Source organism: Drosophila erecta, unplaced genomic scaffold, assembly GCF_003286155.1.
Source record: "Drosophila erecta strain 14021-0224.00,06,07 unplaced genomic scaffold, DereRS2 tig00000126-arrow-pilon, whole genome shotgun sequence".
NCBI lineage: Eukaryota > Metazoa > Arthropoda > Insecta > Diptera > Drosophilidae > Drosophila > Drosophila erecta.
Window position 1 is genome coordinate 14,911,153 of NW_020825209.1, and position 72,089 is coordinate 14,983,241.

General features: G+C 41.7%; 4 protein-coding genes across 4 annotated transcripts; 2 read left to right on the forward strand and 2 right to left on the reverse strand.

Moving 5' to 3' along the window:
• Positions 1-30,108: 30,108 nt before the first annotated feature.
• On the reverse strand, positions 30,109-32,627 carry LOC6549738. The gene is made up of 2 exons (XM_026981996.1): positions 32,498-32,627; positions 30,109-32,394 (listed from the first exon to the last, which is right to left on the reverse strand). Exons 1-2 carry the CDS (start codon positions 32,625-32,627, stop codon positions 30,110-30,112), a joined length of 2,415 nt encoding a protein of 804 aa, XP_026837797.1. The 3' UTR covers position 30,109.
• A 1,440-nt stretch (positions 32,628-34,067) lies between these two features.
• Positions 34,068-38,380, forward strand: LOC6549739 (NPC intracellular cholesterol transporter 1 homolog 1b). The gene is made up of 6 exons (XM_001978608.3): positions 34,068-35,249; positions 35,407-35,708; positions 35,802-36,758; positions 36,821-37,230; positions 37,299-37,453; positions 37,626-38,380. Exons 1-6 carry the CDS (start codon positions 34,077-34,079, stop codon positions 38,373-38,375), a joined length of 3,747 nt encoding a protein of 1,248 aa, XP_001978644.1. The 5' UTR covers positions 34,068-34,076; the 3' UTR covers positions 38,376-38,380.
• Positions 38,381-54,042: 15,662 nt separating this feature from the next.
• Positions 54,043-57,567, reverse strand: LOC6549742. The gene is made up of 3 exons (XM_001978611.3): positions 56,770-57,567; positions 55,272-55,348; positions 54,043-55,049 (listed from the first exon to the last, which is right to left on the reverse strand). The coding sequence occupies exons 1-3, from the start codon at positions 57,549-57,551 to the stop codon at positions 54,247-54,249; spliced, it is 1,662 nt and encodes a 553-aa protein (XP_001978647.2). The 5' UTR covers positions 57,552-57,567; the 3' UTR covers positions 54,043-54,246.
• Positions 57,568-70,449: 12,882 nt separating this feature from the next.
• LOC113564540 lies at positions 70,450-70,739 on the forward strand. Its single transcript, XM_026982402.1, has 2 exons — positions 70,450-70,611; positions 70,644-70,739. The coding sequence occupies exons 1-2, from the start codon at positions 70,450-70,452 to the stop codon at positions 70,737-70,739; spliced, it is 258 nt and encodes an 85-aa protein (XP_026838203.1).
• The last annotated feature ends 1,350 nt before the right edge of the window (positions 70,740-72,089 follow it).

Below are 72,089 nucleotides of genomic sequence, written 5' to 3' on the forward strand. Positions count from 1 at the left end.
GGGTCATAAAAACCAGAGAAAGACGCTGGCGAAAAAATCAGCGTAGGAAATGTCGTGAAGGAAAATAGAATTATGTGCGCTGGTGAGAGGAGGGGGGTGGGGGGAGGGGGAAAATCGGTAAAGGAAGTGCCAAAGGAAGGAAGGACTTGGGCTAATGATAATAATACGCATAATAATGTAACCAGCCACAAACAAATTTGATTTGCTGGCTCTCTATGGCGACTACAGTGCGTTTCAGGGCCATAAATCAATTAAGGAACGTTTAGGGGCAAATTACCAGCATTTTCTTTCCCAAAGGAAGCAATATAGTATTTATAGTATTTAGAAGAAGACTTCATTTTCGATTTATGAATATAGCTGAGTAGGATGGTGCCTTCCTCGCGGAGGGCAGCTTAATTTACATATTCATATGCATTTCATGATCGCCAAAAACGGATAAAAAGCAACAGAAAAATACCACAAATATTTGTTGATAATAACAAGCGTATTTCCTCTAGCTAGCGCAAATATTTGTGAAGTTAAAACATGATTTAGTTTAGCTTGATTTGCTATCTTTGATTTTGCAAATTATCTTCCTTCAGTTAAGTATAGCTACAAATATTCCCTCAGTAGGCGTGGAGCAGCCCCTTCTCCCGATAAATAAATTGCACTTGACGACGTTCACTTATTAATTTCTTTACAAAGTGCACAAGTCAACCGTTTTGTGTGGCTTTTCCGCCAGCCGCCCTGCTCCCGGCTTTTCCGGCTGTACGTGACCAATAACAGGGAATTCATCAGTGGCCCCGGCCCCTGTTTTCCCAGATTGTCAGACGAGCTCATCGTGAAGTCAGTGGCCTAAAAACGACCATTATGGAGCTGCTCACTTGATCGTGCAATGTACTTTTTGTTTTTTTGTTTTTTGTTGCTGCCCAGCACTTAGCACGTTCCCAAGGAAATCAAGAAAAGCTGGAAAAGCCAGGCTGCCTGCAAGAATGCACCAAATTAGCACAGGGCAAAATCGAGCTCGGAAAATTGAGGGGGGAGAAATTGAGGGGAAACTATGGCAAAATCGGACTGAAAATATTGAGCGAGAATATTGAGGAGTCTGCTTGATGTTGTCCCGCGTCTGGCATTGATTGCCATTTCCCAGCTAATGATGTGTGGAAAAGTTTATTTGGCCAGTAAACAGCGCGGAAAATGTTAAATAAATACCGAGATAAACAAGAAAGCAAAACAAAAGCCAGCGAACAAATGCAAATGCAGACGCACGGCAGTGAAACCACTAACAAATTCAAAATTTTGAGTAAGTTTGAGGAATGTCAGATATCCAGTACTCTGGTAACTAAAAAAATAGCAGAGAACAACTATTTGGCTGCTTTAAAACTAGGAGCTCCAATCGGTTATTAGGAAAGTTAATTCATTTCCCGAATGTACGGTTAGAATTCATTACAACTCTTATTTACAGCAATTATTTATAACATATTGTTTAAGGGAGTTACCCTAAAAACTTGTTCCATGCTGTATGTTTAGTTAGCTAAAACAAAATGCTATTATATTTTTGGACTATAGTAAGAAACGCGCCTATTCTTCAGAAACTATATACCCCACCTTCTCTGTTACTTTACATTTTTCGACATTGCAAAACTGGATCGGTGAAATCTTTTTGATGCGTTGATTTTCGCACGCCAAAACAATGGAAATTTATGATCACCAAGAGGAAAATCATGTCAGGTTGAAATGAGCAGCGACCCTGAGCGCTAAATGCAAAAATTTCGCGGAAAATGTGCAAATAAGGAAAGGCCAGCGTTTCTAATGATTATGTAACCGAACAAAAATTATACTCAAACGCAGTCAAAGATAATCCACAGATTTAACGTGCCATCAAACGTAATTGGCGGCGCTAAAAACCGATTCGGTTGACTCAAAGCCACACAGATACAGATTCAGATACAGATACAGATACAGATATAGATACAAGGGCGCACATGGCGCATACGCAATTTCGCTTTGATTTGTCAGCGGTATAAAAATCAAATGTTTTATCTGAATACACATGCATATTTATTGGCCATAAATGTTAGCGACTTCATAAAGACTTTTGGCCTACACAGTGGCCCCACATAAATCTGCTCCTAAACTGCTTAATTTGCCATTTGCTGCTCTTTTTGCCCAGCGATTTTAATAAATTCATAACCACAGAATGTGCCATGCAGTGGAAATTAATTTCATAAAATCACATACACACATGTTGAAAATTTAAATTAATGAGGCGCATCTCCGCCACGCCCCTCTTTTCCGTCGCCCCCTTTCCCCTAGATAGAAATCATTCGGAGCTTTGTGAACTCATTTCCGCACAGAGGATTTATGTTAGTTATATTCGCATTTCACCAACGGCAAGTCTTTGGAAAATACTTTTCGAAAATACATAGAAAATATTATCTGCACATAAAATTGATTTCAGCATATCTAATTAAACAGAAAACGCAATTTATTTTGCTCTTGTTTGCATTTGAATGAGCTATGAAATGAAAGCTGCCCTGCATATTTATGCCACATTTTGCCAGAGCCCGCATTACTTAAACAAACCCAATATTAGGAGGAAAAGCTAGGTACATTAAAAAATGAATGAAAAAAAATCTTTAGTTTGACGATACGATTGTTCAAGTGTAATCAGAATCCAATTAAATTGATAAATTTAATTTAACTGCATTTATCTGCATAATATATTAGTTGAACCACATTTATCTGATTAAAACTTGATATTCAAAAGTGAGCAAAAGAAACCGAGCGGAAGACATATATTCTAAGAGGGAATTCAATAGATTAGGCGCATATAAATTATGAAAATGATTTAGCCCATAGCTAAAATAAAATTCGGCAAAGATAAGGCAAGAATTTTGCACTGAAAAGCGATGGTAGATTTTCCAAATATCTAACATGATACTGGCATTCCTCAGCCGGAATTGCGGGGAAAATTGGGAAAATTTCCGGCTCTTCTTGGCGATTTTTAATTAACTTCGGAGCTGTGCGGCATGTCAAAAATTGTAAGTGTGTGTGTTAGTGTACTTCGTCTGCTATTTATTTATTTATTAAATTGTGCACAGTTTTCGTCGGAAGATCTCCGGAAAAACCTCCGCCCAAGCATTTTTAATTATTTATTTCTGGTACAAATAAATTCTGATTTCCGTTGTCTGCTCGCGCGCATATGTATGTGTGTGCGCTGCAACTAATTATGTGAGCTCAACCACTCGCACACACTAAGCCGCGTGCGTATTAAATATGAATTATATTTTTGGGAGCCACTTCCACTTCCGCCCTGGCACTCAACCAACTGCCAACTCAACAACAATGGCTCGCAGCGTCAATCAGGCCACGTCGACGTCTCATCAACATCTACGTCATCACATTTCCGCTCTGTGGCTGTGCTCTCTGTGTGTGCGTGTGTGCGTGTGTGTGTGGGTGCAAGGATGCAATACTTTTTGGCTGAGCGGGAATCCGTTTTTGGTTGAAGAAATGAGTGTGCAACCGAAAGTTGCAGCAATTGCACATGTCTATGCTGAGAATCTGAAGCATCGTTGCCATTAAAACCGTGAACCTTTTTGTGCTTCGAACTCAGAGTTGATTCGGCATCAGAAATATTTGCAAGCACTTGGTTTTTTGAAATACATCATTGTCTGGGAATTACTTGTGGTTCGCTTTCAGTTGCAAACGCACAAAATGGCTCTCAAAATCCTCATCAACTTACAATTCCTGGCATTCAACGCAACTTTATTGCTAAGGTTCTGCCATTACAAGAAGTAGAGCTGAAACCGGAAACTAAGCGAAATTTCTGCGAATATATGAGTGCAATTTATCTCGGTGGCCAACGCGATACAACGATGGCCACAATCACTCCGAGCTAGACCTTCCCATATGGAGACCTATTAACCCAGCTTTTGCCCGCCCCTTGCCCGCTGCTTTTCCGTATTTATTTGTTGGTCGTTGTCGTGGTTTCCGGATTTTGTTTTGTTGCAAATGTGCGCTGTTCCATAAGCATTGTCAGGCCACGCCCACTGGCCCCATTTGGCCGCTTTTTAACCACCCGCCCGCCCACTCCTCCTAAGCGGCTACATCATGCGCTCAACGATGCGACAACGTTTTATTAATAATACTTGAAGGGCTGATGGGGTTACGAGGAAATGTTGCAGGCAGTCGGCCCTTTTAATGCCTCACATAAAGCGGCAAAGAGTGTGTACGAAGAAAGTGGAGAAAGCAGAGTGCGGAGAGTGGAGAGTGGGCAGGAGCAGCAGCAGTTAGCGGGGCTAACTGAGAGGGGCAGTGGAAAGTGGAGCGGCTCATCTGACGTTACTCATACGCCGAGTGGATTGCATTTGGTTGCCGTTTCGCCTAAGTATGTCATTGCTGGTTGCAGCTGCGGCAGCGGCAGCGCCCGTGAAATGAGTAAATACGAAAAAAATATATAAATAAATAATGTGGCAGCGCAGCTGAATGAAATCATTGGTCCGTTGCTAAGGTTTCCCTGCAACATGATCAACAAAAACCTGAGGACAACAAAGATTAGTCAGCCTTCGAGCCTTCGAGCCTTCAGGAATTGGGAGCAACTAAGGTCCGGAAGCTGGAAATCAGCTTAAAGCGCATTTGAATATTTTTGAGGATGTGCAACAAGCGTGTGGCACAAAAGCTTATCGAACAACATTATTTACCCACCCCCGCCCACAGTGTTAGTTTTTGTAATCCCCATAACATGCTTAACGGTGGCTTACTGCTTGTTTCGGGGCCTTAACTAGTCAGGAGTTTACTGCTAAGTTTCTACTTGTGTATGATTAATCCCCCCCTCCACCGTACACACATACCTACGTACCTCGTACATATGTAAGTAGCTCCCCGACCACATCGTTCAACTTTCATTTTGGGCTGCTAACGATGCCGCTGATACATACTAATAACTTCTTTCATTAAAAATTCTTATGGGCCGCCGTCAAAAGCCATTACCGCCGAAAGGGGCGTGGGCATGTGGGCGTGTGTGTGGGCGGAAAATGATGACAGGCGGTGGAAAATTGCTGGTGGGCGCATGGAAGAATGGGGGCGGGGCGAGCACACACTTGAGCGACGCTAAACTCGTCCAATTAGTAGCATTTAATTTGGTAAACAGCGGCATTTTCGTGCTTTTGCATTTTTTGTAATTAAAAGCAAGATGATGATAATGATGTTGATTAAGAAGAAAATGATAAGGCAATGTTGATGAAGAGGGAAAGCAGCAAATGTGATAAAGGAAAAGGGAAGACGTAGGTAAGCTCTATGTGTTATAGCCACCTCTTTCACACTCCCATTGTATATCCATCTCTTTTCACAAGCGAGCTGTACACTGCGCGTAATTTCAGGGGGCTTCAATTTGGAAAGCTTGTGCGCTTTCTTTAAATTTTCATGTGTTTTCAATCCTAAGCCACAGTACATTTTCTCCGCGTGTAGCCTGAGCATATGTTTGCATTGTTGCCGCATAACAGCTTCCATTTTTTGGCCATTTTCACCGCACCAGCCCCGCATTTTCCAGCTTCCCCCGCCCCAAAGCCATTATTTGGATGTCAACAACGTGCCAGGCAGCTGATTGCCCCGGAAAATCTACCCCCCTCTACCGAATTTTGTCCATCAGACCCCCGTCCAGTGACCAACACTTTCGCTTCATTTTTTGCACCTGACCATCCAGTAAAGCTTATTAAAAACGGGAAAAAACACACTCACCTCAAATAAAAAACGGAAAAATGGAGCAAAAAGGAATGCCATTTTTTGGGCTCTGTTTTTTTCTTTTTTTGGGCAAACTTTGTCAGTGAAACCCAAACAACGAGTGGAGTAGAACAAACAGATTAACCGCTATAATGAACACGGACAAACGCACAAGAGCGGTGCCAAGTGGAAAATGGAAAATGGGGGGGCGGGGCGGATGAAAAAGGACTGTGGGGTGACAAGGAGGTGGGGTCTCAAAAGACCTTTCTGGCGTAGTTGTGCTGCGTAGGGAATATGTTTTTGCATTTTTAGATTGCCGAAAAAGTTTAAAACACATAAGATTAACACAGTTATGCTACCTATTATGTGAGATATAAAAGTTATCATTTTGATACTATTAAAAATTGAATTGAACAAAGTGCAACAACATTTTTCTTGTCAAAAGTGCAGGTCCTGCGATTTCCGTGCTACACCCTACCATTTCCGTCGGTTGGTCAAGTGCTGTCGCAAGCTCAAGAAAGGCGAACAGAAAATGGTCCTACAGCTGTGGTCATTTTCCGAGTCACAGGTTTTTCTTTTCTTTAGGGTGGCGGGGGGAGGGTGGTCCGCGCGAAACAGCAAACTTAACACCGGCACACAAACACACGTGTACGCATTTAAAGAGCTTGGTAAATTATGCAGAGCCGCAAAGCGGGGGAAACCAAGCAGAGTAAAGAGGAAAAGCAGAACGGCGGGAAGGCGGGAAAGCGGAAAAGCGGGGGCAAAGCACACGTACTATGCACACCAGCACACGGAGCCACCATCATCTCAGCGCGACTAATAAACTCAACTTAGCTGGCATAAAAAAATATCCATGCAAATTAATTAAATATTTACAGTTTACTGACATAAGCCGAGGACACAAAGCTGTAGAAGAAGAAAGACAACGGCGACGACGACGGCGGCGGCGGCGGAAAAGCGGGAAAGCGGAAAAGCGAGAGGAAGTGGCGAGGAGCGCGAGAGCGAAGTGAACTTTCCGCTGAATTGTAAAAATATGCAAAGGTATGCAGGAAGTGTACGAATGAATGACTGAATAAATGACTGACTGAGTGAATGACTCCGGCTAGAAGAGCAGACAGACGGATTATGACGAAAACGGGTCAAGCAGCAGGAAATGGAATAAACTATTTGATACCCATTGCATTGAAAATTACTCAAAAGGTATTGTATTTGGTACTTTTCATAACTTTACGGGTAAATATATGGTCAAAATATGAATGGCTTTAGTGCCTGAGGGTTAAAAAAGATATTTACTACTTTACACTCGACCTTTTTGACACTCGACCTTTTACTAAAAGTCGCTTCCGCTTCTACCAATTTCTGATTGACCATATACCTTTCTTAGATTAACACTAGAGGGCATTTCTAGCGGGGGCATTGCAACCAAGGCAGAAGTGCTACTCCCATCTTTTTTCGCTGAATAGTTGAGCAGGCTCACCTGCAAAATGAAATTAGTGTTAAGGCAAGGTGAAGTTTCATTTGAAACTGGCAACAACGACGAACCAACAAGCCAACGAAAAATAACTGAGGGGAACAAATAAACTTTTATGTTTGTAATCAAATTTTCGCCATGCTGCTGACGTTGGGCATATTACATTTAAATCAATGCAACTCACTAACCAGAGAAATGGGGAAACTTGTGTGGATTCCCTAGAGAAACCGAACTTATAAACCATCCGTTGACTTAAGTTGAAAAATGCAAATGTAACAGTTACTACTTATTTTAAACAGTTTATCTCAATTATCTCAGCCAATCTAAACAGGTAAAATATTAATTCGAAAACTTTTTACTGGGCCCGCGATTAAATAATTTATCCATCTCAGTGCTGACCTAATTGTGCTACTCGATATGTTAATTAGTTCCCGAAGCCTGACACTCAACTTACGGCCAGCAAAGTTTTCCCTCCTCTTTTTGCCGTGTCACCTACATATCACTCACGGCCCCATTTTCAGCACCGCTCCCCACTTGAAAATTTTCCCAATTGCAACCCCAAAATGTTGCACTTGACAACGGGAATGGCAAGAACAAATAAAGAGGGAAGACAACGCAAATGAAATACCAAAGTAAAATACCAAAAATACTCCAACAATGAAGAACCGAAAAATGAAAAGCTGGAAAAGTGGGTGGTTGGGTGGCTGGTTGGCAGAATGGCTGGATGGCTGGTTAGCAGGGCTAAGCGTTTTCGGGGAAAACTTTCGCCCTGCAGGGCTCAACTTTTAATGGCAAGAGCAAAGAGAACAGGGTCGAGAGACAGAACCGTGTGCATGGTACACATGTTCCAGCTGCGGGTTCCAAAAATAAGAGCAGGAAAATCAGGGGGTGTTTCCGGCGGCGGGTGGAGTGGGGTACGGCATACTTAAGTGCATGTTACCCGAACAATTTACTAGCGTAAGTTGGAAATTTTTGAATTGGCTAAGAAGCACAAGGAGCTCAGGGGGCAAATGCAGGATGCAGGATGGAATGGAAGCGAAACGCAAAAACTTAAAAGGCATGAGGCGGTGGAGCAGCAGCATCACTGGGGCAGCTGAGAAAAAGTTAAGAAAGCCTCACAAGAAGTTGAAATGAAGATTTATTTGCCTATTTGCTTATTTATCTTTGGCTCAACTAGAGGCTCCATCAACATGAGCCGACCACCCAGCCCACCAAACAAAAAATAAGCCACCCCTCCACCCGGAAAGTGGGTGGAAAAGTTGCCAGCAAAAGGAAATTACGTTAAGTACCGAAAACTTAAGCGTCGAGTGGGTGGCTGTGGAAACTCCCAGCCGTGTGTTGTGTATAGTTAGCATGTTATAAATGTTGTAAAACATCTTCACACACTGAAAGACATAAAGCTGATATTAAACGGCACGTACGAGTATTCTGTAAAAAATAAATGAAGTTTCCTTTTACCTCCCATTTGCCTGATAACTAGAGTTTTATGGTATGGCAAAATATATATAGAAATATTTGTAGTTTTGCGGTGAAAATAATTTAAGTTAAGTTTAAGTTAAGCCAATTAGTCGAATATTCAATAGTCAGCTACAGCCAATTAGTCAATGCTGACACATTTCTATAAAATTTGTTCTCATTTCATCCCATGTACAAATCTTTCCCTCAACCTTCCGTAAGCATTAAAGTTGCTTCCTTCTTTTTAGAAATCAAGTATCTTCCAGCTGAATGGAGGCTCCACTCTACTCGACTTCACTCAAATGGGCAATTTAATTATACGGAAATCACACAGAATTCATCTAATTAGTTTGGCGTTTTAATTGCCAGGGGGAAGACCGCTGGAGGACACTTGTCTCCACTCCACTAGCTGCCATAAATAATGTCATCTCGGTCTGGAGCAGGAACTGAAACAGAAACTGAAACGGAAACTGAAACAGGAGCCAAAGGACACGAAGGAGTCTTACTCCTCCTGCCATCGCCTCAATTGTATCTGTGCCTTGCAAATATTTCAATAATAATTCCTTCCATTTGTGATATTAAAAAATATACCCGCGCTGGCATTTGTAGCCGTATCTGCGTATCTGGGTATCTGCGAATCTGAGTGTCTGCGTATCTGGGTATCTGGGTATCTGCGTCAGTGCCGATCTGAATCGAGTCTGAATCTGAATCCCAGTTTGCAGTTGCATTCTTTATCTGGCAACCAATTGGCATTCGTTCCGTTTGCTTTTACCCAACGTAATTGGCCAATGCAAAGAGTATAAAACCAAGCGGCAAAGGGGGCAAAGAGCAAAAAAAAACAGTGTATGAAAATGCATGGGAAATATGTAAAAGAAAAAAGCAATATTCAGTGGACACAGAAATACCAACGAGTATTGCTTCAATGGGTGAGGGTATTCGATATAAAAAAGCAGAGGGTCACATTGTCAGTTATTAACTCTTTGAGCCCTTTAAATATAAAATAAAATAAAATTCTTGTCATCATGAAATAGTTCCTCACATATTATTAAGCCACACAAATCAAAAGTTCGTCTGCCCGATTCGCAAACATAAAATGTTAAATTAAAAATCGAATTCAGAAGGACATTACACTTTGATGTGGCTCCCTGCTGACAATTTATTTATAGAAATATCATATTCCTTTCACATCAAATGAAATTCATGACAACTAAATCAAAGGCTACTTATCGAAGCGAAAAGGTTTGTGGCTAAAGCCAACGCTTTCCGAAGTAGGGATGGAAAGCCACTATGACACTTTATGAGATCCGGAAGTAAACGATATTTTTTAATATTTTAGCACGCCCACACAAAAGTGCTTTCAGTTTAGTTAAAAGTTACGTAAAGACCGAGAAACGCCACTCAAAGTGCCAAATTTCACGCCACTTGAAGGATACCGGGCTGAAGGCTGAGTGGGATGACTTTTAATCCTTTTTGCATTTCGCGCTGCACATAAAAGGCATCGTTAAATAAACATGAGGATATGGATGTATGATTGCCCCAGACTCTCCAGGCTTGAATATCCAAGAGCATCGAGATTCTCCGGCAGATGCGCCCGTCTCTGCTTTGGCGATAAACTTTATGGCCAAGTTGGAACTGCCGCCAATGTATCTCCACTCCGCTCCATCCACGCACTCTTTTTAATTTAGCCAACCTGCCTTTTGGATTGAAAACTTTTCCCTTGCCAGTAGCAAACAAAACAGGCCAACTGAAAGTTTAGTTGCTCTGCAACTTTCAAATACACTTGATGGCCACCGAATATGGATTAAATTTAAGCAGAGTACATTAGATTACCAAATGCAGATGTAATTCCATGTTGCACGTCCAGAATCAGCAGCGAGTCGCAATTACAATGCCGTAAACTAAGCCGTAAATAGATCTTTACGTGTAATGCAAATTGGTATCTAACTGATCTATTTTATTGGTTTTAAAATGCATACAAAAAACACACATTTTGGGTAACAAAAGCTCCAGAAACCAGTGAGCCGATTCCAAGCTGCACGTTATAATAGTCATGCCTTCGAAACAAAAGGGTATATGAATACAATGAAGATGCGACAGCGTAAGACGAAGAAACAGAACACAGAAAATGCAGCGAATGAAGAAAGGAATCAAGTTTTTAGCCTCAACTTCAACTCGGTTCCAACTTCAAAACTTCAAGTTTGTTTGGCCAATTAAAATTGTGAAATATATTTGTCACGACTACCCGTTCCATCTTCTTTGTCTCTCGCCCCGCTTTTAATAAGCAAATGCAAATGTCGCCTGCTGCCTGCTGGCTGCTGCTAAATAAATGGCCAAATTGATTTATGTTGCGAGTTATGGGCGGAGAAACCAACGACACTGGAGCAGAGTGTGGTTTTTTCTTTCTAGAGCAGGATTATGGTGGGAATTGTGGGATTGAAAGATGGCAGAGCTGCGGCTACCAAGTTTGAAAACTAAAACGGGCAAGTGGGGAAGACGCGCATTAGAAACGATCTGTATTATAAAAGGTGTTGTACGGGACAATTATAAATAATTCATAATCAATTTCCTACACAAATTTCAGCTGGGTAATCAGCGATCATTAGCAGGGTTCTAGTTCAAATTGATGAACTAAATTTTGTTTTCCATTGAAATGAGGCCAAAAAAAAACTACCAGCAACGCCAAAATCCACAGAGTATAACATATTTCTTCTGCTGAATGAAGTGAACTGAAATGGAATCAAATATCCTTCTTATGTAACCACCAGCTCTCTCCTGCGGAAAACTATCTTGCCGCCCATTCTACCAACTTAGCACTGCCTCCTCTACCATTTTACCATTTTTTGTATCATTTTTTCTGGGCTAGATAAATGCCGTCTGTGTGTGTCCTTATTTATGTTCCCGTGCTTCCATGTGTTCGTGTGCCGTTCACATCCTTATTAAAGAGACGGCCATAGTTTTTAATAAAAATTCATCCAACCCCCACCAAAGGAAACTGCGTCGTCCCGGTTTTTTTTTCTTTTGGGTGAATGTGTGGGTTCATCTAATTTATGTACTACTACAGTGGGTGGCTTTGTGGGTGCGCCGCCTAATAGTTTTTAACTTAAATGAGAAAATGGGAAAATGGGCTGGGAGACAATATACCTTGGCCAAAAAGGACATAGGCGAATCTCTGATGACGACAAAGACGCCGAGGACAATGTTTCTCCATCAGCCATCTCCTACGTACTGCTACCCCAACTATCTTCCACTCTTTCTGGCCATTTCTTTTCTCCTCTCTGGCGTGGATTTTTCTTCTTTTTTCCATGGCGTCTTGGAGGCGGCTTCTTTTTGGACCACAAGCAGGCTATTGAGTCGTGTATCTTGGCAGCATCTCACTTAGTCCTTTCCACCCAACAGCCCATCAGGCCAACAGCCAACACCCAGCACCCAACACCACCCAACTCCTTATGGTAGATGGCTTATTTTATCTGTCTGACTCTCGGGTGATGGTGGTGTTGGTGGTGTTGGTGGTGCTGGTGCTCCCCCATTCGTGTGTCGATATTTTATTTTTATTTGAAAAAATCAATTTATGGGCTCTTTTGCAATAAACGATTTCTCTTTTATTTGTCTTCCCCGGCGACGTTCGTTGTCGCTGGTCGTTGTTCCTGGTCTCCTTTTGCTTTATGGTCGCATATCCTTATAATATTTTCTATAGTTGTCAACGCTTCAGCTACGGCATCTCGTTCTTTTTGGTTTCCAGGACCCCCGGCCTCCATTATTCATTGTATGCCATATAGGCAACCACTTCACATACGTATATGTATGTGTATGTGTATATGTGTGTGTGTGTGTGTGTGTGCGGTGCCCGATTCATTTTTTACCCCATAAGATAGTTAAGGAGCAGCAACGAAAATGGGGCGCAAGAAGTTTGTTTTGCCCCTAAGAAAAATGACCCTCAAAAATTTTGTATATATGCGATAGTGATGGGGCTAAGGTTGGGGAAATAAAAAAAAGCTGGCCTGGCCAAAGGGGCAAATGCATTTCACTTGAAAGGCTTTTGACCAGGCTCCATCCCCAGAAGCGAGCGCAAAACACATTAGAAAATATTCACTTAGGGCAAACTATTTGCATATGAAGTCATCCAAGTGCAACTGGGCGGATGATTGATAAATGAAGAAGTCAAGCGGGTTCGAAATTGAGTAAAATTACAGATTTACAGAAGCAATAGGAATATTACAGTAGTTGAAAAATGGAAACAAAAATTGGGAAGTTGTGTGAGAAAGGAACGTGGAATATTACTTTAAGGTAGAAAGAATATGTGTTTCAGAAACTTCAAGAAAAATAATTAATTACAATTCCCATAAAACATACTCCTATTCACTAGATAAAAGATTTAATTTATTTTTACAGACCAACATTTAAAATCAGAACTCAATAGTTCCAAAAGCAATTCAAAGTAAATTGTTTGTATGCCGTTCTTATTCGTCTTCCCAATTTATTTGGTGCATAACACGATTTATAGATTCGCTTGTCCCCTGTACCCTATATAAAATCCCCGCAGTTTCCATGGAATCTTTTTATAATCTATTGCTCCCTTTTGCAAGAAATCTTTGTATACTTTAAGGTCCGGTTCAGCCCGCTTTTTTGTAATGGCGTGCTGGAAATGAAAAATTTAAATCGCGCATACGCCGCATTGGCCATTATTTCCACTTACAATTCTTCCCCCAAATCGCCTTCTACCAGCTTTGTTTGTACTATACGTTGGGGCTTCTCTTTTCGGGAAACTGGATAACTATACTTGGCGATAGTTTTGGTGGCTGTGTCTCACTTTGTTGGATTTTTATTGTTGCTTTTTATGCGCTGTACACAAGTTTTTATTCTCTTCTTTATATTTTTTGCGGCAGCGAAACTTTCCTTTATTTATTTGCTGCCTTGCAAGTGCCTGCCACGCCCCATTTAAAATGGAAATGTTCTCAGCCATTTTATATTGTGTTTAATACATTTTAAAGGAGTGGGAACGAAGGCGGGCGAATGGCTTTCAATGAAAAATTTGCAACAATCAAAAAAATTACACACATTTTTCTGCCATGCCTGATAATTTATGAACTTGTCAAATGTGTCTCAGTTTTCCCACCCATTCAGGCATTCGCTGTGTAAAATTTATTCATGCCTCTGCTGTTGGAAAAAGAGTTTTATTTATTGTGATCGTTGTGGCGCAAAAAATGAGAGTTTAACTTTATGCGAGACGCAAACCAAATGCATTCCACTGCAACTGAACTTCCTTTGTGCCGCTTTCCACATGTGGCAATTATTTTTGGGGCCCAAATTAAATTTACAATTTGTTTGGCCAAAGCCAAAAAGTTCAGCAAAACGCTGATATCGGGACAAAGAAAAATGGCTTCACGGCGTGTTAAAAAAGCGAGTTAAAGTGTGTTTTTCAATAAAGTTGCAAAGTTCATGGATTTAAGAAAACGGCGAGTAAGCTTTCGAAATAGTTGTAGTTCATATAAATTTGTTAATATACATATTAATATTAATTTTTATAGCGAGAGAAAGGTCAACGCTCTTGTTAAATTCTATTAAAATAGTTAAACGTATTTTTCTATTGTTTAAAATGCCTTCTTCGCTAGATTTCGTAAATAAGTGCGCCACCGCAGTTATCGCTATTTTATTTTAGTATTTGTGAACTTAGTTTGGCTAATGAGGCTAATCCAATTTGAGTTGTCGCTGTTCCATTTTTGCGCTTCATAAACGGAATTTCGATGCTATTTTCGTTTGTCTTTTTTTATTGAATTTCCATTCCGATTTCCATTTGGTCCGCCCAACAACAACGAACAATGAACCGGGGCCGTTCTGGCCCGTTCTTCACCCCCGCTGACATATTTGTGATCTATCAAAAAGCAATTCACTCAACCGAACCATCAGCATTCATTTGGATTCATACCCGACCCCTGCAGCCGTTCGTTCAGCCATCCATCCATCAATCAATCAATCATTACGCTCATAAAAATTAGCAACATCAAGCGGTAAACGGGAACAAATGAAATGCCGCCTCAAGCCGCAAAAATGTTTGCATTAAAATTAATTACAACTGAAATCGTAGCCCAGAAATCTACGTCTGATGAATACAAATTGTGTGGGCGGCGTAAAATATGGAAGCGCATTAAAAGGGTTATGGCATTGGCATCCCACGGGGCGTATGCGCAACGCCCTTAGGAACGGCACTCGGCGACCGTAACAACTAAAAATCCATCAGCACTCCGTGCCACGCCCCCAGCAGAAATGGGACACATGTTGGGGATTTTCACACAGCGTTGAAAGGTGTTTCCCCGGCGGCCAAATTGTTGGGCAAACAAGAAAACAGAGTTCCGAACCGAATTTTGTGTAATCTTCGAGTGTGCTGCATTCCAAACACAACTATATATTATATGAAATGGAAATGTCAGCCATACATTACAGAGTAGCTTAAAAATATAAATGTTACTCAAAAAATGCGAATAATATATTTTTTACTAAAAAGTATGTATGTATAAATATATACCTATACCAGATACAGATATAAAATAAATTTCCAGGTACAAGTGAAAGGCAGCACCAAATTAAATTTGAAAAAAAAAGAAAAAAAAGGGAGACAAAGTCAATTCCACGAAATGTAATTAAGGACTTATAAGATAAATAAACTCATAATTCAGGCAATCTTCATTAATTTATATGAGCACCACTTCATTCCTGGAATTCGCCTAGAAATTTGAACGCAACTCGTTGTTCTTGAATGCAGGGATTTTCATTGTATTTATTGCCGCCCGAGTCAAGTGGAAAATCATGTGAGGGGCGGGGGTCGCACATGGAAAAGAGGGCGTGAAGCTGCTGGAAAGTCTTACAAGCCGCCGAGTGACAAGGCAGGGAAAACATGGCTGGCATGTTTGTTTTATAAACGAGCTTTTTTATTGCCCCCAAAAGGTGGAGTAGGCCGCGGCATGAACGAACTTTTAATTTCTTTCATTTGATTTCTTTTTCTTTTCATTTCTATTAGCTGCCATCTGCATAGAAGTGAGCGAAACTTAACTGACTCTGCTGGAAACATTTTGAAATATATGTTATTATTGATATTTATATGTACATGGATGGGATGTAGGGCTTTTTATCTTCTCAGTTGGCTGACTGAAGAAAACCTACCATGGCTCCTCATTTCCTGTCTCGAGTTTGTTTGCCTGCCTTCCCCTTCGGAAGTGTCTTTTTTAGCTGCTTCGAACTCTTTGATTTGATTAGTGCTAACCCCGCTCCATATTCTCCTGATTGCTCTATGAATGAGTCCCGATGAATGGCCACAAAGAAGAGAAATCATTCTCCTTTTTATGATTTTTTGCTCGATTTTCCAGTGCTGAAATTGGTTTCGCTTCGTCAGCGTTATCCGTATGTGTGTGTGTGTGTGTGTGTGTGTGAGTGTGGGTGTGTGTGTGTGCAGGATTCTGAGTCTGATTCCGAAATTAGCTTGTTTCCTGAGCTGTCGCACATGTGCCACGAATTTTCAGCTTTCAAATTGAGTTACGAAAGTGGAATGATGTTAATGAAGCGCCGTGTGCTCCTCGAAGTGTATGTGATTTTTTGATTTTTCACTTATACGAGTATTCGAGTATTCCCCGAAATCTCAACTTCCTTTCAGCTATTTGCTGCTAATTTGTGGTTTTCGTCAGTCAGTTTTCGCAGCCACAGTTGACAATTTTGCTGAATTCGATTGAATTTAAGACGAACGTATCAAAAGCTGATGTGTGGCAATTTTCTTGAAGATATTGAAATTTTAAACGGGCTTTTGCACTTCATATATTCTATTTGTTCGATATCTTTTGCACTCGCAGGCATCACTTCACTTTTTCCACCCATTTGTCAGTGTAATACTTACGATGATCTATGCCAATCTATTCCAAAATCTTTTTCGTGGGCCTTCTTCTGTTCAATCTACCGCACAGTTGCGACTCATTAAGAAATCATTTTTCACAAGGAGCCAAACAAACGGGCGGCAGCAACAAATAAATAAAGACAATTTGAATGGCGGGACCAGGGGAAGGCATCGTTTGTCTAAGAATAGAACCCTGGGGGAACAGGCACTTGTTGAGAATAAAACGAGAGTGAGATAGAGGGAGATAGAAAGGGAGAGAGAGAGAGGCAAGATAGTGGGCAATGCCATGACCTCTCATACATTTCCCAGGAAAATCCCATTCCATCCATTGCATGTCTTAAATTCCGTAAAATTACTACAAATAATCCCGCAGATCTTGGAGGAATTTCAATTTATTTACCTTGATTTCTTTTCGGCTGCCTCTACGATTGATGATCCATTTATGTCGCCGTTCCTCTGGCTGCTGGATTTAACATATTAATTTATTGAATTTATTGAATTGCATTGAAACGCGAACTAAACGGAGTATTTGAAAGAAATTAATTATGCAGTATTAGAGGGGTTATTGTTCTTCGCGATGAAGCCACCACACACTTTTTGCACTTTGATCTGCTTTTTTATATCTGTTCACTTAATTCTCGCCTCTTTTCGTGTTTATTTTTGACTTTTGTTCATTGGATTTGCAGCCCTGTGTTTTTTTTCTCTGTTTTTGTTTAATTATACGCTTGTTTTGCTTTGTTTTGCTTGATCTTGCTTTTTAATAACTTAAATGCAATTTGTTCTAATTAATTTATATGATATGTTGAATTAATTGCATTTTACTTTCGTAATATATTTGGACTCTATTTCAGTCTATTTGAGCTTTGTTTACTATTATGTAATTAATTATCAATTAGTTCATTAAGAATAAAGTTGTTTAAATTTGAATTTGAAAATATTTCAAATATAGAAGATTCTCATAATAATTCGAAAGTTTTTATTATTAGTTTCTCTAGGCTTTTCTGTCTTAAAAAAGGTCTCCGTGCTGAAATGAGAAAATGTACAAAGAAATTAGTGAGTCGAAAAGCTTGTCGAAAAAGGTATTTATGCAAGTGGAGTTAAAAGTATAACTAACTTATTAAATAGTAGAGAACTGTAGGGAACTATTTCTCGATTCCAACGCATTTTATTGTCTGCTTTTCATTTTATTGCCTTCTGCTTGACCCAAAGACAAAGAAAGAGACGACAGAGTGCGAAAGAGACGCCGCGATCGTTGCCGTCTTCCATTGAATTATGCTGCAATAAATTTCACCTCATAAGCCAATAATGACGAAAACTTTTGTGTTGCACATTTCGTGCCATGCGGCTGGCCTACTCCTGCCACACCCCCCTTGTTTCCCACCTCATCGCGCCTTACCGCCCCGCACTAGCCCCGTCTCTGTCGCACTCATTTGCTCTTCCTTTTGTGCCGCCTGCCTGCATAACAATGTCCTACATTCCCAACACGTACCATCGACAAGAACAACAACAGCAACTTCGGATGCTATTAAACAAGCGAGCAGAGGGGCGTGGCACCCCGTCCACCGCCTCATTTTCCCAGCCCCATCCGCAGTGCGAGCGAGATAGACTAATGCGAAAGCTGCATACGAAACGTAACGAAAATGCAAAGCCCAAAGTTATTGAGACAGAAGAGTGGCGGAGAAGTGGAAAATCGGGCTTGTCAGACTTGTCGGTGTATATATATACATACATTTACATACATATATATATGTATATATATGGGCATACATATATACACAAGCTATATGCATATGGCCGTATCTGTGCGCCAGTGCATTTACCCACATGCATATGCGGGCCGTGATTAAAGCCAACTTAAAGCGAAACTGCGAAAGGCAAGCGAAAAGTTGGTCAGAGATAGCGCAAAAGGAGCGGCAAGGAAAAGATAAAATATGTGCAAAAGATTCACTGAGGAAAATAAAGTTTCGGACTCGAAAAAACGAAAGCCACACTGATATGAGTTGTATTGTGGACTGGGCACACTTAAATTAAAGAAACTTTATCTTTGGAAGTATTTAGTGCTAATTACTTTCTAAACATACAGCTTTGAACATTTTACCATTTATTTGGCTTTTCTACTGTTCGCTAACTTCTCTAATTTTTAGATCTCCACTCTTCACCGCTTTTCAAGTGCTGATTTTAAAGGAACTATTATTGAAAAACATAATACTATTGCAGCATTTCCTTCATTGTGCTAGCAAAGACATTCTCTATCCATCTGCAAGGTAACTGCATAATGTAAGCACACACCGCCATTTCACCCCTTGCCAATCCCCATTGTTTGATGTACGGTCTAGTACAGTTAAGTAGTTACTGTATACGATGGGGCCAGCACAAACATTTCCGGGCTGCTTTCGTTTTCAAGACAAAGCCAAAAGTCGAACTTCTTGTGGGCCAAAAGGGGTTGAGTTGGGGCTTCTCCGCCGTCATCGCCAGCTCTGAATCTCGGTCACGGGGCGAAAATCAGGGATGGCTTCTGTGCTGGGCGACATAAATTGACGGAGTTCTATGTATGAAAGGGCATGCCATTAAATAAATATTGTGTAATGTGCCGTCTGTCTCCCTTTGCGAGTTTGCCGAACACTTCCCATCGCTGGGCTCCGAACTATGTAATTAAATTTGGTGTTTTTACTTGTCTGATTTAGTTAGTTTCACCAATTTACATATGGGCCCGGACCTGAGAAGCGGCCCCATTCGAGCGACCCTTTCACGCGGTTTTGCCGGGTTTTGCCGGGGTTTGTTGGGTTTTTCATTTGGACTTTGTAAAAAGCCACTTGCAGAAGGTAATGAAGACGATTTTCGAGTTGAGAGTTTCGTTGGGTGAACTACTTAAAGTGAAAACAGCAGCCAGTGCATAGAATGTTGATGGTAATAAAGCGTGTATAAACCCCATTTTTATCACGTTCTTAATTCATTTTATATTTGAGTTGTTTCATATGTTGGTAATACCAAATGCTCGTTGATTTGGAATATTAAATTTATTACAACTAAGGCACTTGTCCTAAAGCAACTATTGACAGCACTCTATCCATCCATTGGCATTTTGTACAACTATTAGCTTTCCTCTCCTTTAAGTGTGCACGTTGGTTATTCTATTTTTAGCTAGACAATTTTTCATCTTCATTCAAGTACTTTAACTAAGTTAGTGCATCGTTATGTACTCTCCTCTTTAGCCACCCATTTTCCTCGCTATTCATCGTCATCACGAGGCACGCTTATTCTCACTTATCGAAGCATACTTATGGGCGCAGGCGAAGCTTAAGTGCAACATTGTTGCTGCACGCTTGCACGGAGAAAAGTTATACTGTTTCTTAAAACAAACTGGATACTGCAGATAGTTGTGAAATATATGGGGCGTTAGCGCTGTCACTTGCTATATTTTGCCAATATTTAGAAGAGATTTTTATTTTCAACTGAAATTCGAATATATATTATTTATGAAAATAAATCCACACTCACTACTTTGTTGCACCTGATTCTGTGGCAATAAATTCGCTTGTATTCGTTAAATTGTGATGCTTGACCTTAATATCTCTTCTGACGGTCTAAAATTGAGAGCTGACTTATTTTCAAGTGTACCCCGGCTGGTGTTGTTGCTTGGCGAGTGTAAAAATAGTGTTTTTGTTGTTTTCTGTGCGCTGCCTCATTGCATTTTCGTTTTTGGGGGCATTCGCTTGATTATGTATATTTACCCTAACACATGGAGCCAGGATGGAGAAGGGGTCGCGGGTAGTCGGCCTGTAATTGCTATTTACACTGGCGTACTGGCACACACACACACACGAAAGATACTCACTCACACATAGAGCGAAGATCCTGGCGCAGCCACATACACACGAACCCATGCACAATTATGTTTGTGTGCCTGATTTGATGGCGATAGCAGGCCAGGCCAGAAACCAAATCAAAGCCAACAGCAAACAAATAAATACAAACACAAAGGAAGACACACACACACTCACAAATGCACGAGCACACACATATATGTATGCACCAACACAAAGAAGGCGAGAGAGAGCTGGCCGTGTGCATGTATGTATGCACAAATTTTGCAATGGTTTAATGCGCGACCTAAAGACCATTTAAACTAGGACAAATGAGGCCAGGCGCAGGACCCGAAAACCTAAAACCCAAAACCCAAAACCCAGAACCAACAATCCAAAGCCCAAATCCGTAGCTGAAACTCAAATCACAATGGAAGGATATGTCGAGACGACAATAAAGGAAGTCACTTTTGTTTTCAGCCCGCATTATTCGCCATTATGCAGTGTGCTCCAGTATGGATTTTTACCAGGCTTATATCAAAAAAAGATAGCGACAAATATGCGACACTTTCGTACATGTTCCTTCTCCCCGAATATACTGCCATCTGATTTTTAGTACTGCGATGTTGTTTCCTTTTTCCTGCTCGTAAATTAGGTCAAGCGTGAAATGACAATAACTAAAATGAAATCTATCAAAAGCGGACCAGCTATTGGCTACCGAAAGTGCTGGAAAAACCGAAGCTGTAAGTGGAGTATTTGAAGCTTCCTGTTCCTAAGATATATTGAATATGTTATTCTACGCTCGCCTTGTAGGTTTCCAAAATGAAATGCATTTATTCTTATAGGCAAAATATGAGTATTTATTGTATATGTTCCTATTGTAGATACCAAATTCAGGGTAAATTATACAATTTTGTTCAAATAAATTATCGCTACGCATGTATACCCTTGACTACCCTGTACCGGAAAAGTTTGATTATGATTCTGACAATTTCTCTTCTGCTTGAATGACCAATTGAGGATGCTGGCTCCGAGTAAATTTATTTCATTTTAATTTATTTATAATATTTTTCATCAATTTAGTTGTTCGGGCTTTTTCATACTTTATTTTATTTGGGCTGCAGTCTTTGTTGTTCATTTCGTGTGTGTCTGAGTTTTTACTGGCATGACAATTTTCAGTTTATGGACATGATTTCCTCTGCGCTGTTTCTGCTTATATAAATAAATAAAGAGATGCAAAAACAAAATTGAAATGAAATTTCATATGTCATTATATTGCACAATTATTCCAATTGTTTTTTTGCTTTCAACTTTGCGCTCCCTGAATTTTTTTTTTTTTTTACTCTATCGACCGTTTTTTGTCATTTCTGCATATTAAATGCGAAAGCGCCACCATTTGCATTAATTTTTTGTGGCCATTTTGATGTTTTTCCTCCATTTTGATGATTTAATATGGCAAAATGTGCGGAACCAATTTGGAAACATACACATGTACTATATGCATGGAAATAAAAACGAAGAGGGGAGAAATCCCCTGACAATAATTATTTGTGATGGAGGAAGCCAAGTGGCCATTTCTTTGCGAAATTCTGAATAATTTTACGATTGAGCATCAATGGATGTGACAGCGTTGTTTTTAATTTTACCAAATTGAACAAATAAAATGAAAATATGTTTAAGACTTGATGGGCAATTATTTTGCCTTGGGAGAGGATTTGTGCAATTGTGTTTTAAATAATGTATGAATTATACCGAAAGCCATTACATAGTTTTTATTTAGGTAAGTATTTAGCTGTGGAAACATATTCATAAATAAAATGTCAAATGGCTTTTTATTCATAAACACGCATTTTCAAACCCATTTTTTTTTTGCGGTATGATGGTTTTTTGTAAGTCTCCTAATGGACAATTACTACTTATTTATCCAAATATATAAAAATTTAGCTTTGACCAAAGTAATAAATCTAATAAAATTTGTTAGAATGCTTTAAATTTGTTTTAAAAAATAAAAAATAAATCCCCTATGGCATTGCAAACATAAAAGAACTTGTGTAATTCGCAGTAAAAGTCGAAACGCTCGTATATCAAAGGCCTAAAGCCCTCTTAAGTTAGCCAAAGAACGATCTGGCCAATAGGATGGACCAAAGGGGATTGCTATGCATCAAAATTATTAATAGACCGTCAGATGAAGACCGTTGAGATCGGGAGATGTTTTTCCCGCTGCGGTTCGCTGGATTCTCAATGAGCGATGGCCTGGCAAAGATGCCGAAAGACATGAACAAATCATCAAATCAACTCGGCATTTATTTTAAAAATATTGTAACTTTTCCCATTTCGCTTGAATGTTTTTTGATTTTGTTTATGTTTGTCTAGCGACGGCAGCTGACGGCAGAGTTTGTTTACAAACTTGCTTGAATTACAACAAAGAAAGGGCTATATGCGGATCGGATATAAAGATTTTTACTATTAAGCAATAAAATAATTAAGAAAATACATTAGAAAACATTACAAATTTTGCAATATAATTAAAATATGTATATTTTTATTAAATTAAATAAACAAACTAAAAAAGCCACTGCAATGATATATATTTATAATATTATTTATGATACATGATCAATAGATTTAAATTCAAATTATTTGTGTCTGCAAAATATACACTATAACAATAATGTTATTGAACAAGCTATAAGGAATTTCCAATAAAAATGTTTGCGTTCCAATATGGGGCATTTATTTAAACCCAAGGAAAAAATTTTGTACGATGAGCCAATGCTTTTTTAGAAATATTTTTGGCATATTAATTATTCATTTGCTATTATTGAACAATTGATAAACAATTGGCTTTTCGCACTTCATCACTGTGATGGAATTTTATTATTTGAATACATATGCCATGGCTAAGCAGAGAAAACATAAAGTTTTCTCAATATTTATTTGTTTAAAATATTCTTTGATTTCCCGGTGAAATAGGTCATTCAGATCAGCGCGTATATCCAAAAAGCGGAAGTGTTCGGCCAGCAAATTGGCCACAAATCAGCGGACTAAGCTCATAAAAAACACAAGAAAAATACACAAAAAATAATGGGTGCTAAGCACTGATGTACAATTTGCAATATCTGCATATAGAATACGTACATGGAGGAATATTTAGATTCACACACCTTGAGCCACTCACTAAGCCTCAAAGGCAGCCGATTTGGCTGCCTAGCATTTTTGTCCGGTTTCCCAGCAAATCCGGTGTTTTCTGCGTATGCTGCGTTGGTTTTTCCTTCGATTTTCACTGGCGTTTGGGGGATATTTCACTTGTCCAAAGTACAATACCCTGTGGCCGCTGTATATCTGGTTTTTCTATGCACACGCACTGCATATTGCCACTTTTGTCGACTTTCTTTTAGCTTTACTTTGCAGTTGGACTTTCATTTGATTTTTGCGGCAGGCTCACACACAACACCGCACGTTGTTGTTCTCGCTGCTGTTTAGGGTTGTTTTTCGTTACATTTTATTTGATATATATTTTGTTTTTATTTTGCATTTTTATATATAAAGAGAGAGCACGTTAAAAAAATTTGCAAAAAAAATTCAATCGCTTGCACGCGTTGTCAGTTTGAAAAAATATAAGAAACAATATTATGGGGAACGCCGCCAAACGCACGTGTGTGTGTGCGTGCGTGTTCGGTTGAGCGTTTCTTTGTGTGTGTGTGTGTCCGAGCTGGTGTGTGTGCGTGCCAAGCACTAAGTGGGAATACTGCTCCAGCTTCCGTTTCCGCTTTGCACTGCACTTCCGTTCAGCTCCGTTCGTTCCGTTCCGTTCGGCGCTTCGATCTCGACACGACTCGACTTTTCTTCACGATTTCCATGTTTCAGTTTCAGTTCTGCTCTGCCCGCAGCCGACGTCGCTATCGCGGTCGGCAGAGACGCCAGCTGTGGCGCTGGCAGCGGGAGAGTTACCGTCGTCGCTGCGGAGTTGCAACTTCTGGAGAGATTCGGTTCTCTCCAAAACTGCATTGGCTACGAACTTTGTCTAAACCTAGTGGCAGTTTTCGAAATTATATTCTAGCTGTTTTCTTAATTCCGCATATTGAACCGTATCCTTTATTTTATGATCAGGACTTTTTAGAATATTTTGCAGCATTTCATGAGTCATGTTTAACGTTACTTTAAGTAGGTAAATTTTTGTGACGCCCCCTATTTTAAATGGTTTTAAGTCCCACAATCTTAGTTTCCAAAACAGTACGTAATTAAAAAAAAAAAAACAAAATGTTAGAACTTTTTTATTTAGTATTCTTCGTTTAAGTAAAAAAAAACCCTTTTGTTAACAAAGTTTTTGCTCTGAATCTTTTACTGCCCGCAGAGTTACAGTATGCACACCTTTAAAAATGGCAAAATGTTTTATACAAATCACTGCTCACCATGAGTTTTTCTGTTCAAATTATCACAATCGTATTTCACAAAAAAAAGATCTTGTTTAAAATCCTTAAAATTAATGAAAAAAAAACTTATTTGAAATCATTTTGTACCACACACTTTGAACTCAATTTGCCAGCAGACCAAATCCACTGGAAATTAAACTTTTCTTAAGGAAAACCATTATGACCACCTCAAAAAGAATTTTCCTAAATAATTATTAATTATTCCTAAAAACTCTTGAAATGGCCCAAATCATTGTAACAAATTGTATAATTTGAAAGTAGCAAAATCGTATTCATAATTTGCATTGCCTGACAAAATTAACCGGGAAACGCCAAGGAACCCCAAAAACTAGTAATCCCAATTGTAGTTCTTCGAATCCTTCACACACACACACACTGGCTCACACACACGCGGTGCAATAACGGTGTTGCGGCTGCCAAAAAAAAGCCGCAAGAAGAGAGTAATGGAGAATTTGAATGAATGTGGATATGGATGTGTGGCAGGTGGAGAATATGGGAATGTGGGAAGACCAAATTAAAACGCAGACCCGTGAACGTGTGCGAACACGCGGAAAAAACAAATGCAATCTGTTTTTGCTGCAGGGAAATTCGGAAAAACGAAATTCAGCTGAAAAGCCGACGGCGACGCCGACGACGGCAGCGCAGCCGAAGCGCCGGCCGAAGTTGAGCCGAAGTCTTCGGCAGACAGACAATTGCGGTAAGCGTGCGTAAGCGGGAGCGGAAGGGCAAGCTGCTCGGCAGGAACACGAAGTGACGCGAAGTCACTTCGTGCCACTCTGCCGACGTCGCTGCCGCGCTCTCTCCTGCGAGGGAGCAGAGCTTTCCGAAGAGTCGGTGCTGGAGAGATGGACGAGCTCCTGCTGCAGCTGTTTGTCTTCCTGTTGTGCGCTTGCTGCATTGCCATCAGTAATTGACAAATTGCCTACATTGAAGCGCTAATTTTTCAGCAAGAGAACGAAGTGGGGCAGAGGGGGAGTGGGCATGGAGAAAGGAGAAAGTTAGAACCAATACAACAAATATATTTAGAAAAATCAGTTTCACTGACTTGACTTTGAATCACAATGCAGTTTCCTAAATATATTCGTTTTGGCAAAGCATTAAGCGATATAAAACCACAACAAAAGCAGATCAAAACTATATTTGAAGCCCTTTAAAAAGTTTGAAGTCCGTAGGAGTTCTAAACATTTGAAAACATGACTACCAATTGTATTATATTGGTTTAAAAGAAACCTGTATATAAATAAAAGTAAGAACAACAACATACAACAAAAAAGTTAAATAAATAAATAAATATAAAAATACCAAATTGGATTATTTTCCATTTTATAAACATAAGTTAAATTAAATTTAATATCAGAAGAAATGTCAGTTTAATATAAAAGTAAACCGTAATATGAAATTATTTAATTTGAAGTCTTAACATTAAATCTTTTAGTTTGTATTTATATATTTTGAATCCGTATCTGGCTGCTTGCATTCGTGTATTTCGTGCAAAATTCAAATACGAAGGATGTGCAACAGAACCTAAAAAGCTGCCTGCTAACATTTTGTCCTGTCACATTTTGCCCCAGTTAACATTTAGCGCCTAACAGAGATCGCTCCCAACTGCAGCGCTGTTAGCGCCGGCAGCGCAGTCGACGTCGCCAGCGACGCTGGCCGAAAAAAACGCGTTTTTGTGTCTGTGCAGAAGGCATTCACACCGAAAAGTTTTCGCCGCTTTTCCGTCGCTTTTCGTGCTGCACGTGCTTTTCACGTTTTCAAGCGAGCATCCCCTCTCTCGCCTTCCCACACTCCCCGCCGCACTCCTGGTCACTCTTTCGCCCTTTGTGGGGTTTTTGGCCTGCCGGTTTTGCCTTTTTGCGGTTAACAAAAATATTGCATATTAATGTGGGCACATTCATGGAAAATATTTTAAATGTAAGCTAATAAATACAACAAATCCTCTCAATCTGTTAGGTTCAAAAAAACCAAGGGTTATTGAAAAAGTAAATGGAAACTATATTATGTTGTATTTCTTATATCAAGCCTTGGCAGTTTATACTTTAACTTTACAAAATTTGTTTTTAATTATAGCCATTATTTTTAATGTATCCGAGCAAGCTGTATTTAATTAGACAGAAAATTAATGTATAAGTTTATTATCGGCAAGTTCCAAATGAAAATCGAAATTTCCATTTGCATATTAAGAAATCCCTTAAGGAAGGACCTAGTCTTAACAACATTTATTAGATATTTAAATCGATGTGCAACAAAACGTATTTGTTCACCTCTTGAGTTAAAATTAATTAAATATCTTAGCTACTCAAGAAACTTCAACTGAGGCACCGAAAAAAAAATGTAAAAAATTTAGGAAATTCCCGAAATTATTTTGAATAGGATTTAAAAAATGCAGCAACAAATTCAAGAGAGTTTCTCCCACAAACACATGCACACACACACACCTGAACATTTACAAAAAACACAAAAGGCATTTCTGGCTGTTGTTTCTGCTTTATTTAGGTGATGCAATCGAATGCCGCATTTCACCCACACACACACACACTCACACACACACAACCACACAAGCACTCTAAAATGTTTTTGTTGTTTACTGTTACGCGAAGTTTTCCACTTTTCTTTTTGTGTTGATTTTAGCACGAATTTTCGAGGTGAAAAGCGGCGCGTGTTAATGCACCACTTCCTGTTGGGCTACTGTACCGTTATTATTTTGTGTGGCATGCCGGCAAAAGAACGGCACTTCTCTCGCACACGCTCTCTCTCTGTCCCTCTCTCTGCCTCTCCGTTTACGATTTTCCGATTTAGCCGCTCGCAGTTCGCTCAGCAGAGCCGCATTTTCGCCGACGTGCAGCCGGAAAACTGCAATGTGCAAAACTCCGGGCATGCGATTTGAAAATTGTGTCGTCAGCTTGACACAATTTTCCAGAAAATGCGCCTGGAATGGAGCGGGGGATAGCCAGCCGAAAACCAGTAACAAAAACGGGAGCAATGATATAGGGGTTATTTGCGGGTAATCGGTGCTAAGGGGGTATAGCTTTGCAGCGGCGCATTACGTGTTTCGGGAGCTTCGGGTATCGGGAATCGGGAATCGGGATTCGGAATTCGGGATTTGGGACTCGGTTCTGCTATTGTTGATGTAGGTCTGGATTTTCAGGACACGTGTCCCCGGCGGTACTGCGTTGGGTGGTCCTGCGGTGGGTGGGCTTTATAATTGGCCGATTTTCGGCTTATCTCGAAACTTTTTAATTTTATTTGAAAATTCTATACAATTACATTAGATGCAGGTATTGCTTCATGGCAAGCAAAATAATTTAATCTGTCCCCACTATACTACATATGTATGTGTACGTGTGGGTGCGTGTGTGTTTGTGTGTGCGTGTGTGTGTGTAACTCTGGCTGTACGCGTTTGGGTGTGTGTGCGTGTGAGTTCAATAGCATTTTGGACTGGCAAATAAAAAACAAATAAAACCAAAAGTTTGCAGCTGCAGTGCAGTGAGAGAGAGAAAATGCCTCGGCGAAAGGGAGAGAGCAAGGCGGAAGTGAGACAGATAGCTTAACAGGCTGTTAACGTTTCGTGAGATTAAAGGAAAAGCTTTTAAGAGCCAATATTAATGACCAAGAGACTTTAAATCGCCCTGCAAAGTGATCGTTTGCTCCTAGGCGATCTGAAAACTAAAAGCTCAGTTTCATATTGTAGCCAAGACAACGCTAATTTTATGTCTCTACTTATACATATGTATACATACGTAGATATATATATACCTTATAGGTTCGGAATCACATTCGGCAATAATTATTTCTCTATATGCAGTTTTCACTCAATGACAAGTGATTTGATTCACTCAATATAAATAGAATCCACTCGACGATGTCCACTTTGTGGTGATCTATCGTTTAGGATCCACAACTCGGATAAGATTAGTAATCGGAAACGTTTCTGCTTAGCAGTTGGCATCATAAACCGTGTAATCGAGTACATTTTAATTTGATAAGCCTGAGTAAGCGCAATAAACTGACTTTGTTTGACCGAATATGTATAACTAAGAAGATAAAGTCTTAAATGGACGGGGTTGATGAGTGGAGGACTTATACTAAATTGTGGTAATTAAAATATCTGCACGTTAACATAATAATTTGGACATGATTATGTGAAAAGAATGTTGCGGTGTAACCTATAAAGCATACTTCTTCTTGAATATGCAATCGCTGTAGTAGAGTGCCTCGAATACCAGATACATGTTAGTCAGCTAAACAACAAGAAATAAATACGTTAAATAGTTCTAGATTGTACTAGGTGGTATGGTAAAATGTAAGAACATTAGCTGTAAAAATTAGGAAATACATCTTTATTTAAATACTTCACTTAACGCCATTAAATTATTTTATTTTTTATTAACGCAAATTTTGTCACAGTTGTATTTTTATTTTTTTGTTTCTCAGGGAATCGATTTTCTCCACTATCAGATACCTGTAACTCAAGGAAATGGATGAAAGATACCTGTAACTTCAGGAAGTGGGGAAAAGATTAGGAATTGCAAGCAGATGAGATTGCACATGAGATCCGAGGCAGTTTCATTTATTGAAATCGGACGGACAGAAGGACACAGCGAGATATACGAATACTATATATGTATATACTTCGGAAACGCTGCCTTCAACCTGTTACATACTTTTCATATTTGTATTATTTTCATATATCGATAACTCGTATTAGGTAATCAACAATTAACATACCTTCTTAATAAAGTTTTAACAAAGTTTTTAATTCTTTTATAACGCCAGGCAATCTCTACTCTTCTCATTTATATCCTTTTGCAAAGCCCCCAAACATCTTTAACAAGAAATATAAATCTCATAAATTACTGGTGGGATTGGTAAACTTTATTTACTCACCAGCTTATGTTTCATCACCGCCATTGTGCTTGTTTTTTCTTATATTTTATAAACGCAACAATTAAAATGATAGACGAAGCACAGTATGTCGATTGTGGCAACTGTCAACTTGCACATGAATGAAGTCCTGGCAAAGACGTCTTGCATATTTTGTTTATAAATATTTTCAAAGCCAAACTGCCCATTTCAATCGTTCCATAACCTCTACACATACGATGATGAGCCTTGTTGATTTGTATCCCATTTGTCCCTATGAATTAATTGCCTTGATCGATTGGAAATATTTCCTTTTCTGAGTTGCAAGCCACTGTCTAAAATCATAAATTAACATACACCCGTTATGAATATAGGCTCTTAAAAGTTTAAAATTCTATAATTCTGACCGAAACTGGTTTTAAATAAATACTAATGTGTGGCAGATCTCCATAATCGGCAAGTCCAGAAACTTGGGGCCAACCACTGGGTAAAAAGTGCGATAGATTCAGGCGACGCCTTGGAAGTGGTCTGGAATGTGACGTGGAAATATACCGGCGTACTCCTTCACTACGATCTCCATATATATGGGCTCCGTATGATCGTTGGTCAGGACGCGCAAATCGTGATCGCTGAGTCGCATGTAGTTTTTACTGGATAACATGAAGTCGAGAGGATCGTGCGACTTGTGCAGTTCTCGGACCTTCATGATGGAGCTCCTGGTGATATCTAGTCGTCGGTTGAGTACAGTCATCACCACGTGAATGGGGCAGGGCAGATCTCTGCTGACCAACCATAGAGCGAGGCTGTCCTCGTCTTCCAGACGAGGACCACCGAACCGCAACTTCCTGCCCTCAACGCTACTCAGCCGAATCCTGCAGATCATCACGAGCAGCGGCAAATGAGCGTCGAAATGGGCATAGGGTTCTGGTAAATCGGTGTTCCGGGTGGGCATGAATCTGACCGCGGGCAGGGTGCAGGGCTTATTCCGCACACCCCCGTAGCCCAGCACGGACATGCACTCAGTCTTGCCCGGCTGGAAGGCCCTGGGACTGAAGATCATTAGGACCTGTTCGCCCTCGAAGATCTCACGCAGCTCCTTTCCCGGCTCATCCAAATGCCGGGATACGAAGTGTCCCAATAGAGTGTCGTTCAGCACAGCCGGGCATTCGTCGTGGTTCAAAGGACACGCATGCGGCATCGAATTGGCCAAGACCGGCTTGAAGGCAATCCTCTTTTTCCGGAAGCGCTGGCGATACTCCTTATCCGACATGGCCTGCAGCCACCGCAACTGGCCTATTCGCAACTCTATGTCCTGCATCCTCTCGGCGCGACTCAGCTTGTCGAACTCGCTCACAAAGTACCGTGTCCTCTCCAGGGATTCGTCGGAGTCCTTGAACAGCGGCACACCCGAACAGCCCGCGTCCACGCGATCTATGGGCTGGTACTTCAGTTTCTCGGCCCGACTATAAAGACCGCCGATCCGTAGGTCCTGGTGGTGCTGGCCCCTGTTAAAATTGGAATTCTTCCACGCCTCCGTGAAGGTATCGTTGGAACGCAGCGGCTCCATTGTCTCGAAATCGGATTCAGCCACCGGTCTGTTAGACTTCTTCAAACACGATTTCTTTCGCTCCTCTAAGCGTTTCCCGGATACTTCCACAGACGAGCTCTCCACTGCATTAGGGGCATGTGCAACCCCAAAGACTTCCAAGGGCTTGGGTGTAAAGCCTCCATGTAATCGGAAGGTGTTCCCTTGATTACATCGATTCGATTTACCTTCTGGCCTACAAGTCACCCAACGTGAAAATAAAGACAACTTCGATCCGTTGAACGTGGTATTCCTAGTTTTCTTATTAGATCTAAATGATTTCGGCTCACCCAAGCCCCCAAAATCAGTATCCCATCTTGGTCTGGTTATTTCACTGCAGCTATGGAGTTCACGATTTTCGGGGCTTGGCGATTTCTTTTTGCCCCTACTTGGTTTTCCAAGAGTTTTGCTTGAACTACTAGCTGGAAATTTACCCCATTTATAAGGCTTCGTGGGATAGTGCACTGGTAATCGAACAGACTCTTCGGATGATATCTCAGCAATTGGATTTCGGATTGCTATTTTATGAGGCTTAAAATGCGAACGGCGGGAACTAACTGATGGCTCCTTACTGGTATATTCCCATGAAGATCGGCTCTGAAACTTGGGCGAATGCTGGTATAGCTCCATCCTTGAATATTGACTTCCATGTTCATCATCAAGTAAAGCTTCTGTTTCGTCATCTAGGTCAGTTTCAACTGGCTTGTGTTCCACGGGCTTCCGTTTTGTGGGTTTTCCTGAAAACAAAATCGATTTGGAGGTATTTTCTAGGGTGTTTCTTCTTTTGGGTGGATGATAATCAGCTCTATTCGATAGATTTCTTTCAGCCACCCATTCAGTTTCCTTAGTCAACCGCTCATCCAGTCCTTCAGTGCCAGCTCGATAGCCGCCCATGACTCTTCCCTCCAGTTCTTCATTTTTCTGGCATTCCATAGAGAAAAGCTCCAAGGAAGTGAGCGGAATTCCCAGGCACTCGAAATAAAGACTGCGCCGATAGAGATCCACAAAGCCTATGCCTGGATGAGTGGTATCCTCAGAAGATTGCGACATTTCCTCCTCGCTTTGGAAATTTCGAGCGATCTCCCCACCCACCTCTCGCTCTGGCTTAGCTTCGATCAAAGGAGGCGCTGGAAGGCAGAGGTGGGCCTCGATTTCGTGAACCAACTTCAAGTATCCATTGGCAAGGTTTTTCAGAACTCCCAGCTCTGGGTAATATAGACAAAATATACTAGAATTAGGCATACATTCGAAGGATGTAGAACATACTCTGCGGTGGCTTTGCAGAGTGTCCAGGATCCATGTCCGCACCGCCATCATCCTCCTTCTCCTCGGCATCCTGACCCTTCTCTAATTGGGAATTTTGAGCTCCCTGGCGATTCTGCTTTTTTTCGATACGAGCGTGGGTATTTTTCTCGGAGTAGCAGAACTTCTTGCCCATTTCATTTAAACTAATTTATAAACTTTATGAAAACTTGAAATTTTACCAGACTTTCACCGAGATCCAGCAAAAAAATTGCTTGCCATCTGATGGATTAAACAAACGAGCTACGATTGAAATGTTGTGCTGTCAATAAATATCGAATGGAAATTCGGTAATAGTTTCAAAGAATTTTCCCAACCATCTGAATGGGCTTTCTACCGAAGGCTCTTACTTTAAACTATATGCATATATACCACGAAACATTTTAATACTTCTGGAATTTTTCTCGCGGAAGATAAATTTTCAGTGACCGAACTGCGTGGATCAGCACACAACGTTAATTTTGAGCGTTTCTTAAGTATCTCTTTCAAATGTATATATAATATATCTACGTTGCGACGAACTTGCCAAGACGAAGATATATATAGTATAAAAGTATGTATGACAAGGCAAGAGTTCAAAGTGTGTAAGGATCAGAGTGAATCAGTAAGGATCAGACAAAGGTGCAATCGCAATTGGGTATTATTGAAATCTGATTTAGTTCCAAGAATGAAGCATTCGATTCTCTGAATACCAAAAATCAGTTTTTCCACTCGCTTGGCCAAAAATTTCGGTGGCTACTACAGGTGGTTGGTATTTCTCAATGAATCACTCATCCGGCTCAGATTAAGACCTGCCGAAGTTGCCGAGCCGTATAAACTTTACGGCAGTCGAGGGTCTCGAGAGCTCTTTCCTTATCAAGGAACAGGTGTTCCAAAAAAGAGCCGATCGCGATTTTATTGTGCCAGCTGCTCTGGGGCAATTCAACCTACGATAAGCCCAAGATACAAGCTCAGGTGTCTGCACAGGTGCAGTTCCTGTGAGGTTTGAAAGTAAGCATAGCTGTGCACCTTTGCTAAGAGCATGTGTAAAAATGATTAAGTAAAATAAACTTAATTGGCAATAGGCACAACTACCACAAGCTACAGATAAATTCGGTACAATAGGTGCAATACGACGTTGCCTATCAACTACGAACATTGTCTGCAAGCAATTAACTATCTGAGTTTAACAGCCCTTGACTATGGAGTGAGGTTTTCAAGGGACTTGGCTCCAGAATTGACCTTTAATATCTAATCGTTTTCCGATCACCTGTCACTATGCGAACATTCATATTAATCCGCGTGAAGATAAGATTCCTGCATACCCATTAAGCCCGCTTCAACACAAAACCCAAATGAATTCAGAAGCTTATCGCTTGGCGATAAGGCCGGGAACAAAAATATCGAAAGAAACTCAAAACTGGGGGAAATCTAATCGGTGGGTACTCCATCCGATTCTCGCCATTTAATGTGTTAATGGTCAGTGGATTGGGCTGACTTTGCTTCAGTTAGTGGCGTGCTGCCGGCGCGAATCGTTTTCACTCTCTACGAAGAGTGGAGTTCTCTAAATTTATTTATTTATATTTGTTTTTTTTTTATTGTCGAAATGAAAGTGATTCTTGCCTTTGTATGGCTAGTAGCCGGCGTGTGGTCGCAAAACGCAGAGTTGGGATGCATTTGGTACGGACAGAGTCATATGATAGGCTCCCATTGGGTGAATAAGGCCGACACGAATCCGGCAAGACCTCTAAATAGCCCAGCTGCAGAGGCCCTATTCGCCAAGCGATGTCCCCTGCTGTACAAGGAGTACAAGGGTGAAAGTGGCGAGGATGAGCTCAGTCTGTGCTGCGATGCGGCCCAAATCGAGTCCATGGAGGCCGGATTATCGCAGGCAGATGGCGTCTTCTCCAGGTGTCCCACTTGCACAAGAAACATGGCCCTGACCGTATGTGCCATGACCTGTGCCAAGAACCACACGCTCTTCTTGACCCCCTACAATGACATAAACGCGGAAAAGGTGGAATACGTGAAATACATCGACTATCGACTTACGGATGACACGGTATCGGGGATCTACAACAGCTGCATTGGGATACAGCACACCCAGACCGGACGTCCTGCCATGGATCTGGGCTGTGGCAGCTACAATGCCAAGACCTGCAGCTACCGTAGATGGTACGAGTTCATGGGCGACGTTTCCGGCGACTATGTGCCCTTCCAGATCAACTACAAGTGGTCGGAGGACGCGCAGGAGGGTTCCACTGAGATATACCTCGATCTGAGCCCGCTCAAGTGCGGCGAGAGTTACGAGGACAGCTACGCGTGCGCCTGCATCGACTGCGAGGAGTCCTGCCCGCTGACCGATGCACCCACGGGTCCCGAAGAGCTGTGGAAGATCGCGGGACTGTACGGGGTCACCTTTATACTGGCCCTGCTCATCGCCTGCGGCCTGTCGATCTTCATTTTCTGGGGTGCCTTTGGGAAGAGATCGGCTCCCAATGTCTGCATGCCCACCCTCTTCGGGGAGTTCTTCTACCACGGCTTCCGCATCTGGGGCACCTTCTGTGCCAAGCATCCGGTCCTGGTCCTGGCCCTCTGCTCCTGGGCCATCGCTGGACTGTCGTACGGCATTCGGTACATGACCATCACCACGGATCCCGTGGAGTTGTGGGCGAGCGAGCAAAGTCAGACGAGGATCGAGAAGGACTACTTCGATCAGCACTTCGGCCCGTTCTATCGCAACAATCAGCTGTTCATCAAGGCCATCAATCAGACATATGTGAGTAGCATCTGTCCACTTGAAGAATTCAAAAAGTGATCTCAAATCGCTTGTTTTAAAAATCACGTACATAAGATTGCATCTAGAAGTCCAGTGTTGCGTAGCTCGCTCAAAAGCCATCCTAAAACTCGACCAACATCTTCAATACTCTTTGCAGTTCACCCATGAAGCTCCCAGTGGTGTGCTGCAATTCGGTCCAGCCTTCGAGTATAACTTCCTGAAGGAAGTCTTTGAGCTGCAGGAGTCTATTATGAAATTGGGTATGGCGGACAACGAGGGCCTCGACAAGATCTGCTATGCCCCTGTGTTAATGGCTGGTGAAACGCCCACAGTCGATCGCTGTGCTATCCAGTCGGTCTATGGATATTTCCAGCACGATATGGATCGGTTTGAGAACTCCTATGTCGATAGCAACAACTACACCATTAACTACCTCAATCAATTGGAGGATTGTCTTCGGTGAGTCATGTATTTCTGAATTTCATAAATTATACTAATATAATAACGAGGGATAATTAGGTCAAGATAACATATACCACTTCGTGTTTTTAGAGTCCCCATGATGGAGGATTGCTTTGGCACATTTGGAGGACCCATCGAGCCCGGCATTGCGGTGGGTGGCATGCCCAAGGTGGCGGTGGGTGAGGATCCCGACTACATGCTGGCCACCGGACTCGTGGTCACCTTCTTGGGTCGGAACTATAACGACGAGTCCAGGCTGGCGCCGAATATGAAGTGGGAGAAGCTATTCGTTGACTTCTTGCGGGACTACAAGAGCGAGCGACTGGACATCGCCTACATGGCCGAGAGATCCATCCAGGATGCGATAGTGGAGTTATCCGAGGGAGAAGTGAGCACAGTGGTCATCAGCTATGTGGTAATGTTCGTTTATGTGGCCATAGCCCTGGGTCACATTCGCAGCTGTACGGGATTCCTCAGGGAGTCTCGCATAATGCTGGCCATAGGAGGCATAGTGATTGTCTTGGCCTCGGTGGTGTGCAGCTTGGGTTTCTGGGGCTATCTCGACGTAACCACCACGATGCTGGCAATCGAAGTGATTCCGTTTCTGGTGCTCGCTGTGGGAGTGGATAATATCTTCATAATGGTGCATACATACCAGAGACTGGACCACTCGAAATTTAAGACCACACATGAGGCAATTGGAGAGGCCATTGGCCAGGTGGGTCCGTCGATCCTGCAGACGGCGGGCAGCGAAATGGCCTGCTTTGCCATCGGATGTATATCGGATATGCCCGCTGTGAAAACCTTTGCCATGTACGCCGCCATCGCCATTCTCCTGGACTTTCTGCTCCAGATCACCGCCTTTGTGGCCCTGATGGCCATCGATGAGAAGCGCTACCTGGACGGACGACTGGACATGTTGTGCTGTGTGAGGAGCGGTAAAAAGAAGACCACGGACGTGGCCGCGGATGGCGTGGATAGACCCAAGGAGGTCGGCCTGCTGGAGACCATGTTCAAGAACTTCTATTCGCCCTTCCTACTGTCGAAGTGAGTGGATCCCTGGGCACCCAATGATATACTTATTACCTATATTTTAACTTTCATTTTAGACCCGTAAAGGTGACCGTGCTGCTGATCTTCACCGTGATTACATGTCTTTCGCTGATGGTGACACCCTCCATTGAGAAGGGCCTCGACCAGGAGATGTCCATGCCAAAGAACTCCCATGTGGTCAAGTATTTCCGCTACATGGTCGACCTGCTGGCGATGGGAGCTCCGGTCTACTGGGTTCTCAAGCCCGGACTCAATTACTCCGAGCCGCAGCAGCAGAATCTCATCTGCGGCGGAGTCAAGTGCAATAACAACTCGCTCTCCGTCCAGTTGTACACGCAGTCCCGCTATCCGCAGATCACGGCATTGGCCAGACCGGCCTCTTCCTGGCTAGATGACTACATCGACTGGCTGGCCATCAGCGATTGCTGCAAGTACAACATCACCACCGGCGGCTTCTGTTCCAGCAGTGAGTATCCGCAATATTTTAATCCACAAATATTTTAAGTCTAGAACTAATATGATTGCTATTTGTAGACTCAAAGAGTGAGGACTGCCTGCCGTGTGAACGTGGATTTACTGAGGAAGGCCTAAGACCTGATGCCGAAACCTTCAACAAATACATTCCGTATTTCCTATTCGATCTGCCAGATGCCGAGTGCGCCAAGGCTGGTAGGGCTTCATACGCGGATGTGAGTAGTACCTTAACTAGGAACTAGAATAATTTCATTTTCAATGAAAGCACTTATAGAGACATGCAGATAAAGATACATTTTCTTAGATCCACACTACGATTCAAACTACCACTCAAAACCTTGAATGTGAATATACTCGTAATTGAATAAAATTCCCTATTTCTTCTAGGCCGTGATCTACACCATCGACGATGTGGGAATGTCCACTGTACAGGACACCTACTTCTTGCAATACTCCACAACATCGACCACCTCCGAAGAATTCTACTCGCAGCTGCGCGAAGTGCGAAGAATTGCGGGGGAGATAAATGCGATGTTCCAGGAGAATGACGTGGATGCGGAGATATTCGCCTACTGTGTGTTCTACATCTACTACGAGCAGTACCTGACCATCTGGGAGGACGCCATGTTCTCGCTGGGAATGTCCTTGGTGGCCATATTCTTGGTCACCCTACTGATAACTGGTCTGGACATCACATCCACGCTCATTGTACTCTTCATGGTGATCTGCATATTGATCAACATGCTGGGCATGATGTGGGCGTGGAGCATTAATCTCAATGCCATATCGCTGGTGAACCTGGTGGTTTGCGTGGGCATTGGTGTTGAGTTTGTGGCCCATATTGTGAGGTCCTTTAAAATGGCGGAGGGAACTGCGCAGGAGCGGGCTCGTCGCTCCCTAAATGTAACCGGAAGCAGTGTCCTTTCGGGCATAACTCTCACCAAATTCGCGGGCATCGTTGTCCTGGGCTTCTCCAATTCGCAGATCTTCCAGGTCTTCTACTTCCGGATGTATCTGGGCATTGTCCTTATTGGAGCTGCCCACGGCTTGATCCTGCTGCCGGTTCTCCTCAGTCTCCTGGGTCCCCGGCAAAATTTGCCAAGGAGCTCGGGAGCCGAGCCCATCACAGCCAACTGATCGGATCCCAAAACGGAAATATCTTTATACATATAAATCTTTAGTCAGTAAGGTGTGCCTGCCAGTGTGTGTCTGAAATTTTGTGTATGCCTGCCATTAACAAGGAGCTTTTAATGTAAAAATAAAACGAACAAAATCTACAAAAAATACAAATATTCCACTATTTAACTTATTTTTATCTAGGCTTATGCTTACACAAATTATAATAATATTATGGTAAATTAAGTTTTAAATAGACAGCGTTCGATTAAGTTAACCTGACACAATTCCCATTAGAGTCCTACCAACTAATTTCCACTTAATCCAGCCTAAGTTCGTGAAAAATAGAGTCAACCCATTCCTATTTTCCATTTTTTACATATATTTATAGAAATAATTTCTTCTTTAAAACGCACATTTGGCCCAAGACAATTAACAGTGGGGGGTTGAGCCTTTTGCCCATTGTTTATCGTCGTCGCACCTTTGCGTTTTATGGCTTAAAGCGACCAACTGCCGCGTGCGGCGTCAAAACAATAAACAAAAAGTCGCACAACCCAACGATTTCCCGGCCCCGGGCTTTTGGCCAACCCCTGTTCATCCTGACTCCTTGGTGTCCTGGTCTCTGGACTTTCGGAATACACAAAACGTCTTACGGCTTTTGGGCACAAGTTTAGCTTCACTTCAGATTTTTTAATGATATTTCCTAGTCGCTTTTGGCGAAGCCTGGCTGCTCTTACCCAGTTTATGATTATGATTGAGGAACATGGAAACAATTGGCGAGAAAAACTATCAGCAATTGAAAGCATTGAACTATTATACTTCGAAAAAGTAGTACTATATATATGTATCTTTTTTGAAAAGGAAAGGGAACTTGCGGAGTCGTCGGGACTCCAAAAGGGGGAAAGGAGTAAGTTTTCCTGATGATGGCTTCCTTGTTTTTAACTGTTCGCACCGCATGCTGGCCAGTCGAGTGTTCTGCGGCTTATGGAAACCAGACACACACAGAGAAAAGCTGGAGGAAAATCGCTTAACCCTCAAAATGAGTCGAGTGTTTTTAATTAAAATTAATAAAGTTTAGAGTGTTGTTCCCCATGCACCGTGGTCAGTAAGCCAAGCAATTCGGTGGTGCTATTCCAGCTCCTGCAGCTCTTCCAGATTTTCTCGCCCTCAATCATAATCACGTAGTGAGAAATGTGTGCGGCATTAAGATTCATGCCTCATCGAGTCGCCGCCACTTCAAACGGCCAACAATTGAAAAGGCATAATTATAAATGTATCAACTAATGCATATGGCAAAATCAATTAGCAATTACCAGCACACTCGCATCAACAGATGAAGTGCAAATTGAGTTGTTCGTGTGTGAGTGTGTGAGTGTGGGTGTGAGTGTGTGTTTGCACTCGTATATTCCCGTATTTCCATTGCTGCGTGTGTGTGTTTGTGAGTGGGCGGGAATGTTTTTCATCCTCTACTTAATTGCCATTCAAAGTGCTTTAACAATGCCAAGTGCTAATGCCAAAAATGAACCCAATGAGCTGGAACATCTCGGCCAGAAAATAAACACGTGAATGGCGCCCATCGAATGCCCAAATAATCTTTGAGTATTTTCGGAGGCGTAAAGCAGGACAAGTGCGGTTGAGTTCGTAAACTGCGAATTTTAAGTGTATTTCATAACGAGGAGTCGATTTCTGAACGTATACAATTCGTTTTACCATCGTACATAAATACCCTTCAGGTAACATAATATGTTAAGCTTTGCAATTATTTGTAAACTTAGTAAATAGATAAATGAGACGTATATTTATTACTTTTAAAAAATAGTAATATCACATCTTGAAGTCTCCAAATGGGCACTTCGATGCTCTAAGTGCCCTTCATGGGCCGTGCTTTTCCGATCTCTGTGGAGAAGTGGAGACTGGAAGGGAAAACACATAAGCACCATGCAGATGAATTATCCATTAGAAGCATCTTTGCAGACTCGCATAAATCATCCGCGTGAGCAGACAACACATTTCGCACCGAAATTGAGGCGAATCAACGAATTAATGTGGCAAGTGTGGCAATAAAAATTTAAATTAATTGATTTTTTGCTGGCTGCGGCATGTGCAAAGGCCCGAAAGTGCAAAAGCGAAACAGAACAGATCTTCGCTATTTTCGCACGATTTGTGGCCAATTTAGGCGGCTTGGCATAGGTCGTAAAAGGCCAAAAGACCAAAAGACCAAAAGACCAAAGGGCCAAAAGGCCAAAAGCCAGGACTCTTAACCAGGTCATAACTCACGTGCCGGCGGGGAAGGCATTAAAATAAAATTTGCGCATATTTATTAATCGGTTATTGGATGCGTGGAAAGGCCGGGAAAAGCGTATTTATCTGTATCTCCGTATCTGCAATCTGCCCATAAAACCGGCGGTCAAACAAAAACCCGATTTCCAAAAGGGAAACTCACTTGGCTGCCCTAGGGGATTTCCTTTCATTTTCAATATTTTTTGTGGCACTTTGAATAATGCGTTTTTTAATTAGTTGGGGAATTTCGGGGCTCGTTCAAGAGTGAACCGGAAATTGGAATGAGATAAGTGGGCGTTCTTCGTGTTCTGCCATTTTTCATTTCATAAATTTACACTTTACAACGCAAGCACTTTGAACGATTGTTTAAAATACCATTAGTTGAGTTAAAGTGACATAATAACATATTCATCATCACCATTTGCTGGAAATTTTTCAATTATTCTCCAATTAGCAGTTGCATTTGCTTGGGATTATACACTTTATTGCTTTTCTATACTCATATAATTGTCAATTTTTTTCCCAGCCCAATTAATGCAATCAACCGCAGGGGCAAAGTCAGTTGTCGCATTTGGGTGAAATGACAAGGCCTAAGCCGGGCTAAGTCGGAATTTCTGGCCAGGATTAGCAATGCTGGTCGCCGTCTAACATTGGTTTTTCATACAAATTAATTGCAAAAGGGGAAATTCAATTTTTAGCAGTTCCCAATCTGCCACAAGCAAACGAAAAAAGTTAATTAAAGTAGAGCGCGAGCAGACATAAACACACATCCACATTTTCAATGATGGAGATGGAATATTTAATTTATTCATTCGCTGACATAAGCCCGGATCCGGCTTGGTACGATGAACTATGGACCGGGGGACTACGGCTAACCTAGTCCATAGACGAATCAGTAATTTATAAACGTGCTTATAAGCCGCAATCCAATTCGCAATTCGCGTTTTGCTAAAATTACACTTGCAGCAGGCCAAAAACCCATTTTCAACAGCTTTCCACCCCCCCTCCCCCTCCCGTCACCAGCACCCCTCTGCATTTTAGCCCGTTTTACCCAATTTTACCCAATTTTACCCAATTTTAGCCCATTTTAGGCAGCTCGCTCGTTTTTCACTAGCCAGAGAAGTTATCAACACTGACAAAACTCACAACTGCCCAACTGGCCAACTGGCCAACTGGCCATGGCCATGGCCGTGGAATTGGCCCAGAGAGTAGGGGGCTGGTTAGCTGCTGTCCAAGGGGTTTTGGCCAGACTGAAAGCTAAAACTGAAACTAGCAAACTGAAACTGAAGCCAAGCGAAAGCGCGTGAGCGAATGAGCTCGGTTTCCATTTTTTTTTTTTTTTTTTTTTTCAAATGTTCTGTTTTTATTGTTGCCGCTGAAATTAAATTGGAAATTTATAAAAGCTTAACCCCAAGCAGCATAATTAGAATTATAAATAGATTTAAGGCCTTGTGTTCTTATGTGTTCATAATCAATTTAGACAATTGCAAATAATATGTAGAGTTTGTTAAGTCTCTGGCATTAAAGTTCGCAAATTAAAAACAATAATTCTGAAGCTGCTGCAGTTTTAAATGAATGAATGAATGAAATGAATCAATAAATGCCAAACGGCTTGGGAATGCAAGAAAAATGAGAGCAAGTCCTCACTTCATTGAGAGTTTGTGGTAAATGTTTGCTGGATTTTCTTGTGGCCGGCAGCCGAGTGACAGGCCAATAAGAGAAATCAAACAAATTACTACAGATTAAATACAAGCTGAGATGACACCGCTGCCTCAGTGGGTTAATGTTGTGCGAGTGTATGTGTGTGCGTGTGCGTGTGCGTGTGTGTGTGGCTGTGACAGCAATTTCCAACTAAATTATAACAACAACCTCAACAAATGCGCACAGTTTTGAGAAATTTCATGCAAAATGCAGGAGCCAGGACGCAGGACATGCCGCAAAAAGCGGCAGCAACAAAGGCATCAGCATCAGCAGCTGGTTGCATTAAATGGCGCACGTTTTCCACACCGACCACCCCAACCAACCCGCCCACCCACCCGCTCCCCGAAAATGTTTCCCCCTCGGTCCGCCGAACATAACGAAAATGTCAAACACACATTTGACCGACACATGGAAAAGCCTGCACAGCATGAGTTCAACAGCAGCCCGGAAAATGCCCCACCATCTAACTGCGTTGTCGTCGGCTGGTGAAAATTGGTGGAAAATCATGATGAGGAGGTGGCGGTGCGGGGTGCTGCGGGGTGGCTTATAAATGCCATGCAAAATGGCAGCCAAGATGGCAATGCAGCTATCGATTGATTGGCCTTCGATAGATCGCAACACGCAAGATAGTAACTTTTAATTAATTTTTTCACCCCCACAGTGAATGCGAATGAACCCATGAATGTGTGCGAGAATAAAAGCTATAAAAATTATAATTATTTTGTTGTGCTGCCACGAAGCGCTAGATAATCCAATTAATGGCATGGTAAACACTGAGAGACACGTACGGATGCACATGCTCGTGCAACACGGGCTTGGAAGATGTTCCCAGATTTGGCAAATAAAGTTAGTAATTGGAAAAATCCCTCTCTTAAGTGCCACTTATTTTCCTCACTTCCTCTTATTTCATTTTGAATAGTTTTTGTCATATGTTAATGCCAATATTTTCTAGCTTCATACATATATATGTATGCCCTGTGGAGTTCCTTTTGTGGAATGCGGCTGAGCAAGGATAATTTTTACTGGCGTATGGCCAGCCACTGTTCAATTAAAATCATGGCCAATGATATCAATTAAAAGCACAGAGAACACTGATTGCGGTTAGAGCGGCTCTTATCCCTGGGCCACTGACGTTTGGGGCTCCGCTCCTGGGTTTTTCCCACCCCCTTGCTGTCCGCAGTTTCCCTGGCCGCCGCTTTTCCCCTTTTTCTGAGCACTTTTATGGCCCCGCCAAGACGATGGAGGTATCCCCTTGTGATTTATCACAAAGCAGCAGCAGCAGCGGCAGCAGCAGCGGCGCGGCAGAATCGTGTGGCAAGAAGAGGAAAGCTCAGCCTGGGGAGCATTTGCTTATCTACGCTGCTGTTTGCCCCCCAACAATTCCCACCCCCCCACTGACACCCCACGTTTTCTCTCAGTGCTGCTGGGTTGTTTATCGTAATTATGAATCTTTGCTATCCGAAAAGCGCTGCTCAGCTCCGCTGCGCGCTCATGTGTGTGTGCGTTCAATCAAAATAGTTGATTTCCTTTATGGCAGTCTATGTATCTCCCCCGGATTTTCCGCTTTTCTCCTTGGGTCCAAGGAGCTGGGAGCTGGGAGCTGGAAAGTGACGAAAGCGAAGGAATCACGCAGCCGGGCAACTATTTTTGATATGCCACCAAATTATGCCACCCTTAATTCTGTTCGTTACATAATATTTTCGTTCCGCCCTTCTGGCCCCTTCTGTTTGGACACTAGCATCTTGGCCGAGCACATCGCAAACGTCAAAAGTCTTGACTTGGCCCCAATTAACAGGCCGCATTTCAAGGTAAATTTCGCCGAATGGTGGCACCCAAAATCCGATTGCCTATCATTTGCTCACTGAAAAGTGCATTAGATAATAGTTCATTTGAACCACGCTTATCAAACATAGCGCCCAAATGCCCTGCCAATCTTTCGGCCTGCAAAATGTGTATTGCCTACTTTTGGGCTGCCATACATTTTTGGGGCGATCTGCGGCAGATGCAGCAGCAGGGCATAAACTTCCATTCACGTCCATCAATGTCCATCATCGGCGAGTGCAAAAAGACCATAGTATAGTAATATGTGCTGGCAGCACCTGCACATTAAATCACACTTTTTCCCCTCTTCCAGGCCATTCCCAAATCCCACTCCCCTTAATTAATAATCCCACCACCGCATCCACCCACCTCGCAGGCCAGACAATTCGTCATAAATCTTTGACTGGCGAGCCCGGCGCTTAATCAGCTGAGGCAGGTGGTCCACATCCAGGTGAGTGGGAATCTGGGGGAGTCTGCGGGAATCTACGGGAATCTGTGGGAATCCTGCCGCATAAACATGCTCTCGAACAAGTTTAATAACTTTGGGAGCCTTCGTATTCTGCGGTGGTCCATCCTGGCGGAGCTTAACCCCCTGTTGCCGACGGTGCACGTTTAGGCGATGTGGCCGCCGGATATTTTGACTGCGGCGAGCGGGGGCACGCTTTGAGTCCGGATTTTTGCCCGGAGCCTCTGATTTTACTCTTTCCATTTGGCAATGGTCAACGTTTAATCAGCTTATAAAGCACAGCCCATGTGCATTGAGACAATTGGAAAGCATACATATGGACGAAAGTTCAAAAAAACCCATTTTGCATATTGTATTTCCGCGTTACGTGCTATAAATGAAATCGAACGTTAACGTTATATTCTCCTTGTATTTTAATTTTCCGTATACTCGATGGAAAATTGTGTTTTACATAGATCGTAGGGCAGCCAATTGTCTGCTACTTTCCTGGCCCCTTTCAGTATCTCGACTTTGGTTGCCACCTCGATTCTGATTTTTATCGCTTTAATGAAGTTTCATGCCGTTTATGCTGCCAGCTGCCAAACATTGATGTTGCTGCTGCTGCGGAAATTTTGTTAAAAACTTTTTCGTCAATCCCATGGCGAGGTCCTATGGATCCTCACCACCGTTTATCCCATCCTGACCGAGCAATGTTATGGGGTATTTGAGGCGCTATTGATGCACGTCTTTCCAGTCTATTACTATCAGCACTTTTTCACTTTGGCGCATTTCGTTTTTCCTGGTTTTTATACCCATCATATGCTCGGCATTCAAGGAAGCATTGTACTTGCAGAAAGAAAAGTACATGAAGTCGGTTTAAGGTATTGCGTTTCCTTAACACCAGCAAAAGCTACCCATAGTATGCGCAAAGATTACAAAGAAATTAATACACTGCAAATACTTGATGCTCTTAAAGACCTATAAAAACATGGAATTGAAAAAGTTTATAAACTTTCTAAAATAAATTTTTTATATCATTTTAGAGAAGTAAAACTGTATTACAGAAAACGCATTTAATGGGTATCATGAAACACAAAAACTTAACCTTACAAATTTATCGCTATTACTACGATATTATACCCTATCAGTAGCACATTCCTTCCGCTCAATAAAAAAATTGCATTATTATGGTAGTATTTTCACATATCTGCACTACAAAGAAAACATTTTATGAACTTTGCCGATCTAGAATGCTAAAATTGATACATATTCACAACTTATTCACCACAACATATTCTTCAATGAAGAAGTCATTGTTCTGGTATATAAGGGTATGTAATCTTCGGCTAGCCGAATTCATTTGTCATATTTTGTTGTTCAGTGTTAGTTAACAGTTTATTGACTTCGCTCAACTTGTCGCCGTTATAATGTCAGCAAATTGTTAAAATGCTTTGTTAGGAATTTCGAACCATTTTTTCCCACTCTTTCGGCTTCTTGTGCTGCTGCCGATTTTGTTATTTTGATTTTCGTACATATAACATTTTTTGCCATTTTCCCAGCTTTTCCAGCTATTTTTCCCTGTGTGCTGTGTGCTGCCGCTGCTGTTGTTGTCCCTTTGTTTCGCAGGAGCAGGACCAAAAATATGCCATGCCGGAAAATAGTTGCTGCTGCTGTGGGTAATTTGCCGGCAACAACAAAAGAAGAGCCGAAAAGCAGGGGCCAAGAACAATGTTGCCACATTTAAGCGTTTGAACTTCGGAGTCATAAAATATTTGTTAAGCATTTTGCGCTCAATTTTCTTTTTAGCCATTTGTGCTCTGCAGGTCAACAGGCAGCCAAAAAAGCAAACACATTGCCAGCAAACAGCAAGCAGCAAACAGCAAACAAACAAACAAACAAAGAGCCCTGCATCCTTCGCCTGCCTCGATCCATCCCGGCCTAGTGTCCTGCAAGTCCTTCTGCCCCAAGAATATAATAACCAATTCGTAAGCACATTCATTACGCTCAGTAAGCAGAGTCCTGTGTCCGAAAATAGGCAGCCACTGGCCTGAGTAGCCAGATAACTTTAAAATCGCCTCCCTCTCAAATGGTCAGTGAAATCTTGGCTTAAAGGCGAGGCTCTTCAATGCAATGATACAATTTTATGTATATCCATAAACTCAGTATTGTATTTCAAGCGGAGATGTTTATTTCAAGAAATGTTTATTTCTATAAAATTGTTTAGCAGTGAACAATAAACTCTTGAGGTAGGAAGCTTAAATAACTGATAGCAGTGGTATGATGCGAAAAATGGTTAACTAGAAAATTCCAAGTTCTCGTGACTAACCATTTTCCAACACTGAATAGTTTTAAATGTAAAGCAATAATACATTAACCATTTTTGGCAAACCATTTTTATAAAAGGTTAATATAACATTATTTTTTTTCCCATTTGAGTTCTCAGAATCGATTATGTTCATTCTGGGGCTTTAAAAACTCACCTTCCGTTTTTCACACTTTGACCAAAAATTAAAACACATTAGTGGTGAGCGCGAGTTTTGCTTTTCTCCGCCGCATATCCCCCATTCACGTTTATTAGTATTTGTGCTTGATATTCTTTGGTGGAGTCCACACCCCCCACCCCCTCCCGTTTCACCATTCCCCTTTCCCCTTTCTGTAGATCCCAGAATTTTCCTGGCCTCCTTGCTGTGCTCGTCCTTGTTGTTGTTGTCAGCGTATTATGGCAAAATGACAAGCAAACAAATTATGTTTTTGTGTGCTTAGCGTGGGCCCAAAAAAAATGAGGAAAACACAGGAAATACAGAGGGGAAAAATCCAGAGCACTTGGCACAAGGTAGCACAGCAGGCGGCTTTTTGGGGAGTTGGAAAATAGTCAGCGGGATGAACATGCTCCTGGTAACATTTCTATCGATGACCTGAAGCGGCTTCTCATCGCTTTAAGCTCAAAATTGGCCAGTGCCTATTCGTTAGTTTTCAAAGGGGGTTTTGTTCTTATTTTCCATCGCGGAACTCAAGTTTGATTAGCTAAAAGCTCCTGCCGATATCTTTTTGGCCACAAATGCTGCACATTTCCATATTTGTTATAATAAAATAAGTACGTATTGCTGGGAGGTAAAAAAATGTTTCTTAATTTCTGCCGGCCATCTCAATTTCATCTTGTATTAGCCTCAGTTTTCGCTTTGAACCGGCTGAAAGTGACACTACGTGGTTAAAAAATGGAAATATCAGAAGAATAACAAGAAAAATAAAACAAAGAGTACACAATGCACACTTTTCCACCCCCTCGCCGCGGCGCTTTTCTTTGTGTTTCGCACACTTCATAGCCAAATCGCAGCTCCTCCAACGCCGGCGACAGCCCAATGCAAATATTACAGCAACTTTTGGGACAAAACGCAGACGTGGCCCACACTTTTGGGCCAAAATCGCCAGCGGCGTTTCGACAACGAACCAAAAACGCCAACTGGCCAAAAGAACTGCAACAGTGGTGGCATCTTTCAAGCCGAAAGTTACCCTGTAATCCCGAAATCGCGTTGACCCGAGAACATTTAAAATGTAACTTTATGTAAATGTTGCTTCAGTATTAACCCAATTATCGCATTATCTTAACTCTTTAAATTCGGAATACCAATACCGTAAAAGTACATTTTTTAAAATATGGACTATAACCCCGTAATTAGAAAAATGGCTCTTTATTAATTTTTGGCTAAATTGTGTTCAATAAATAAACCAATATTTACCTGCGTGTTCAGCGCCAATTAAATTGCCAATTTTACGTTTAAGCGTGTTTTAATATTTAAGTATATACGAGTAGTATTAAATAATATATGAAATGAAAGGAAAAAATGCAACTAAATGTCCTTTACTCCTTTACCAGGGATCTGAGTTGGCGAATTCCGAAATACCCCAGGAAGACGGAGTACCTAATGGAATCGGAGGAGGATTGGAGACGGGTCAGGACAGCTGCCCGGTGGAGCCGCACCCATTTACGTGCCCCAAAATGACAGTCATAACAAATTAAGAAGGTTACCTTTATTGCCAAGGCCCAGAGCTGCTGCAGCACCACCACCTTCAGCTCCACCTTCAGGTCCACCTTCAGCTCCAGCCGCAGATGCGGGCTCAGATTCAGATCCGAGAATCCTAGTCGGGCTGAACTCCATTTTCCCGGCCAAACTGGCTGCTGGTGTAAGTACTTTTGCTAAATCTTTGCACGTTCCCAGTAGCGCAACAAAAAGCAACCTGAGCGAATGGGGAAACTTTGTCGGCTATTTTGCCAACCAACTGGTTGCTGCTCTGCGTAATGTCTACAAAATAAGCATAATATAAAATATACTAAGTATATAATATAATTAAAAATAAAGGGACACGTATGTGTGGGCTAAGAAGTCACAGCTTTCTTACATTTTTTGCCTGCAACTTGTGGCACTGAAGCACCAATAATACTCAAATAAATGGCGCTTATAGCTTCCTTTTTTAATCTTTCAAATGAGTCAAACCTTCAGCTGCAGTTGACGTGTCCCATCGAAAGTGTAGGCCATGTTGCAACGTCCTCAAAGTTTTGAGACCCAAACATTGCTGCGGTCAAAGTTGTTGGAGTTGTGTGTTGTAGTTGCAGTTGCATTTGTTGTATATGGCAAGGTGTTGTTGCTGTTGGTCCATGGTAGGCGTGGCCAGGTGCTGTAGCCCCAAATATATGTTTACTTTATGCGATACTCATAACCAACATCGAAGCGAATATTCAATGTTTGGTTGCTCTGGGGAAATCGCAACGTGATCGGTTCGTTTTACCTGTTTGTTGTTCTAAGCAATCATCTAGTTTGTATTGGGATAACGCCCAATCAGGCAAATTGAAAAGCTAAAGCTTTTGGGCGTCCTAACCATTTCATTTCCATTTTGGAAACCAAACTAAAGTGCTTGCGCAATTTTGTTTATCAATTTTAAAGTTACGTAGAATATCCATATGGCAAACGTACTTGCCATTTTAAGCTCTTCACTTTTAGAGTGAAATTATCCACAGATGTTGCTTTTCGTAAGCAAACTAAGAAATTAACTATGTCCAGTTTGGTAGTACTTGTATGCCAAATTGCAATTGACATAGATATGTATGTCCAACTTCCCGCGATTCATAGTCAGCCACATTGCTCTCTTTTTTGCAATCTAAAATCGTTGAACCAACCTCAGAGTGACCAAATCACGCAAAATGCCTACTGATATGTGGAGAGGACATTTTCCATTTTCCATTTTCCGTTTTCCATTTTCCTTTTGTCACAGTTTCACAATCGGGCGGACTTTTCATTGTATTTCATTCTGCGGTGCCCGCTCATTAGCCTCTCATCAATCGCTTAATTTCGAGGGTGCCAACCGCTGGGAAGCCCCTTTTTAACCCCTGTCCCCCCCTGAACCCCCTTTGAAAAAGCACACTGCGTGTGTGTGTGTGCCTGCGTGTCTGTGTGTGTGGCATTGCCACACAATAGCACCTATGATATGCCACCTGAGCGAGCGTTGTACTAGTGCTGCATTCAACGCATTCATTTGTCATACATTTATGCAATTTACCCCATAGAGCCACGCCCACTGAGTGGGCGACGGGGGCGTTGGGCGTTGGGCGTTGGGCGGCCGAAAAGGGAGTGGCACTGCACTGGGCACTGAGCATTTATTGAATTTTGTGACTTCAAGCATTTTACATTTTAAACATAAAGCAAGCCAGAACCAATGTGTCGACCCGATCGACCAGGAGATACCCTGTATTCCAAAAATATTCCACAATAAATACTCCCTAACATAGTATATCAATCATAACAAACATCATTCAATAGTCCTTGCATACTGAAAAGGATGATTAGAGGGTATCCCCGATTCGAATCCGATCTGGAATGCGCCATAGGTCCTGCTACTGTTTGCATAGGGCTGCAGTATGGGTTTCTGCTGTTGTGGGTGCTCGGGTATCGTGCATCGTGCATCGTGTATCGTGTATAGGGTATCGGGTATCGGGTATATGGTATCGCGTACAGGGTATAGGGCTTCGGGTTTCGGGGGCTCCCCAGTAACAGGCCTCAGGTTCGTTTCTGTTTGGCCTTTTCGGCACATAAATTTCCCTGGCCAGACCAGAAAGGACCTGGCTGTGTTGTTGCTGTTGCTGTTGCTTCTGCTGTTTCTGTTGGTATGTTGTTTTTGGGCCTGTCTGCCATTTAGCCGCATTTTGTTTTTCATTTTTGCCAGTGCGTGTGCCCTCCTGCGTGTGTATTGTCGACTGACTCTTGTAGCGCACACACACGCGCACACACGCACGTACACACGTATGTACATACGGTATGCACAACGGAAATGAATTGAAATTTTAAAACCCACAGCTGCGACCGCTTCCTGCGGCAAAAGTAGCACCAACCGACGACACTTCCCAATATACACAGATGTATGTACTTACACATGTCTGTCGCCCCCGCTTTTTTGCCCGTGTGTGCGTGGACTTATTTATGTGTGCGTTCCAGAGAGTTATTTCTATTATTTTTGTTTAACCATTATTGTAGGAACCAAAGTGACGAATGAGCCAAAATTATAATTCATAGCGGCATGTGATTCGAGCCTGTATGATTGATTTAATTAGCAGAGTTTTCCAGCTCGTACTATTACAACTTTAGTTTTTAGTAAAGTTACTGTGAAAAGTGACATCTTACGATCATGTGGCGTATACGTAATTTGCAGGAAATGCGCAACATCTTTTGGGCACTTATGCAAAAATGATTAGTTTGCTTACCATTCACATTGATGTTAGACATTACGCTTAGACTGCAACAGATACAGAGTAAATATTGCGCAATAAGCCAATTAGTGCCGCACACACACAGTGCCACTTAGTTGGCTCCTTGAAAGAGCATGGTGTAAAAAATATCCCTTATCGCACAGCTCCTTTCTCCTGCCGAAACCAATTTTCGGAATTGCTGTTGCGTGCAATTCATTTAAATAAAAACACATACATATGCATGCACATATGTATGTGCCCAGATGTGTGGGCAAACATGGCTATGTGCTGGGCCATACTCGTATGTCTATGTGGACGTAGAAGTTTATATCGTTGATACACTTGGACGCATTCTTATGCCAAACACACACACGCGCAGTATTTAAAGCCGAGCCCGTTGCTCCTTTTTCATTTAAAATTCCAATGTGCCTGCACTAGTCGCATCGACAATATAATTGAGTCCCTCCATTTCATCGATGCCGAATGATGACACATCGCAAAACGTGTCTGTCAGCAAAGGGCGTGAAGGAGTTTGCCAGTTGGCCAGTTGGCCAGTTTGCCAGTTGGCCAGTCGAAGTTCCACTCTTGTTTACAATTTCCGCCTCGAAGTTGTTCCATTTGCAGCAGATAACAGAAAAATAATGATCGAAATGCTTTTATTTTTGTGGAATTTAATAACTCTCGACTGGCGAGCCAATATTCAAATTTCGAGTGTCAGTTTGAGATGTGTCGAGATGGTTAGATAGATGGCCAATAACTTGATGGTCACTGCAGTGGAAAACTATCGAATCGAAGTCATAGAGCCATTTCCGCCACAAGTGCCGTGCGATATTCTTTTTAATATCACCTTAATTGGGAGCCAAATAGGCTGATGGCTTGCAAACAAGTCGCCCTCGTTGCTTTCGCCATATTTATGGACTCAAATATTTCCACTTCATTTCCACTGCTGTGGCTTTTCATTTGCGATAATTGAAGGGGAGGGGGAAATTATGAAGAGCGACACGCGACAAGGTTCATGGGAAATGGCAGCATTTTATCGCCACAAACTGCTGCGCTGCAGTCATCTTCCTCAGTGGACTGCGTCAAAAAAGAATTACACTCGGCCCTTTTATTTTACGATTATTTTCTATTTTAATTATTTACATAAAAATGCTGCTGCCACCAATGATTGATGGCATTGACATAGGGCCGGGGGGAGAGGGCAGCTCGAAGGACTCCGGCGGTTTCGCAACCAAAGCCAAATAAAGATGCCGATGATGACTGCGATGATGACAACACACACTCGATGGCAAATACGAGTATAACGCATACGTACTGTGTGACTGCATGTGAGACCGAGCATGTATAAATTGTAAATCAATAAATAAACGAAAAAACCAGAATCGAACGGGGCTCACGCAGAAATTGTAAATAAATAAAGCGCCCAAAGTGACGCACAGAACACTGCACGAAAACTGCAGCAGAAAGGGTTAAGGTTCAAGAGGGTTAAGGGCAGGAATACACATATAGTATAGACATGTTCGTCCTTCTTTTTTCGGCGGGTAGAGGGGCATATTGTTATTGCTATTGTGCCTGTGCAGCGGCCCATTGTTTATTTGATTTTGTATTTGGTGTATCGCGCACAGCGCAGCGATAAAAATGCTGCTAAAGTATAAATTATGCCAATATAAGTTGCAAAATGCGCGAGATCGCAGCAACAACATGGGGCCATAAGTGAGAAAAAGGGACACCAAAGTTAAGCGAGGGCGGCCAAAATAGTTGGTATTTAAATTTCTCAAGATTTCAAAGCACAGAACACCAGCCATGGACCAAAATGTTGCCAATTAAATGTCTGAAACCCCATTTCATCATGAATTAGAGAGCGCTTTTGGTAAGAAAGTACATCTCAAAAAGTAAGTAACACATTCAGTAAAATAGTTCATGAGATACATTCCTTGCCAACTGCTTCAAAGTTGTACTCCATATGGATTATGAGTTAGACGGCATCTAATATTTTGTAGCGACCCTCGTGCAAAACAATGGCCAGGAGACAATGTAGCCAAAGCGATAAAGGGCCATATTCCCAATACACACACGAGTACAATTCCGTATGGGTATGGGGTTTTTTCGGTGGATATTGGTGGCCATTCGGGTCACGCTCAAAAAATACGCATAATTGGCAAATTTAGAGTAAAATTGCTTGACAAATATGCAAAAAATGTGCAACACACAAATGGGGCGCCAGCTGAGAGAAGCCAACACTTTAAAGGCGAAGCACTAGGAATCCTTATAGGATTGCAACTTTGGGTATTTAGCAGTAAAAAAGATTTCTATTTCTGTAGAATTATAAATTTATGAACCGAAATTCATTCTGAACGCATACAAATTATATGGTCACTAATGCCTGCTTTACAGCGTTGCAAGCTTCCGACTAAAATCAAAATATCCTCTGCAAGGGTATAACAATTACTTAAAAATATTTAAAAATATATATAAATATGTATATACCAATTTTTCACCCTGGGTCGAGCCGGAACCTTGTCGAGCACGTCGAACCTTATCATCCGCTAAGGTTCGAGCCCCGAACCGTGCCAATGATTTATGGATTCACAACCCTGGTATTCATCATGATTGAGCAACCAAAACATTAATTTATTGTCCAGATCAAAACACTTAAACCAGTGATTTCCCGAGCTTTTGCTTATTTCTCTAGTGCAGACAGTGAGTATAGAGCATTGAATTTAATCGAATTTTAATTTCATGAAATACCAAGTAATACACCTACTTTTTAGGTTTCCGCTTTGCCATAATTAACAATAATACATAAAACATTTTTTATTTATAAAGTTTTCATATTTAAACTCAAACTCAAAAAAAAAACTTGTTATGTCCTAGTTTTAATTAACACAAGCATTTCTTGTTTGATATTCTTAGACATCAGAGTGCTTTTTGATCCAGTCCTTGAAGTAGAACACCCTGGCATATCCGTCCGGATTGCTGGTCCCACACCTGCCCACGACGAATCCGGCCACGCCCACCACTTCGTTGTTATATACGGCCGGGCCACCGGAGTCGCCATTGCAAGCACCATTGTCCACCGGGTGGATCAGGCACAGCTCGCCCTCGAATCCAAACTCGATCAGCTCCTCGCACTGCTCCGTCGTTATCGACTTCAGGGTGTTGTACTGGAGATAACGCGGCAGATCTCCCTGGTGCTTGATCCTTCCCCAGCCGGAAATGATGACGTCCACATCCGCTGGCGTGTCCTCGGTGGGCAGAGCAATGGGTTGAATGCTCGTGGACAGGATCAGTGGGGTTTCTAGTCGCAGCAGCGCCACGTCGTTTAGGAAGTTGCCGTACTCCTCGTGGACAATCACCTCGGCCACCTGGATAATTACTCCACCGCTGAATCGGTCGTTGGAGCCCGCTCGAATGGTGAAACGCTCGGCCGCAATCGGCGTAATCACATGATTCGCGTCCTCGTTGGACACACAATGGGAGGCGGTTAAGATGTAGTTCCTGGACAGAATCGAGCCTCCACAGGTGTGGGAGCCACCGTTGCGCAGGGACACCTGGTGGGGAAACTGATTTTTCACCGCATCCTCACCGCCCACCACTCGGCCGTTTAGTTTACCAGGTGCCGACTGTACGGGGAGCACCAGGAACAGCAGGAAGCTGCAGAACAAAATCGTGACTTTACCGGTTGTCATTTTTTCAAATGGGCAATGCCCAACTTGGCGAAGTCTCTTATATGTGTGCATTCGGTGGTTTAGCTTTCTTATCTTATCCATATCTTATCGCGTGAAATGTGTTTTATAGCTACTTTAATGTGCATAAATCTAATCGAAAAATAGTGGCGATTGAAAGGTATGTCATTGGTAATTGTTTTATGGCTTATTGGCTTATCTTGTGGTCAAATCTGAAGAAGTTTTTTTCTTCGACCATTTTTGAAAACCCATCAATAACTTATCGTCCAAATATAGCCGCAGATGTCCGATCTTGTATAGATCCAATTGGATCACCTCTCCCCAACTTATTCGGAGTTTCTTTAATCAAAGAATTAAGATTGCCGACTAAAAAAGAATAAAAAGCGATGTATAGGCAAAGCTTCGCGCTTTATAATATAAATATAAACTGGAATATAAGAATATTTCTTTAACATCAACTGACTAATTTCTATAGAAACATTTGACCATTTTTGCAGATGGCAGATAGTAATTTTAGAATTTTCAGATAGAAAATTTATTTAAAACACGTTTTTTTTTACTTTGAGGTTCTATATCTCAGAATTCTTGATGCAACGAAATGTTTATGCATTTTTTCGTAATGTTTGGTCCCCATCCATTTAATTTTTGCACGAATGTCACAATAATCACAAAACAAACATTCAATATTTGCTACAATATTTTGTTCATGTACTACACTTATGCTACAAGTATGACGTTTCGCACACCCAAAACTCGTGCATTTATTTGGTATTAGCTAAAAGGGATGCAAGATGATTAGAAAAAGCTATCAACATGACTTCTTACTCTGCTAATATTGATTAAATACGAATTTAATCAAAAGCAAGAGAACGCAATAGTCAAGTTCCTCGACTATCAGATACCCCTTACTCATCTAATGGGAATGCGAACGAGAAATTTCTACATTTTTTTAGCCTACCGATAGAAATTGGCAAGAAAAATAATAACATGAAAACAAAATTAAATAATAATTCAAAAGTACTACAGAAACAAGGCATGTTTCTAGATTTTCAAGTTCCTGAGATTGAGGCGTTCATACGGACGGACAGACGGACATGGAAACTATTCTTTTTACGTGTTACATCCTTTTCAACGAATCTGGTATACCCTTTTACTCTACGATTAACGATCATAAAAAGTGCTAAAGTCGCCAACAGCAATGGAAAAGATTATTTTTCACATAATTTTTTTTTCTTTTCCGGACGGCGCCGACATCTAAATTATACAGAATTGCCCGAGCTGCGACACACTTTTTCACGCACTGTTCACTTGCGTATGTTGGAGAATTCTCGAAAAGTGGTTCATGTGCACAAGTTGGTGCTTTTTCTAAAATAAAGTAAGCAAAAAGTTCATAGCATCATTATCTGTATCACTACGAAGTAGTCTGAAGCAGTATAAGCAGCATTTTTGGGAATTACCCGTCTTTTCATTCAACATTTTAAGAGTATCTCATCCCACAAAACAATTTTCTATTGCGTCCATTCCACTCATATTGAAGATTAAACAGTTTTTAATGGGTATGAATATTTGATATGTATTTCACAGTATTTAAGTTAATTTTTAACTTTTGCTAAGACTTATAGCTAGCATGAAAGATGCAAGCTATTAAAAAAAAAAAAAAGATTATATAATTCGGCGAATCTTAAATTGTAATTATTGTCCAGCAGTTATCTAAATGAAGTTCCCGCAGTTCAGCAATGACAGCACTATTTCACATCCGAGTTATTCCTGATCCATGCGTTGTGGTAGTACACCCTGGCATATCCATCTGGATAGGTGGTTCCACAGGCAGACCACACGAACCCGGCCACGCCCACCAGTTCGTTGTTATACACGGCCGGACCACCAGAGTCCCCATTGCAGGCCCCATTGTTGGCCTCGTGGATGAGACACAACTCGCTCTGGATTCCCCAGCCGATCAGCTGGTTGCACCTATCCAAGGAAATGGACTTCAGGGTGTTGTACTGGAGATAACGCGGCAGATCTCCCTGGTGCTTGATCCTTCCCCAGCCGGAAATGATGACGTCCACATCCGCTGGCGTATCCTCGGTGGGCAGAGCAATGGGCTGAGTGCTCGCGGACAGGATCAGTGGCGTCTCTAGTCGCAGCAGGGCCACGTCGTTTAGTAACTTGCCGTACTCCTCGTGGACAATCACCTCGGCCACTTGGATAATTACTCCACCGCTGAATCGGTCGTTGGAGCCCGCTCGAATGGTGAAACGCTCGGCCGCAATCGGCGTAATCACATGATTCGCGTCCTCGTTGGACACACAATGGGAGGCGGTTAAGATGTAGTTCCTGGACAGAATCGAACCTCCACAGGTGTGGGAGCCACCGTTCCTCAGGGACACCTGGTGGGGAAACTGATTTTTCCCCGCATCCTCACCGCCCACCACACGACCGTTCAGGTTACCAGGTGCCGACTGTACGGGCAGTGCCAACAGCAGCAAACTGCCAGCGAGCAAAATTGCTGCCTTGACGGATCTCATTTTCCAAATTGGCAAGCCCCAAAGGCGGTTACCGCCTTATATAGATTGGCATTTTAACTAATTTATAACACTTCCACTATCTGTACTTAACCAATATGTGTACTTGCAATCTGAAAAAAAAAGTATGTATGTCGAGTCGAACGCCAAATTGTATAATGAATAAAAAAAATGTCTACACGTTTTGCTGTAAATGTAATGTGTCCTAGATTTTTTAGCAATATTTTGTAAAATACTGTTGAAACAAATTCTGAGTAGTGAATAGATTTATTTCTTTGAGCTTTCACAATTGAACTCCTTGGTCAGTTTGGCGTTAAGCCTGTAATATCTTATCGATCTATTTTGGCTTTATGCAGGTAGAAATCTAATCGAAATTGTCAACTATCACGCAGATTTTTGCAAGATAAGCTTAACTTATCTTGATGGGGAAATCCATTCTGTAGTTTGACTTTGCAGCATAGAAGCCTTTTGATGGCATAAATGCACAGACAAAAACAAAGACCCTTGATAATTGTTACACAAATGAACCGCCAATCGATAATGAAAAGTTTATTAATACCTCGACTATCAGATACCCCTCACTCGCAGTTCTCGAAACTGGAAGCGATGCAATCTATGGTATACTTTACAAATACTGTATACCCTTTTATTTGTGCGAGGTACGAGAAGCTCTTGCTAATGAGAATGACTCAATATTCAGGTGAATGCCCCCGAAGAAGAATTCTACAGGCATGCCAAGTGTCCCGAAGAATTGGCAAGGAGATTACAGAGAAGACACCTGAAGGACACGCCACAACCTGTAGCACAGGAACAATAAGGGTAAAGGACTGTAAAACGATTCATGATGAATCTATTAGCTCACCCAGTATGGCATTGTTCTTAGGTGTGCGAAAGAGACGGCTTGTGGCAGGCAGAAAGGAACAGCAACAATTGACGGCTGAAGACACAATTAGCGAACGCTGGGAAAGTGAGGGAATTCTCGTCGCTTATAGTACTTGTTCGCTTGCATTCGAATGTTTGTTTGTTTGTGTTTGTGGGCGACTGAGGCTGTGGTAACTTTTTAATTTAATCAAAACGAAGCGAACGCAAAGAGCGAAGAGCCTTCGAAAGGATAAACGCAGACAGAGCAAATGAAATGGACTATCCAGCAGTGCACTGAAAGAAAACATTGATTTGTCACACTCATAAAGAAATGGTACACCACCTGCAACCCGAATATTCCAAGCTCGAAGCCTAATGTTTATTAAAATTCCTCTCTGTTAGAGTGTTCGATATATGAGACAGAAGCATATGAGCGAGACACAACACCTGCCCCAGAAGGTCAATTGATTTCCTGCACACTTAACTTAATTTATTAAGACACCAAAATAAAAGAGAGTAGAGTTAAGTAGAGTCAGTAGAGTTAAGAAACATTGTGAGAAACAAGCCTGAAAGCTTTGGTGGAGGCAATTTTAAGTCGGATTTTCAAAGTGCACTTCACACTACTACTTTTTTTCCAGTGCACTGACAGCAAAAGAGACGGAAGAGACGGCGACCGTCACCGGAGTTGGCGTAAAGAATATATCAAGGTTCGCACTTAATTATTGACAGTGGCCGGCCGGATGCTTGAGGTATTCCCTCTTGATAAAGGGAATACTAGTGGGAAGTTCGGCTCCTTAGGCAATCCCACTCAAAATGCTTCTGTTTATGAAATGTAATTATTTGCATATGTATTTCTATTTCATTTTGCAAATCAATAAATACTTTCGCTCATGGAACACAAGTTAAATATTTCATGTATTTATACACTAGTTAAACATTTTGTTAACTTTCTGTTCTTTTTCATTTAACTATTTGAATTATTTTGAATTACAGAAGGTTAATCGATGATTTCTGCAACTACTCACTTGAACTTGTCCTCCTTACATCGAGTGTATTTCAGCTTCGGCTAGCGGAAATGAGCTTCTGTTTTCCTTTAGCATTTTCTTTTGCCCTTTTCCAGGTTTCCATGCCATTCCACGGTCTGCGGTCAGTGGAAGGAGAGGGGGCGACGGGGCAGCGGGATGAGGTCTAGACATTTAAATTATGCACGGCATTCGTTCGACCTTTTATAGAACTCCCAGCACTGGTCCAATCAAGAGATTTTTAATTGCAAGCGAGTGATTTTAAAGTTTAGATTCAAATAACGCAATAAATACCTCTTATCTTAATTGCTGTAATTGTAAAAATAAGTATCATTAGACATATATAATTATACCTCTTATCATAATTGGCGTAAGCATAAGATTAAGTATCATTATACATATATATTTATACCTTTTTTCATAATCGATGTAATTGTAAAAATAGGTTATGGGTTATACGAGTATGTGTATTAAAATATGTGTATCCCTCAGAAATACAGCATAGAAAACATAGCTATGCACAAATAATGTTTCCAGTGTTTTCCCAGTGCATTCACAATACCTCAAATACTCTTGATTAAATTTTTTAAAGTTATGCAAAAATGATTCGGTTCTGGAGCGCTGCCTGTGCGCTGCCATTTGCTTTTTTGGATTTATCTTTCATCTTTGGCAAAGTGTTTCACAACTATTTCACTGCACTTGAGAGTGCAATACTGTTGGGAGGGGGCGTGGCCGAAGGGCGATGGAGCGGCGCTGGAGTTGCGCTGAGTTGGGTAAAAATCTTTCGAAGAACTCAACTCCCTTTACCGTTGGCGCTGTTATCGAATTAAATACATACATACAGACAGACAGACACATATATGGAGGCAGCGCCACAGGGCGATCAATGTGCAAATTTATGGAGCGAAAGGCGGTACCGTACCAGTGGGGTACGCGGAATGGGGGGCGGCTGTTTGTTATAGGTAGGTTGGGCGGTACGGAGGCCAGGCAACAATTTTGGCAGCCGAGCACGTGAATTGAGTCCAAAATTTTGCGCACTTGTGCAATGATAGCGTACCACCGAAAGCCAAAACCTGCAGCATCAATCCTCGGAAAAACCCAGCTCCTCCTCCTGCTTTTCAGGACCCTCGAACTCCACATCGAGCGACTCCGAAAAACCCGAAGCCAGGTAAACCATGTACTCCACCAATTGCATGTATGTATGTATGTACATATGTCCCTGCAGCTTAAATATGCACATAGATGTGGCATAGCCAAAAGGGGGCACTGAGGAAATGGGCAGGGGGATTTCCCAGGGGCGGCGAGCGTTGGCCATTTGGCGCTGCTGATAGCAAAAATATTAGTCATTGCCTTTAAGTTCTTTGGCTTTTGATTAATGCAGTGGACATTTCTCAGAGGCTGGGCTTAAGCGAAGGATAAGATGCCCTTAAATTACTTTATCGTGCAGAATGCTTTCTAGTTTGTACAGTTCCTGAAATGGAAACGTTCATACGGACAGAGGTTCATACGGACAGACGGTTGGACGGACAGACGGACATACTTTATAGTGTCGAAACCGTTTTCTTCTACCTCTTATTTTTTTAACCATATTTTTTAAAGAATTTAGTGCACCCTTTTACTCTGCGAGTAACTGGTATAAATAGTACTAATCACATTAATATGTAACGTACCCGATTATGTCATCATGTAAGGAACTACAAAATCAGGTAAATTATTGAGATGTATAAAAGACTGCGCAGGGTAATAGAGCCATTGAAAGCCATCGAGGCAGATACAAAGCCACTAAAAGCTGGCAAACATGAAGATACCCCTCAACTTAAGCTACTTTTATCGTCTGCAAATAACAAAACAGTCGCAATCGAATCAATTCCCGTAATATCCGAACATGACAACTCATTAGATCTATAATAGATAATTGAAGCATCATCATCGGCGTGGTGGCCATCATCTTCAGCCTGCAACGGAGTCCCGTGGAGAATGGCCAAAAAGTTATTGAACTGTTGCCATTACGCTTCAATTGATTGTCGAGTGCCGGGGGCGGTGTGAAGCGGGGTGACTGACTGGCCAATTATGCCCCCGAAAAGGGGGGTATTTTCGAATGGGAATGGCCATGTCCGCTGCGAGAACTCCTCCTTATCGCCATTGCACATTGCTCATGTCCATGTCCACGTTAGCGACGCCTCGCGACTCGCGACATTTGCCAAAAAAGGAGGCGTATAGCCACTCACATTGCTGCAAACCCAACCCCCACGTCATTCAAGCCCACCAGCTTTTCCAGCTTTTCGGGCACTGAAAAAACTTTTATTCTATTAAAACTGCCTTGCAAAAAACTACAATGTTTTCATTTGACTTAACTTCGTGGTGCTTTGAAACTTAAAGGATTAAACGCAGAGAGCGAACAATAAGAATTATTTCTATCTTAGAATATTACTATTGTATTAGTCCGATTTCGCTCCAAGTTATTCAAAATTGTTGTAAATAACTTTCAGACTTCGCCAAATGATAGGAGAAAGTAAAACAAGAAAAGCAGAGCAGTGTTACCAACGCGCTATAGTTTTCATCTCAGTGTGCCCAAACTGCGATAACAGAGCATCAACCTCGCTCGAGACAGAGAGCAAAGAAGGAGGATGAGAACTGTGAAGCATAAGGCGGGAAAAGGGGCGGAAAAGAAAGGAGAAATGGAGAAAGATGAAAGGGAGGAGTGGCCTAGTGCATGTGCCACGTGCAGCACTTGATTTAGTTGCCGCAAGGAGTCAACGACATGCGCCAAAGGACCATGCACCAGGCAATTCAAATTAACATTGGCCTGGCCAGGGGTCAGGGGCCCGGTGACCCCCTTGCTTCCCCTCCTTCTCATCCTGAAGCACTCACTACCCACAAACCGGCCACCCACCACCCACCACCCTTCATCCGCTGACAGCTCATTTCACTTTCTCACTACTGGCGCATGATTCCCCATTGGAGATTCGACTCCGTAATGAAAACATAAAAATCCTCCCATACATATATGTGTTTTGGTATGCAACCGAAATTAATTTCCATTTCGTACATTTAATGGAATTTACTTGTTGTCTGTCAGCCCAAAGGATTGGCCAGGAGCTCCCTTTTCAGACTGATCCAGACCTGCTCCACCGCCTGACTATCCCTCGAAGGCCTGCAATTCACTGCAGTTGGTTATTTCGGTTTCGGGGCCATTTGTTTGATGGCCGCCTGTCAGTTGCGGTCTAATTTCCCAGTGCGAAATGGGGGATAGAGATATTCGGTGGTATGGACTTATCAAAGTGCAGGTGCTAATTTTTATTTAGCAAAAAACAAAACATTGCCTCTAAAACTATATAATGAATATATTGGGAAAGAAAGCTAATATCAATAATAAAGTTACCATGATGGGCATCACCATTATTTTGCATCTACTCGTAGTATTGAGGTTAAGTGAAAACTTAAATACACGTCAGTACAACTATCTGTTAAATATTTCCAAATAAGTGCGATTTTATTGCTTGTAACTTTCAAAAAGCTTAAGCAATTACTACAAAAATTTATATTAGTTTAAGAAGTATTTTCCTAATTAAATCGATCAATAAAACTTCAATGTTAACGTCGTAAAATTGTACTTTAATATTATTAGCAATTTCAAATACTTATTTCTGGTCTCTTCGTATTTCAGAATTTTATTTGTGAAATTAATCAATTCAATAAAAGGGAAATATGCAATTTATGGTGGCCATAAATTTCTACATACACACTAAGAGGGCGGTGAGGCTGGGACGAAAAGTGTGGAAGCTCGAACTCGGGCAGGATTCGAGGCTTGTCTTGCACTTGGCCAATATGTCTGCACATAATTTATGCGCCATCTTTTAAATATGTTTGAAATTTTCTCAAAATTCAATGCGAAGTTTTGTGCAGTCAAAGGCGCGAGTACACATACATACATATACGCAACCACATACACATACGAGTATATACATATGCATACATATTTAACATATCTTCACAGGCGAGTGCATATGGAAATCATTAGATCCCGCAGAGAATGCAGTTTTATTTGATTTACTTATTTATTTCATTGGAGTGTCAATTAAAAGCTTACACTTAAGAGGAAGCAGTGCAACTAATTTTTAGAGTCATCTGCTTATGAAGTTCTGTTTATTTATTTTGTTCATGTCATTGAATATGCAAATCACACAATCAGGTGTCGTTCAATGCCAAATTATCTGTCTCTCTTAACCTTTTTCAACATATAATTTGTTTGAAAGTGCGCTTAGTATGTTTCCCAGTTGCTTGCAAAAGATATGACCTGCTTTTGTACTATTTTCGTTTATACTTGTTGTCGTAAGCGTAGGATTACCTCCCCTCAAGCCGCGTTCACTCGGGATTATCATTCCTTACCACCCACAGCCTTCTGCCCAGGATAGTACCGGGAAACTGGGAGTTAACCAACCTTCCCTGATGCGTGCCATGCAGAAAACCAAATGACTGATGGCTGGTTAATTGTCTGGCCATGGCTTTTGTTCTTTTCCCCCCTGTGTGTTGTTTTTTGTGCAGCACTCCTGCTGCTGACGCTTGAAACATTAGACTTAGACGTGGCACAGATATACTACGACTACGGCTACGAGTGCGAATGCGAATGCGAATGCGAATGCGAATGCAGAGCTGTAACTGCAGCTGAAGATGAAGCCCAACGTACAACAAACATCAAAGACAATGCACACATGCACCATAAGAGGGGAGGGGGTCAACTCGATGCAAGCCCATCCAGCAGCAGCAGACTTTGGTAACTGGGTTTGGCTAAAATAAAGAAGATGGGCCCGGCAGGATGGCAGTATAAACCTCGATTCCGGGCCACCCGATGGCTGCTAGATTTCGGAGCTGAAATTTCAGTTTCCCTAATTCCGGGTGTAGTTTCAAAAGATGATAATCTGTAAGCCCCATATGACTCTTGGTTATTAGGATTTCTTTGTCTTGAAGTACCAGTTTATTGACCAAAATTCTGTGGAAAGTCTTAGAGGACACTGTCTCATGCTTTACTATGCTTTACTGTTTATTCAAAAATTTTAAGGGTAATAGGATTATGAAAATATTGAATATTTCCAATTGCTACATAAGGAGCTTATGCTTAACCATCGACATTTTTCAGTTTTCTGTCCTTTCGTAAATTGCAATATAGCTAGAACAACAGGAGCAAATTATCAATGTGGGCCCCATGTTGGGCGCCAAAAATAAGTAATTGGGTCACGATTTGATCACGCATTTTAGTTTAGTTTTTTGAGTAAATTCCCTATCGATTTGCACTGCTCTTTCGCTTTTAAGGATATTTCAAAGTTCATCTTAGACTCTGGACTCTGGATTAGCGCCTCCTCTGTGGGTTATTTGTACTTTTTGTTGGCCACGTTTCACTCGGATGTTCTAGCCGTTATTGTTGTTGTTGCGCTTTCATTTTGTTGGTTTTATGCGTGCTGAAGCGAGAAGGGGAGCGCTGGGGGAGAGAGATAGCCAGAGGAGTGAGTGAAAGAGTTTCGGGAAACAAATGGCAAGAAAACACCGCATGGCGATGATTGTGATGACGACGATGTTTTCATTGTTTTGTTACGCTCGCTTTTCATACAAAACTAGCCCCCGTCCTCTACGTTTTTCCTCTTTTGGAGCCCTCGCGCAGCTGCCAGCTACAATATTTTACTGACTGTTTGCTGGCTTTTCTTTGCAATTTTGATGCTATTGCTGAACACAAAATGGAGAAAACAAAAAGTGAGGCCCGACTTGAAAGTAAACGAAGTTTCTAACACTCTTAGAAGATTGTGCGCTGTTCAGTAAACATTTCAAGCAACAGTTTTAGCGGTATATTCCGCACAGATACATCTGCGCATAGTCCTCTACAAATGTATTATATATTTCCTAGACATGTGAACGAATAATAGTTTTTTTTAAATGATCGTAGAAACACCAAAAGTATCACTAATCGGGCTGCAAACGCCAATTATGCCATCATGATCATTTTTCTGTGATGCTTTTACCAGGTATTATATTGAATTTAAAGGATATTCCCGGAATTATGGGTACCCCATTCAGAGCATTCAAAACAACCGAATGAAGCACAGAAGAGGTGGAGATTCGAAGGAGGCTGGACTGAGAGAAAGGGGCGGCAACAATGAGGGTGAGAGCTCGGCGAGGCTTTTCAAACCGAAGCAGGAACAGCAGGAAGCTATGGGGATATACTATATGGACCGAGGAGGCTTACGAGGGCGAAAGGGGAATGGAGATGGCAATAACGATGACTGGGAATGATGCAGCGGCAGTGGCAACAACAATTTTTCAAGCACTTCCGAATGTTGCAATAGAAATCTGCATTTTTAATTTGTGTGTGTGTATACGTATGCGCATGGCGGCATGTGTGTGAGTGTGTTGTGTTTGTGGTGAGTATGTGTTACTGTTGATTTCTTCTCCTTCTTCCCTTGGTTGTTGTTTGCTAGCTGTTGTTGCGTTTTCTTAGGCTTCGAATTTGAAGCCTCGACTTTGTAGCACAGTGAAATAAATAATATAGTCCCATATCTTAATATAATATCTCGCTTTCACATGCTTTTTTTAAACCTTCTCAATTTGTTAATTGAATTTTAGAAAAAGGTTTTTTGAACATAGGTTCTTTTAACAAAAAGAACGGTTTCTCAAACAATATATGAAAGATGACTCAGCATCAAAATAATTCCTTCCTCACCTAAAATGCCTGCATTTTATTAGTACGCACTAAATTTTTTTGTGTGTATGATGGCCAGTGCTATCCAGCGGAGATTTGTTTAGGTCCTGCCCATGTACTCTGGGCTGAACAGTTTGAGTTTCAGAAAAATAGTTTATAACTTATGACGTGAGCATGCCAACACGGAACCTTACTTCAATTTATTCTGAATCCAGCTTTTCAGAATTCAGAATATCAAAATAAATCTAAGCACGCCCAATCTTTCCAAATAAAAATCCCCAAGTTATTATTACCTTAGCTAATGTTCGTTCATTATTTGAAATAAGATTCCAAAGATTTCTTTGTGCTAATATCAAAATCTCCCGAACAGTGGCGCCTTCTATTGAAGTTTCTGGCCGGCAGCATTAAAATGGGATTTGGGCAACAAAATAGGTACAATGTTCCATAGTGCCACGGGGTCATGCATCTGTGTGTGTGCCAGTACTTGTGTTTGTTTGCGTGTGTATGGGCGTCCCAGTTCTTGCAGCGTTTGATGTGGATGCCTGGTGTTGTTGTAGCTTTTGTTGCTGGTATGCTGCGCCATGTTGTTTGTAACTTCCTCATGCTCCGCACATGACCCCTGCCCCGACCCACTGCCACGCCCCCACCTTAAGTCCATTTTGCGTGAAATTGTTGGTAAAATATGTCGGAGAGTTGCAATTTTTGTTAATGATCTGCTTTGCTTGGGTTGGCTATGAATGTATAAACGAAATCGCCTTAGCTACAATAGAACTTGAACATGAAATATATGCATAAAGCTTTCATTGCTTATCAGAAAACTAAAAATCCATAAAATTTCAATAACTTATAAGTTTGAATTATAATGTAATACTCTATGTGGTTCGCTGTCTTACCAAACTTTTACAAGTGGTCAACTTCACCTTGGAAAATGCATTTACGCTGATTTACCAGGCCTATATCTTTTTTCTGGGGGGAGCTATCGCATTCTTTATCCTTTGGAAGCCATCCCAAAAACTATCATTCTCACTGTCGTAGATAAGCCAACTGCGATGATTTTTTACTTCAGTTTTTATTTCGTTCATTTTTTATTTAGGATATTTTTGTATTGTGGGGGGAGTATATCGCTATGCGTTTTGGTGGTTAGCATTTGATTGTGATATGCACACAAAAGCGGATTATTTTTGACTCTTTAGCAGCATCATTTATGACATGCAACAATAAAAGCGGACCCGGGAAAATGGGTGGAAAGTGGAAAGTGAAAAGTGGAAAATGGTAGATGGAGAATGGAGAATGGTGGAGTGCAGCAAATGCAATTTCGGTTAGTGGCCACAATTCTGTTTAGAATTTTTGGCCCAACCATTTTGTATTGTCCCGCATTCTGCTGCACGCTTCCATGCATTGTAGTTACATTATGCTTAAATATTTGTGCAATTCCTCCCAAATATACAAAAAAAAACATTTAACAAAAAGCACCAATTGCGGAATTGCAACCGCAAAAAGCTGCTTAAGTTATTTGTTTTTGTTATCAATAATATATACAACTAACTATCCATCGATACAGCTCGTTTGGCTCTGCCCGCGTTCATTACAGCACATTTGGGTTGAATAATTTTAATTGTTTTTCCATCATAAATTATCGTGGCTCGCATATCCGTTGATAAAAATGGAATTGCATTCTAATTGCAAAGCGAAATCAAATTTCGTGCCATAATTAATTGGCAAATGTGCGTAAATTGTTTTTGGGGGCTTAGGGACTTCTCGCCATTGATCGTGTTGTTTTCTATACGACTTTCAAGCACCAAAGAACAAATGAAAACGTAGCTTATTAAAATGTGAAAAATGTTGCACTTCAATGAATGAAACGTGTGTCTATTAAATAGTTTTAATATGCTAAAATGCATCAGCTGCAAATTGAACACTTTTTACGAATATACAAGTATATGGGTATGTATACAGCACTAATTGTTTGCACTTATGTTTGGCTTACCTTTAATCAACTTATCATAATTGTTGCCTCAAAAACGGAGAGTTAATCGTCTGATTATATCGCCGATGAACAGTGGCTGTACTTGCATAAATCCTCAGAGCTTAAGTTTAAGCAGAGGACCAAAGCCAAGGTGTGAACGAGCCGGATATGGTAGCTGAATATATAAAGTGGGAACTGGTGGGTTGGTCCGAGTAAAGGGGCAAATGGGGAGATGGCAGATGGGAGACAGAAAGTAGACACAGATCCAACAGGCAACGTCGGCACTTTTGGTCCACTTGCCCGGCAATTGGACCATTTCGTTGAGCGCTTCACAGCGCTCAAGTTGCCTTGGGTTTTTGGGCTTGGGATTGGGAATGGGAATGGGAAAGCGATTGGGTGGAGATCCCAGCTGCGCTGCCAGCCGACTGCCAACGACATTTAGCCCACTTTTTACGCAGCAGCGGGCACCACAGGAACCGGAGTACGAAATGGAACCTCCATCCAGCTCCAGAAGGTGCCCCGAACGACCCCGTCTTATGCAGCCCTTCCCAAGTACACCGAAAACAAAATATGAAAGGAACAAGGGCCGACAAATGTACTTTACCCATATTTACATCAAAAACTTATATTTTCATATACCTTAAAAGGTGGCGTAAACGACGTTTGTTAATAATTTTGATAACGACTTTAGCTTTATGAAGACTTAATTTACTGGAGAGTAGCACCACATGCAACACTTTTTGTTCGTTATATAGATCTTACGTTAAGTTTATTTCAATAGGACTTGCTTAGTGAATGCTTGCATGCTCTTAAAGCTTGAACAATTTCTGCGAGTGTACGGGTATAAAGTTCCCCGTGGCTCGGCCGCTCAAGTAGTCAGTCAAATTGGGATTCGGTTGCGGCTTTTTGGGGTCAGCTCGCTCGGTTCTACTGCATTCCAATTCCATTGCACTCCACAACGCCGATTGCCTTTTGCCACAGCTCCGTTTAAGATGCAGATAATGCTAATTAATTGTATTGATTAGCTCATTATATCATTAGCTGCCAGTGGCCGGCGAACTTGCCCCGGGCGCATTCTCCATGTGCCATGCGATGACAATAAGTTTCGACCACAGCAGCAACGGACGCAGATCCTTGTGGCACTCGTGTGCTAGGCTGTGTGCGTTGTGTGTGTCCCGAGACCGCACATTCATATAAATAAACTTGTCCAAAATGCAGCTACCGCCCAGGGCCATGGCCAAAACGGCTGCAACACCGAAAACCCGAACGGGCGTATGGAAATTTGAACGGTGTGACTATAATTTCCGGGTCAGGATGTGTGCCCATGAGCTTTGTACTTGGCTTGTGACCAAGAAAAAGCCAAGTCACCTTCCGAAACAACACTTTAGGTTTTGGACTGAAGGATGACTAATAGTTACTCAAGGCTTAGACTGTTTATTAAAGTCTTGTTTGCTGCATAACCTTAGTTTATTAATTGATCATAGCACCCTGCACATGTGTGCTCATTGCTCATTTCAATTGCCATTTCAATTGCCTGACGCAGGACTCTAGTGATTTCTTCATGTACTCTTAGTTGACTTTCAAACTCTGTTGCGAATGCCAGGTTTTCGTGGCCATAATGCCCCCGCTTTCTGCGTGGCCATAAAGTTTTGGCCAACTTTTTGGAGACAAGCTGCAATCGTCCTTCCGCGTCCTGCGTCCTCCTCCTGATCCTGTCGCCGATGTCGTCGGCAGCATCGTTAAGGCGTATCCATCATAATATCTATCGGGGAGACGAGGAGAATACTAGCCCGTATACTGCCTCATCCGAATAATTCATTTATATTAATACATCCTGCAGTGCAACAGTCAAACTCACTGCGAAAGAGACGGAGATAGATATAGATATATGTATAGATATAGCAGCAACTGAGGAAGAAGTATTTCAATTTGTATTGCCAAGTGTCTGGCTTTTTCCGTCTCTTTCAGCCTCTTTCAGCTTCTCCCTCGCACTGTCTGCAGTTGCAGTGCTCGACTTTCCCTCGTCGACAGCATAAAGTTTGAATTGCTGCACACGGAATCGCTGATCCACTGAGAGAAACTTGCTATTAAGCTAATTCTTGACGCGATTAACAGTGGAATGGTCGTGTGATTCTGGGAATTGTATCTTTTAAAACTTTGGACTTTGATTACTCGCCATTTAACTGAGGGAAATAATCGGCATATCAATGCAAGAACGTAAGTAAAATGTTAGCTTATCCTAATCTTATAGTCGTATAATTTAGGTAGAAATGTATGAAGAGACTTTGGAGAATATAGCAGTGTCTTTCCGCCTGGACAACCTGGACGAAGGTTGGAACTGCGATGCAGCTGGGGTGGTGAAAAATGGGGACGTCAATGGAGGAGGATTACAGGATGCAGGACGCCACCTTTTGCAGCTGCTTCCATGTGTTCATGGCGCAAATAATCGCCGTCATCAACAACAACAAAAACAAGATGGCAGGACAGGATCAGGACGACAGGATTGGGTCCTGGTTCCTGAGCAGCGCACAGGGGGCAGAGGGCAGGGCTGTGGAGAGAGGGGGAGAGTGGGAGGGGGGCTCAAAGATGAGTTGAGAGACGTTGACGCTGACGCCATTAGCACCGAGTTTTGCAGCATCAACGACAAACTTTAAATTGTTGCGTCATTACAATTCGAGTTGGGACTTTTGCGGGGGGATCATCTGAAGTGGTGAGCAACAGGAAGCCAAGGATACATATTCTGGGCCTAGCCAAGGCATAAATGCTCTTTGCCAAATGGCGAGAAAAGAAGAATTCTTGTCCCCGTTTGCACCAGTGATTGATGTTGCACTTTAAAATTCAGTTGTGTCAGTCGGATGCGCACACACATGCTCCCTAATGACCAGGTGCCACAAATGTTTGCATTCCTTTAAAACAAAAAAAAACGAAAAAAAACTCCTGCTTATTTTCCAGTAAAATCTTGCATTCCCCTAAGACATTAACTTCCATTTTCCTGTATGCAGCCGAGAATGTCGTTCTATACAGAAGGTGTGGGCTATACTTGTGCTCCCCAAAGCTCAGATGTCTTGCACTTCTGGCAAAAATGACAATTTTCCAGTAAAGACAGATAAATGCATTTCAGATATTCAATTATTTTAAGTAATTTAAGGTGCGTTGTATCCGGCGAAGCTTTAGCTTATGCTCTTACCAAAATCCACCTAAAAACGTTGTTTTCTTCATTCTTTTACAAATGATTAATGCAATTAATAAAAGCAAATTAAAACTAACTGGTAATAATAGAAACTATTTCATATCGAATAGAGCCTTGAAATTCACTTGATAAGATTAGTAAGACTAACTTAACACATTAGCTCCATACAAATTGCGAATTGAGGAAAACATCTCTAACTTTAAGCAAGCCATTTCCTTGGTGGTAATAAAAAGGGCATCACATTTTTATAGTTGCAAGTGCACACACACATGCATACGTGGCCCCCTGCCTTTGTAATCATTTAAATGAGCAAATTATAAATTACCCCAATAATGGGCTCGGGTGCAGGACAAGGAAACCAGGATACGGAGACAGGAGTCATGAGTCAGGAGTCACGTCCAGGCACACATATATTTCATATGCATACACTCATATATGCTGATATATACACAGATATATGTATGATCGTGTATGCGCCATTTATTATATATTGCGGCGATTGCATCGCAACGACAATTTTGGCTCATTATAAATTTGCCTTAATTTTAATGCAAAATGTCTCTCTGCCGCAGACCGCCCCTCTTTCTGTCTCTTTCTCCACCTATGTACATTGCCGTCTCTTTCAGCAATGTGTGTGCCTGGCACAGTGCCTTACATTTAATGCAGCCCAACTCCAGCTGGCATCGGACTGCGATTTCTGAGTCGGAACTGGCGACTGGGATCTGGGAACTGGGAACTGGGAGCTCCAACTGAACTCCTCGCCACGAATTGCATTCAACTGCAGATTGCAGGCCGAGTCATCCATCTAGCCTCT

Coding starts and splice junctions, on each gene's coding strand:
- LOC6549738 (XM_026981996.1), bottom strand. CDS start 32,627: ATGGGCAAGAAGTTCTGCTACTCCGAGAAAAATACCCACGCTCGTATC. Junction 32,395..32,497: donor GGAGAAGGAGGATGATGGCG/GTGCGGACATGG, acceptor TATATTACCCAG/AGCTGGGAGTTCTGAAAAAC.
- LOC6549739 (XM_001978608.3), top strand. CDS start 34,077: ATGAAAGTGATTCTTGCCTTTGTATGGCTAGTAGCCGGCGTGTGGTCG. Junction 35,250..35,406: donor AGGCCATCAATCAGACATAT/GTGAGTAGCATC, acceptor TACTCTTTGCAG/TTCACCCATGAAGCTCCCAG. Junction 35,709..35,801: donor CAATTGGAGGATTGTCTTCG/GTGAGTCATGTA, acceptor TCGTGTTTTTAG/AGTCCCCATGATGGAGGATT.
- LOC113564540 (XM_026982402.1), top strand. CDS start 70,450: ATGGGGACGTCAATGGAGGAGGATTACAGGATGCAGGACGCCACCTTT. Junction 70,612..70,643: donor GGTCCTGGTTCCTGAGCAGC/GCACAGGGGGCA, acceptor GGCTGTGGAGAG/AGGGGGAGAGTGGGAGGGGG.
- LOC6549742 (XM_001978611.3), bottom strand. CDS start 57,551: ATGAGATCCGTCAAGGCAGCAATTTTGCTCGCTGGCAGTTTGCTGCTG. Junction 55,349..56,769: donor AATAACTCGGATGTGAAATA/GTGCTGTCATTG, acceptor ACTCCGAATAAG/TTGGGGAGAGGTGATCCAAT. Junction 55,050..55,271: donor GGACGATAAGTTATTGATGG/GTTTTCAAAAAT, acceptor GACTTCGCCAAG/TTGGGCATTGCCCATTTGAA.